This window comes from Papaver somniferum, chromosome 2 (genome assembly GCF_003573695.1).
Source record: "Papaver somniferum cultivar HN1 chromosome 2, ASM357369v1, whole genome shotgun sequence".
NCBI classification, from domain to species: domain Eukaryota; kingdom Viridiplantae; phylum Streptophyta; class Magnoliopsida; order Ranunculales; family Papaveraceae; genus Papaver; species Papaver somniferum.
In genome coordinates, this window is record NC_039359.1 from 111,150,216 (window position 1) to 111,222,304 (window position 72,089).

The following is a 72,089-nucleotide window of genomic DNA, read 5'->3' on the forward strand; positions in this document are numbered from 1 at the left end:
CTCAATTAAATAAACCACAAAGGAATCTCAATGATTAATTTAACTGGAAATGCTCAACATAAGAAAACTTACGGAGTCGTACAGTACTTTCACGTAAAAATGGATCAGGGAAAGATCAATACTGTGGAATATTCAAAGATTCATTTTATTTTTCATCAATATTTGCATAATGATACCATAGACTTAATCTTTGACATCAAAAGTTCATTATATTTTTCATCAATATTTGCATAATGACACAATAGACTTAACTTTTGACATATATGGGGAAATCATTGTTCACAGACGTAAACACACATATCCCATAACATTATTTGCAATATATAAGATCAATAAAGATTAATACTGCAAAATCATCTTCCAAATAACTTAGAATTTAAATAAATAAATCTAAAAACATTGCAAGATGAAAATCGTTGGCAATAGGTATGTGTAATCACAATATATGCTATTCCAAACTATAAGGACCCTCAAGCTCGTCAACGTTATTAGACTAGTCAAGAGACGAATTAGCCGATAATGACTCGATTGATTAGACATGACCGTTAATTAGTATGAACTAATCTAACAACGATCTAGATATGAATCTAGTACCATTCGATAAATCTCGAAAAGTTAAGCGAAATGGACTTATCGAACACGCCATTCAGATACCGCACGAAGAAGATTTCATCAGAGTATTATGAAGGGCAAAAATATCTTTTTGCATATTAATCGACTTGGCTGCCCATATAAATTCTTATGGGTGCCTAAGTAGATCTCTTTGGATAAACATCAACATTCATTCGAAGAAGAATTCATTTTTTCTTCTTATCTTCTCTTTCCTTCTAGTTTCTTCTTTATTTTATAGTCCTCCTTTGTTCTTTCTCTGTAGAAGTTGAGTGATGAAATTGAGAGTTGGCTTGAGAAAGAGAGACAATCGATGAGTTAGAGCAGATGAACTAGAAAATGTTGCTGATGTTGATGAAGAGATGAAAATGGTGTTGGTCATGGTTAAACAGACTTAGGTTTGAGTTTGGGTTATGACCATGGAAGGATTAAGTAGTTAAAGTTGGATTTGAGTGCTTGGTGATGAAGAACAAAAAGGGTTGGTGTTGATTTGTTGATGTGAAGTTGTTCTTATGAAGAATCACCAAACCAGGTAACTTAGGGTTTCTTAAATTGGTTGATGTTGTACGTGGAATTAATGTGATTTTGTTAAATTATAAATGAGTTTGTTCTTAATTGAGAGTTATATGTTACCACTGGGCACCCATTTCGGCATGATGTGCTCACTCGTTCCCACTTCAGTGTTTTTCAATTACCAAAAGAGATGGCGTGCTTGAGGATACTTGTTTCCGTAGTTTAAAGCTTTAGCGGATTAAGAACGATATGTATCTTATATATATATATATAAGTATTCTTTGTCTATCTGTAAAATAACACATTTATGTATTCATACCACTTGAAAGATTTTCATTTAAAATATATCAGAGGGTTTGGGGTTTAATTGATATGCTTTATGTAAATATGATTCTCAAAATCGATAATCTAGATTTGACGCTTCAGTTAGGTTATAATCCTTTTAGCTAAGCAGGTTTAGAAATTGGGGAGTCACAACTTGGTATCAGAGCTCACTATTAGATCTCACATGGGAAATATTATATCATACTTAGTAACAGATTAATAATTATATTAGTTTAGAACTAGATTTGGTTCTGAGATAAATCTTAATTACTAAAAGCTATCAAGAACTAAAAGATTTATTTGGTTGATTGATTTGTTTGTTTAGTTGTGTGTACATATTATGAAGTAAAAATTGTAGGGTAAACCAGTTGCTTTATAATTTAGAAGCTAATAGAGATTAGGGATTAATTTGTTTAGAGATTACGAACACATAGTCACTTCATCATTTGGAAAAATAGTGAGATTAGTATAGTGATAGATCTTGAAAGTCATATAGGAACTTATTGAGTACCTTAACCTATGTAGAGCCATCAATTCTTTGAGATACAAAATTAGTATGAAGAACTTAGGATTGTTTAGTCGTTAGTGTTTAAATCAGTGTAGCTGAGTTGATAATTCTGATTGATAGATTACAGATTCATATAGAAACTTTATGATAGGGTATCTTCCAATATACTTAGAACCAGTAATCTATTGAAATAGAAATTAGTCTAATGAACCTAAAGATGCAATTTTAGATTCTAATTGTAAAAGGCCATCTAGATTTGTGTTTCATTTCTTGTTCCTTAGAATTCAATTAAAAATGAGTTGTATTTTCGCACGTTTGTAAGTATGATCGATACTTGCGCTTGGATGAGAGATAGTGTTTCTCAATAAGGTGGAGAGTTTTCTTTTAAGACCTGAAGGGCGGTTCGATTTTCGATAACGAAAATGTATAAGGTGAGAGAATGTAAGGACCCTCAAGCTCGTCAACGCTATTAGACTAGTCAAGAGACGAATTAGCCGATAATGACTCGATTGATTAGACATGAACGTTAATTAATAGGAACTAATCTAACAACGATCTAGATACGAATATAGTACCATTAAATATATCTCGAAAAGTTAAGCGAAATGGACTTCTCGAACGCGCAATTCAGATACCGCAAGAAGAAGATTTCATAAGAGTATTATGAAGGGAAAAACTATCTTTTTGCATATTAATCGACTTGGATGCCCATATCAATTCTTATGGGTACCTAAGTAAATCTATTTGTATAAACATCAACATCCATTCGAAGAAGAATTCATTTTTTTATTTTTATCTTCTCTTTCCTTCTCGTTTCTTCTTTATTTTCTGCTCCTCCTCTGTTCTTTATATATAGAAGTTGAGTAATGAAATTGAGAGTTGGTTTGAGAAAGAGACACAATCGATGAGTTAGAGAAGATGAACTAGAAGATGTTGTTGATGTTGATGAAGAGATGAGAGTGGCGTTGATTCATGGTTAAACAGACTTAGGTCTGAGTTTGGGTTCTGTCCATGGAAGGATTGAGTAATTAAAGTTGGATTTGAGTGATTGGTGATGAAGAGAAAAAGGGGTTGGTGTTGATTTGTTGATGTGAAGTTGTTCTTATGAAGAATCACCAAACCAGGTAACTTAGGGTTTCTTAAATTGGTTGATGTTATACGGGGAATTAATGTGATTTTGTTAAATTATAAATGAGTTTGTTTTTAATTGAGAGTTATATGTTTCCACTGGGCACCCCATTCGGGATAATGTGATCACTCGTTCCCACTTAAGTGTTTTTCAGTTACCAAAAGAGATGGCGTGCTTGAGGATACTTGTTTTCGTTGTTTAAAGCTTTAGTGGATTGAGAACGATACGTATCTTATATATGTATTCTTTGTCTATCTGTAAAATAACACATTTATGTATTCATACCACTTGAGAGATTTTCATTTAAAATGTATCAGATTTAATTGATCTGCTTTATGTAAATATGATTCTCAAAATCGATAATCTAGATTTGATACTTCAATTAGGTTGTAATCTTTTTAGCTAAGCAGGTTTGGAAATTGGGGTGTCACATAACCCTAGTTATCCTTCTTAAAACACAAGAATAAATTCTCATAAGAAGTTTCCTAGACAAAATAAAACTTTAGACATTATCAGCAACCACGGATCGAACAAAAACAAGTTCATCAGTTGCTTTCTTCAGTTCAATCTTCAGAAATTCAAGATTCTTTGTTGAAATTTCAAGTTGACCACAAACAACCTCAAAACCTCGAAGAAGATTTCCAACCAATTGAGATGACATCTGAACTAGAAGATCGTTTTCATGATCAGCTGCATGGTAGCAGGTTATGAAAACATGATTATCGTGAAACTCAGTGACTTTACCCTCTTCAACATTGTCTTCCTTTTCGCATCCATCCATTGTGCACACCAAAATAACTTAAGAAGTTGTGATGTTACAGAACGAGTATATATCAGAAGAAGGAATCCATGATATATATTTATACGAGATTTTCATAGGGAACCCCTAGGGTTACTTCTAGAAGTGTGTTTTGATTAAAAAACAAAAAAAAAACATTCTAAAGACAGAACCTCTTAGCTCAGACATATAACACAAGGTGATTGTTGATAGTCAACAAAACAACTGTCAATAAGGAAAACCGAAGATTTTCAAAGAGAACAATAAAGAGAAATTTTTCAAGAGTTATTGATCATTTACATCATGTAATATTTAACCGGAGCAAGGCTCAACAGTAATATGATCATTTTATTTTTATACTGAAAAACAACAGATACAACAAAGACCACTTTATCAAGAAAAAGAGCTTCTTAAGAATTATGAGCATCCTCGCACGAGCTCAAAGAGGATGCACATTTGTAAGCAGTCAAGTTGTAAGTTGACGAGCATATAGCTCATCAAGGGTATTGACATTTTCCCTTTTTCTTTCTTGAGTATCATCAGGAATGTCAATAAAGTTAGTCTCAAGAGAATTAACTAGAGGAGGACAAGAGATACATGAAGATTCCACCTTCCTTGCCTTCTTAATGTTGCGCTTGAGTCTATTTATACTGGTCTTTAGTTCCGGAACACGATTGTTGATATGAATATACTCAGGAACGATTGACGCTTTTGATCCAACACTTCCTTTAGTCACGGAAGAAGAGTTGAAGAAGTTTTCTTACTCATTGGATCAATCAAGTCATTTGTCTGTATAACACAATTCTTTTTACAATTGTAGAAAGTCTTAGTGTTATCTTGTCTGAGAGTTGGACATTTAAGACCAGCAATATGAGAAACCGGTTTGATTATTTCCTTAGACATCCAAATAAAAATGTTATGAAGTTTTTCATTCCGCAAACGAAAATGACATCTCTTCTCAAGATGACCTTTGTTTCCGCAATAATAACATCTGAAAGGAATGTTATTAATCTTTCTCATATGAGTAGGAGGTTGACTTCCTTTGTTTATTGAGGCTTTTAACACAGAAGGTAATTTTTTATTTTTTCCATTGGTGCAAGTTTTCTGCAGGAAATTTCTATCAGTACAAACAAAATTAGTCTTACTACTACTTGGAGCGTCTACTCCTTCATAGCCTAAACCTCGCGTATCACTAAGGCCGTGTTTGGCATCTTTGACAACATAAAACTTAACTGGGTTAAAGTTTTCTCTTAGTTAATTAGGATTATCATAAAACAGTTTAGCAAAGATGTTGTTTGTTTTTCCATCAGATCTCTTATGGGTGTATGTTGTATTTTGTTTGTCTAATAACTAATTTTACTACAAAACGGTTGATTTCCCTATTATTAATTTTATTATAAAATAAGTTTGTAAAGAAAAAATATAGAAAAATTAAAAAATAAATGTGAAAATGGGTCAAGTGAAAAAAATTAGGATAATTACCAATTTTAAAGGCAAAATAACTGACTATTCCAGGTTAGGATTTTGGTATCCTAGGTATTTGAGGGAATAGTGAAACCTTGCTTTTTTAGCCTACTAAAACTAAGGAGGGTTATGCTATCCCTATCCAAACTTAGAATAAAAAGAAGACAAACATGTTTTGACGGTTATTTTGGTGATAACCCAACCCAGGATGGGATATCAAAGGTGCCAAACGCGACCTAATTTTCTTACAAGCTCTCAACATAGTGGATAATTTTGTTGAACTAAGATTAAACTTTTTCAAGTTTTCCTCTAGCATAATTAATTGTTCTGAGCAACAGAAAGCTCATCCTCCAGTTGTTTTTCTCGTGAGAGAAAAACGTTTTTCTGTCTTTAAAACAACATTTTTGAGAGCTATATTCAGCTTCAGATTCAACAAGTTCTTCTTTCAACAAAAAGAGATTTCGACGAAGATTTTCACATTCCGAGTTATTTAAACGCACATCTTCTTCTCGATCTTTAAGGAGGGATTGTAAGAGATTATATCCAAAATCGTAACCTTTAAAGAGCTTTCTCATTTTCTTGTTTTCTAGACAGAGAGGAGTCAGAAACTCAGCCAAGCAAGATGTTGACTTCTTTTTCTTTATGAGATGGTCAAAAAGCTTGACGTATTGCGAGATTTCCTCATCAACATCGCATCCATCATCTGAATCACTTTCATCCGAAAGGTAATCCAACTGTTCATCTATGCGTGCTTCCAAGTTATACACAGTCTCATACCATGTAGAAGATGCGGTAAAATTATCAGGAGACATAGAGCTTTGAACCAAGTCAGAACGTTTCTGAACTGGTGATGCGTTGGTTGAGATAGCGTTTCTGTCCATAGAGTCAGATTGCTACAAACACAGACTTATGAGGTCTTAAACCTGTTTGCCTGCTTTGATACCAATTGAAAAACCGGGGGTCTAACAACCACACCCAATATTTCATTTCGGCAATCTGTATGGACTAACTCCAATATATTTCCAAGAGAATAAACTAGACAGTCAGAATCAATCAAGGAAAATACATCCAAGAGTTATATCTCTGTTTCTCAACGTAATCAGCAAATCAAACTGATAGGAATCCGCGAGAATGATTATTATGAGAAACAACTTGAACGGTACCAAAGACCAATATTCAAGTGTCAATCAATTTATATCAACAACCAAAGGTTGGATTATCTAATTGATTGAACTACGCACAACCTGTGATATTTCAATTATATAAAAAATATAATGCGGAAAAGAAATAACACAAACACCATAAATTTTGTTAATGAGGAAACCGCAAATGCAGAAAAACCCCGGGACCTAGTCCAGATTTGAACACCACACTGTATTAAGCCGCTACAGACTCTAGCCTACTACAAGTTAACTTCGGACTGGAATGTAGTTGAGCCCTAACTAATTTCACACTGATTAAGGTACAGTCAAGTTCCTAATGCCCCTGAATCCCAGCAGAACTCTACGCACTTGATTCCTTTATTTGATCTCAACCGCAACTAACAGTTGCTACGAGCGAAAGTTGAAGACTTGATAAACAAATCCGTCTCACACAGAAAAATTAATTGCATAGATAAATCTATCTCCCACAGAAATCCCAACGAGTTTTTGTTCCGTCTTTTGATAAATCAAGGTGAACAGGAACCAATTGATACACCGGACTTATATTCCCGAAGAACAGCCTAGTAAAATCAATCACCTCACAATAATCTTAATCGTATGGTAGCGGAACAAGATATTATGGAATCACAAAAAATGACATGAAAAGATTTGTGATTATTTTTTATCTTACCTATAGGAGATTAAATCTCGAGCAAATCTTAAAGAAGATAGTACTCAATACGATAGAACAAAGTAAGATCAGAATATGCAACTATAGAGAAAAAAGTTGGGTCTGGCTTCAGAATCCAAATGAAGTCTTTAAGTCGTTAACCTATTATGGTTTTAGGAAAAACCTAGGTTAAAGGAAAATCGACTCTATTCGCAACTAGTATCACACATGAGGTGTGGGTATTAGGTTTCTCAGTTGCTATAGTTCTCCCTTATATAGTCTTTAAATTAGGGTTTGCAGTCAATGCTACCTTGGTAACAAAGCATTCAATATTCACCGTTAGATGAAAACCTGATTAGATTCAAGCTAATATCTTTCAACCGTTAGATTGTATTAGCTTGTTACACACAAATTAAATGTACCTTCATTTAGATATAGATAACCGTACCTAAACGTGTACACTTAGTTGGATCAACAATAGTTAACCGAAGTTAGCCATATGAACGCTTCCATATCAACCTTGTTCATCTTAATCACAACTAGTTCAAATGACTCAAATGAAACTAGTTAAAGAGTTGTTCAATTGTTTATATTCTCATAGAAGTATACAAGACACAGTTGAAGCAAAATTTGTTTTGATTCACTCGAATCAATTCATGAACGTTATAGCCACGGTTTGCAAGGATTGCATTCCTTATTATATAAATGTATTTTTTCATGAGTATGTAAACATATATAACCGATTTTAGATCTTAACCCACTCAGGTTTGCAAACGGGTACGCATACCTAAGTTCCCGAACTTGGTCTTGTCCGCCCGTATGCAAACGGGTACGCATATTTTCGTTCATGACCGAACTCAGTTGAATCAGTATGCATACGGGTATGCATACTAAATTCCCGGACTTGGAATACACGTGCAACAGTTAGAATACAAGTACGCATACTGTGTTATATCCAATCAAAGATTAATTGTTCTAAACTCCCATTTTAATCATTGAAACATTCTTAGAAGACGAGAATAGTTGTCTCACACAAACTATTAGCTTCAAAGCAATTTTCAAGTCATCAAATGATCAATACGAAATATTCTGAGTCTACATCAAATAACTGTCTCACACAAATCATATAAGATGTTACCAGTCGATTTTCACATGATCATCTTTTGACTTTCGTCAAGAATAAAAGATGAAATTGGTTAAAGCGAAAGCTTACCAACACATATTTCGAGAAATATGTAAGCGAGTTAAACTCAGCTCGAAATATCAAATGTGTATATATTAAAGTATATATAGCTATACGAATTTTGTCTCAATATGAGATAGAATAGAAATAGAATTTCCAAGTGATAGATGAGTTCAAGTCTCCTCATACCTTTTGTTGATGAAGTTCCACTAGCTTCCCTTAGTAGTTCTTCGTCTTCAATCGATGAACGCCGTGAAGTATAAAGCTCAACCACACATTCTATCCTAATACGAGACATAGTTATAAGTAGAATATAAATCAAGACTTATAGTTTTGACAACTAAACTTGACAAACAAGCTTGAGATAGCAGCTTGCGAGTTCGACCGAGCAGTGCTCTAACACAAGCTAATACAGTAAAAACTCCATATATTAATACACTTGGGACCTATCAAAATTATTAATATATAGAGGTTATTAATATATGGAGGTTATTTTCTATATGATTTTACAAGTTGGGACCAATTTTTTTATTAATATATAGAGTTTATTAATATATGGACTTTTACTGAATAACTTGAGATTCAAGCAGAGTCTTTCTCTGTTTAGATGGAACTTCAATTAGGGTTTCATGTAAGTGTATGGGTTGTCGTAGGCTCAACAAATTAATTAAGATATTTCCCACTAATTAACTGGTAATATAGCAGTAGCAAGAGATCGTTTCCACAGAGAGCTGTGTAATTGATAGGTTATTTGTATTAGCAAAATAAAGTAAATAACAAAGGGGGTTCTGGTTTTAAGATTAATAAAAAGATAATAATAAAAGAAAGATGATCAAGGAATCCTTCGCCGTTACCAAGCGATAACTAGATTAATATACTTATCTATTGTTCATAAGAATCATTCATCACCAACCGTAAAATAACAGCTAGCTCAGTGTTATCCCCAAAACTCCTTTTACCACGGATATGGAAGCTCTCCAGTATCAGATTATATTCAACTAAACCACCAAGTAGTAGCTCACTCAAGGTGTAATCCAATCCAACACTTTAAGCTTTGTGAATTAGGTTGATCCCAGTAGTTAAACTCTTAGATCAAGGTTTACTTGCTAGTGTTATATTCACACATGATTGATACACAGAATCCCTCTGTAAGGTTTCGCGATTTCTACTTGTGTAGAGAGTTAATCAACGATTACTTATCTCATAACTTCCACTAGCAATAGAACAATCAATATACTGATCTAGTAGGCCTCCCAAATCAATATAAGAATCACTAATAAACCCTAGATATGGTAAAGAGAAACGATGATGATAAAAACTCTCAATAGATTTGTATTATTAATGAAGCTTCTTGCTTAGAACATTGAATTAATCCTTAATCAAGAAAGGTTTAGTTTCTCATGATTACACAGTTACCCGGTTTCCCCCTAAACGGGTAAACCCTAAAATAGTAATGAAGAATAAAAGTATAATATGAGATGATCGATTCTATGACCTAATACCTTTTTATAGGTTTACATTGCTTGGATTCCAAGTATTTAGTTCGGTTCAAGAACCCGACCCGAAAACACGACATAACGAAACCAAACGTGCCCTTAGGATTTCTAAGGCATGCATACACGTTTTTCATTTGCTAAGTTTGCGAACCCAGTCCGCAAACTTCAAATTCCAGCATATATTTTCGGAATTAAGTCTTCGAACCCGGTATGCATATGTTCTTTAGATGCAAACATCCCACATACATTCCAATCATCACACATAAGCAATTACTCGCGTGAGGCATTCAACCTGATTGCAAAACTCTACTAAGATAGTCATCGTACTTGTCGCCACGTTTGTCACAACACTCGCATACTGAAATCACATGGATAGATAAGAGAATGGAAATAGAAAAGTGAAGTGTGCAAATGTTGACTAAAGTGAAAGATGTTACCCACAATACTTGTATGAATGTCATCAAAGAATTCTTATTTATAGCACAATAGTTGAGAGAAGCACCCATTTAACTCGACCACATGATTAGATACTCTAAGCGCATGTTCCTTTTCAGCAAGTATGTGATAGTTGCCTTGGATCCTGTGTTCCATGCTTGCTTAGGCGACGGAGACAGGGACAACGTTTCACACATACTGCTATCAAAGTGTCAATAACCTCATCAATAGTCATTTTGACTTGCTATATAATGATGATATGATTTTTATTTTTATCGACTATGATTAGTCCGAAATTCCGGACCTATCATTTATTAATGTCGATAAAAGAAGAGGATCCTTATTTATATATTTTTCTTTTTTTTTTCTTTTTTCTTTTTCTTTCTAGCTCACTCTTTATGAGTGTAAGACAATTGTCTTACGGGGCTTTCAAATACTCAACCAATGATTACCTCGCTAAAATATCCATGGTAGTATCAGGATCCCACCAAATCACTTTAGAGAAACATATAACTCTTAAAAGTTGGATAAAATCCGTTAAAACTTTGGAAGCACACGACTCCAATCCTAAGTGAGGTATTTTCTTAAAAGGTGGGTTAACAACTCTTTGGGAATCTACTTCAATTGGAGGAAAAGGATCAATAGATATAGAATTACGCAAAGGATCAAACAAACCTTGTACCGGATCCTCGTTAATTATCTCCAATTAATTATTTACCTCAAGTATATCGTAGTCCTCTATCGAACTATTATTATCTAGCTCAACTGGGTCTTCCGCGACTTCAATCAATTTGGTTTCATTCCCATTCTCAATCTCTTCAACAATTTCATCATCGGAATCGGAATCCTCTCCCAAAAAGTCTAGTTCATAGGTGCAAATCCTAAAATATTCACTTTTGTACGTTACACCATTGATAACAACGGTTATGTCATATCCATTCTCCTCCTTTTGAATAGGCGAGTGATCGTTATTATGATCCGGAGTAGGAATAATCGTGTCCTGTTACTAGGACTTTGTAAAGGTTGCTCATCTTCATCAGAATCTTCATCCTCCGTAGGAATTTCAGAATTGTTGTGGTTCTGGAACCATACTTCTTCTTCATTCCTTGTTTCCTTGAGTTGAGCAATTTGTATTTTTAAGTTTTCCACATTCCTTTGAATTTCCTGAAGTTGCTCGTATTGTTTGTGTTCAATTGTATGGATCATTTTTTGATGTTGCTCTAATCCTTCATAATATTTTTCCATTTGCACATGAAGATCTTCCATCATGGTACACATTTGTTCTGCAACACTTGAAGAAATAGGATTAGAAGCATAACTATGCTCCCATCCTTGTGATTGTTCACGTACATGCCCGTCATAAGGTTGTTGATATGTATGTGAATATCCATAAGGTTCCTTGGGATATCGATTGATAGACGCGTTTATGTGTCTATTTTGATCTCAATTTCATATACTGTTAGTACCCATTTCTGTACTTATTTTGGCATTTTGTGTCTTTGCAGGTGTTTTTGGAGAAATAAGATTTTGCGGCGAAATTGGCACTAATAGTGGTTTTTGCGCTCGTGGGAGAAAATTACTATACGGACCCCCATTTTTGGATAAGGGGTACCTTAATTACTAAGGTTCAACCAATTGATGAGGGGTATCCTCTTTACTACTTACCACCACTTGTTATTCACACCCCAACAGTGGATTAGGGGGACACCATTCTTCTTCACGATTTGAATTTTCAAATTTGGCGGGAGATTTGGATTTCACGGACAGAAATTAGGGTTTGGATTTTTGGAGGTTTCGAACGAGATTCAATCGTCAGAATTTGGTTCAATGGACCTGTTTGGATTTAACAGGGATGCTATGGGCAATTTCGATTCAATTGGGCTGGATAATTGGTTCTCGTAAAATAGGGGAATACCTTTCTCGGGTTTGTTGAGACTTTCAGGCGAGAACTAGGGAGAGATTTAACTGGGGATTTTCACGGGAATGGATTACTATAGGCATGTTTCGATGGAACAGGGAAGGTAACTTGGTTGGATTCTAAAAAGTAGCGATAGATTCTCGGATTAGTTAGAACAATGGATTGGAGAGTATCACGGGATTTTGGTTGAATACATGGAAGTTACCGGTTGGAGATAAGGGAATATTGGTAGTTGTTTGATTCGATATTACCCTTGAGAGAGTCTGGGACGTTGGATTATACTTGGAAGACGCGTGAAAAGCAAAACAGGTAGTGTTTGAACCCGCGTATGAGGATATGGAAAGAATAGATAAAACCCGTAACTTTGGCAAAAAGAAAAAGGAGATTTCTTGGAGATTAAATCGGCTTGTGGTATATAAATAGCCTGGGTACGAGTTATAGAGGGGTTGTCTAGAGTTTAGGGACCTGAAGAGGGCCTAAGAAGAAGAAATCAGAGTTTTATCAAACTCTGTTTCTGCTGCTGCTGCACAGCTCAAGAACACTAAGAACATTGACGCACGAAAAACAGTTGCAGAACAGTATCGTTGTTCAACAGCAGAAGAGCAGTAACGTTTATGTACAACAGTTAATCATTGTTCCTCTTTGTGCCAGAGATCTGTAACACTTTTACACTGTTGCAAATCAGCTGCTTTACACCTTTCACTCTTTTAATCAACTTTTGAGCAACAAACATGTATTTTGAACAAGTGATTAATATGAGGAGCTAAACCCCGACACTGGGATGACGGAGAAAGTCATATTTCATGCGTGTGGTAATTATATTTAATTCTTTTTATTACTTTTTTCATTAATTTAATCGTTTTATGATTTTTCTTAATTAGTTGTGAAGTCGTATGATGATGTATGCTTGGTCTAAGTGCTTTTGATGCATCATTCTAGTGATTTATAGTTAATGTTTTTAAAATATACCCTGGCAAAGAATTAGAGTCAATAAACTAGAGCTATAATTGTCTAAGAATTGATTGTTGAACCACATGATATGAGGTTTGGTGGAATCCTGAGTCTCAGTAATCTCTCGACATTGTGACAAACCTTGTGTATATATTTTCTTTATTTTTATTGTTTTCTATTATTAAGTCTGAAATCGAGTCTACACAAGTCCGAGTTGAACGAACTTTATTTACCACTACAAATCACATCAATTTTTGGCGCCGCCGACGCGGACTTGTATTTAGATTTGTTTTAGGTTTCTTTTTCTTTTTATTATCTTTGTTCTTTTTTACGTGTTTTGGTATTTTTCGATTCTTTTCAGATTTGGAGCGAAGCTACAAGGAAAGAAAAAGTGTTATAAAAGGAAAGCATCGCCAGAGAAGGAAAGAAAAGAGGAATCTGAAAGGAGTGAAGAAGAAGATTTTGTATATAGTTATTTTGTTTTATTTTTAGAAACTGTAAATAGGGTTTTATTTTGTGTGAAAACTCACACCCCTGCAATAGAATGCCGAACTGGTATTACAATAGCCAATACAACGAATATCCGACTGAGTTTAAAAATGGACGTTACTACTTTGACCATAGTGTGAATAGTGTTTGGGAACATCAGCCTTTTGATGGTTATGTTCCATACCATGGTGAGCCCAATTACTATCCATACGCCCACCGGTCGTACAATTCTTCTCTACTAGAGTCCGCATGTAAGTTAGCTGAGTCGACACAAAAGTTACTTGAGTCTACACATAGTTCAGCTGAGATGAATAACTTAGTTATGAATAAAAGCAATGCAACGTGTGAACCTTCTTTCCTAGATAAAATCAGGAAGTCATGTGAGTCGACTCAGAAAATGTTGTTAGAGGCCCAGGAAAGAACTGCTCAAGATAGTTTTAATTTCCAATATAGTGTTTCCAATAGTACCCTTGAAAATGAGGAGATTTATTTGCATAATCAAGATGACGAGGATATAATTGGTAATTCTACTTGTTGTTTAGATGAGGTTCAACCCTTTTCATGTTATTATAATGATTATGATGAGGATAGTGTTGACGAAGAGTTTGAAATAAATAGGCATAGTGATCAGGAATTTGCTACTCCAACTGAGCTTAATAATAATATTATTTCTAGTTCAAATCCAAATAATTTTAATAATTATTCACCTATTCAAAAGGACGAGGATTTGACTAGAGATTCCCCCGTTTTAGACGATGTAGTATTTCCTTTTGATTACGAAGCTAATAATGGTTAAGAGGAACGAGTATATTTTGAGTCTAGCGATTTAGAAAAAATATACTTAGAAAAAGAAAATGAACTCGTCGAGATGAGTGAGGATGTACCTGACTTAGAAGAATCAATTGACCATTTTCATGAATTAGATGACCTTGAAATTAGGGAAGTTGTGACTAGTCTTTCTAGAGACACTGAAAACTCTAAGTTTGGGGGTGATTATCATTCTCCACGTGATTTAACTCTTAGAAAGGTCCCTCACTTGGGACTTGACATATGTGCCTCAACCATTTTACAAGATTATCTTCATACACGTTTTCCTAAACCTAGTGATTTCCACAAGAGATTTCAGTTATTAGAAACCCATCCTCTGGTTGATGTGGTTTACCCAGGCTACGATACCCAGATTGACTTTGTTTTCCCACCAAATATTTTTCTTCCAAATGTGGGAATGTTTGATTTTCAAATGTGTCGAATATTAAGTTTTGAGACTAAACCTAATTACTTTAGGAGATTAGGGTCGACATACTTGTTTGAGGAAGATCACCACTCTCATTGTGGTCAACTGTGCAAGTCAAATCTGATTGACTTAGAGGATCCTCAATTATTCAGGTTATTATTATGTGCTTCTAAGTTTTTATTTGAGTTTTTCCAGACTCTAGAACCTGAACATTTGGATCTAATCTATGAGGAAATGCAACCCATGAAAATATTTTATTTGGACCTAGTTATAGATCCTGAACCTGAACCACAACTAGATGTAGTTGTCTTTAATAGGAAACTAGACATGGGTATGATTTATTTGTTAATTTTCTTGGCATGTTGCAGATTCCTTTAACTTGTGATAGCTCTATTTGGTTTTGATGACCCACAGATATTTCGGCTATTACTTTATGATTTTATAAGGTGACTAATCCTTTCTTAGTCTGGCTGAAGACATTAAACTTAGCACTTCTTGGGAGGTAACCCAATACTCATGCAACACGATAATATCTTTCCTTAACTCTTTTGCTTCAAATGGTAACAATTTCTCCTTGTTCATGCTTTTAATTTTATCTTTAGAACATTGAGGACAATGTTAGATTTAAGTTTCGGGGTATGGGAGAAACTTTTTAGTTGCATAATTAAACTCCAGAGCCTAGAAATTTATCCTTATTAAGGATGGCACTACCCAATCTAAGTGGATGGAAGCATTTTGGTTGTACGAGTTGAGGGACCAATCTGATTAGATGGAAACATCTAAAGAGTCTATTCATAAAAGCACAGAGCTCAGGTGTTAGAAATAACATGGTAGTTTCGCCATGTCTCATTGAGTCCTTTTCACTTCTATTTTTTCTTTTTAAAATATGTTTCTCTAAGTGATTAGGTGGGGCTCACGATTCAAGTTGTTACCATTGCTAGGGTGAAATAGAGTGATTGAGAAATCCATCAAAGAAAAAAAGTTGAAAATAAAAAATAAAAAATTGAGACCAGACCATCAGACCAACTGGAATAAATTCAATAAAGTCGACCACTGGAACCCCTGTATATGCCAGTTGTGTTGAACTAGAGTTAGGATTATCGACCACTGGTACCCTTGTATATGCCAGTGTGTTGATATTAGTCAGACTGATATCTCAGTCCATTAGGATAGGTTCATTATGGCAGTGGCCTTCAGACAGATATGAGAAACACCGTTCACCTTAGTCAACATCAAAACCATCTATGTTTTTCTATATCCATCTTCTTAATCTATCCATGTGATTTGTTTGATTCTGAGTTTGGATGCGACTATCTGAGTAGAGCTCTATCACTTTATATGAATTTTAGTATGCTTGAGTGCGAACTCGTGTACAACAATTGGAATTTCACATCAGGGTACTTCCTCCTGTAGTCAATAAGTATGCCAACCAAGGAGATTCTTTAGTGCCTTCCAAGGTTCTGTGTAGATAGATAGGGTCTGGAGTATAAAGTTTTTGTGGGTATATCTCTGGTAAGCCCTCCGGAGACAACACTCCGCCAGTAGAGACACCTAGGGGTTCAACCGACGATGCCTGCGACAGTGAGTTAGGATTTTATCTTGCAGATTTGATTTGCTCGGGACTAGCAAATAATAAGTTTGGGGGTGTTTGATAGACGCGTTTATGTGTCTATTTTGATCTCAATTTCATATATTGTTAGTACCCATTTCTGTACTTATTTTGGCATTTTGTGTCTTTGCAGGTGTTTTTGGAGAAATAAAATTTTGCGGCGAAATTGGCACGAATAGTGGTTTTTGCGCTCGTGGGAGAAAATTACTATGCGGAACCCCATTTTTGGATAAGGGGTACTTAATTACTAAGGGGCAACCAATTGATAAGGGGTATCCCTTTACTACTCACCACCACTTGCTATTCGCACCCCAATAGTGGATTAAGGGGACACCATTCTTCTTCATGATTTGAATTCTCAAATTTGGCGGGAGATTTGGATTTCACGGACAGAAATTAGGGTTTGAATTTTTGGAGGTTTCGGACGAGATTCAATCGCCGGAATTTGGTTCAATGAACCTATTTGTATTTAACAGGGATGCTATGGGCAATTTCGATTCAATTGGGCTGGATAATTGGTTCTCGTAAAATAGGGGAATACCTTTCTCGGGTTTGTTAAGACTTTCAGGCGAGAACTAGGGAGAGATTTAACTGGGGATTTTCACGGGAATGGATTACTATAGGCATGTTTCGATGGAACAGGGAAGGTAACTTGGTTGGATTCTAAAAAGTAGCGATAGATTCTCGGATTAGTTAGAACAGTGGATTGGAGAGTATCACGGGATTTTGGTTGAATACATGGAAGTTACCGGTTGGAGATAAGGGAATATTGGTAGTTGTTTGATTCGATATTACCCTTGAGAGAGTCTGGGACGTTGGATTATACTTGGAAGACGCGTGAAAAGCAAAACAGGGAGTGTTTGAACCCGCGTATGAGGATATGGAAAGAATAGATAAAACCCGTAACTTTGGCAAAAAGAAAAAGGAGATTTCTTGGAGATAAATCGGCCTGTGGTATATAAATAGCCTGGGTACGAGTTATAGAGGGGTTGTCTAGAGTTTAGGGACCTGAAGAGGGCCTAAGAAGAAGAAATCAGATTTTTATCAAACTTTGTTTCTGCTGCTGCTGCACAGCTCAAGAACACTAAGAACATTGACGCACGAAAAACAATTGCAGAACAGTATCGTTGTTCAACAGCAGAAGAGCAGTAACGTTTATGTACAACAGTTAATCATTGTTCCTCTTTGTGCCAGAGATCTGTAACACTTTTACACTGTTGCAAATCAGCTGCTTTACACCTTTCACTCTTTTAATCAACTTTTGAGCAACAAACATGTATTTTGAACAAGTGATTAATATGAGGAGCTAAACCCCGACACTGGGATGACGGAGAAAGCCATATTTCATGCGTGTGGTAATTATATTTAATTCTTTTTATTACTTTTTTCATTAATTTAATCGTTTTATGATTTTTCTTAATTAGTTGTGAAGTCGTATGATGATGTATGCTTGGTCTAAGTGCTTTTGATGCATCATGCTAGTGATTTACAGTTAATCTTTTTAAAATCTACCCTGGAAAAGAATTAGAGTCAATAAACTACAGCTATAATTAACTAAGAATTGATTGTTGAACCACATGATATGAGGTTTGGTGGAATCTTGAGTCTCAGTAATCTCTCGACATTGTGACAAACCTTGTGTATATATTTTCTTTATTTTTATTGTTTTCTATTTTTAAGTATGAAATCGATTCTACACAAGTCCGAGTTGAACGGACTTTATCTACCACTACAAATCACATTATTGATCATAGCCAAATGATTGGTTTCGATTATATCCATATGATGGTTGGTAGTTTTCATATGAATGTTATTGAAAATTAAATTGATTACCACTATTCTATGATTGATCTTGTGCTCCGTACATGTTATTTCCATAAGGAAACATGACGACTCACAAGAGCAAAAGAGAAAATAAAACAAAAACTTAAAAAAATAAACAAAAACAAGCTAAACAAATAACAAATCAATTAGTGACTGCTCCTCGGCAGCGGCGCCAAAATTTGTATGGGCCGTCGTAGGATCAACAAATTAATTAAGATATTTCACACTAATTAACTGGTAATCTAGCGGTAGTAAGAGATCGTTCCCACACAGAGCTGTGTAATTGATAGGTTATTTGTATTAGCAAAACAAAGTAAATAGCAAATGGGGTTTTGGTTTTAAGATTAATAAAAAGATAATAATAAAAGAAAGATGATCAAGGAATCCTTCGCCGTTACCAAGCGATAACTGGATTAATATACTTATCTATTGTTCATAAGAACCATTCATCACCAACCGTAGAATAATAGCTAGCTCAGTGTTATCCCCAAAACTCTTTTTACCACGGATACGAAAGCTCTCCAATATAAGATTCTATTCAACTGAACCACCAAGTAGTAGCTCACTCAAGGTGTAATCCAATCGAACGCTTTGAGCTTTGTGAATTAGGTTGATCCCAGTAGTTAAACTCTTATCTCAAGGTTTACTTGTTGGTTTTACCTTCACACACGATTGCTACACAGAATATCTTAGTAAGGTCTCCCGATTTCTACTTGTGTAGAGAGTTAATCGACGATTACTTATCTCATAACTTCCACTAGCAATAGAACAATCAATATACTGATCTAGTAGGCCTCCCAAATCAATATAAGAATCACTCACAAACCTAGATATGGTAAAGACAAATGATGATGATAAAAACTCTCAATAGATTTGTATTATTAATGAAGCTTCTCGCTTAGAATATTGAATTCATCCTTAATCAACAAAGGTTTAGTTTCTCATGATTACACAATTACCCGGTTTCCTCCTAAAGGGGTAAACCCTAAAATATTAATGAAGAACAAAAGTATAATATGAGATGATCGATTCTATGACCTAATACCTTTTTATAGGTTTACATTTCTTGGCTTCCAAGTATTTAGTTCGGTTCAAGAACCCGACCCGAAAACACGACATAACGAAACCAAACGTGCCCTTAGGCTTTCCAAGGTATGCATACACGTTTTCCACTTGCTAAGTTTGTGAACCCATTCCGCAAAATTCAAATTCCAGCAGATATTTTCGGAATTAAGTCTGCGAACCCGGTATGCGAATCCAGTTCGCGGACTTCAGTGTCTTCGGTATTTGATAAAAACTGTTTTGGCCACAACTTCTTCATCCAAACTCGGAATGACCTCATTATTTTTGAATTATTTTTATCTTTCAATTATCTTCAAGATGGTGATAATAAATCCTTAATTTGAATGAGTTAAGATCCGTCTTTGGCCCGTCTCTTGATTTTGAGGGTTTTGCTCCTTTTCGTCGCACTTCTTCCACTTCTCTTGGACTTGGACACTTGGATGCTTGGAATACTTATCTTCCTAGATCTTTTCAGCAATTTGTAGCTCCTTTGTGGATGATTCACCTAATAGAGACAAATGAGAGAAAACTAAAGTAATAATACGAAAATATGCAAGAATAATAGCTAAAGCAAGTATGGAATGGATACTAAAATCCTATGAATTATACACTTATAAAATTCCTCCACACTTAGCTTTTGCTAGTCCTCGAGCAAACTAAATAAAACTAATCCTAAATAGAACAACTCCATGTCGTGATGATATAGTTACTCTTAGCATGAATAACAGACCTTTAAACCCCTAGGTGTCCATAGTGGACGAGTTATAGTCTCGTGAGGGCTTACAAGAGGTATATCCACAAAACCTACTCCAATCTCTTGCCTTGGAAGAACCACTAAGGATAGACACAAAGAAAAAAGCCAAATAATTAGCTTGCATATGTTCTTTAGCTGCAAACATCCCACATACATTCCAATCATCACACATAAGCAATTACTCGCATGAGGCATTCAACCTGATTGCAAAACTCTCCTAAGATAGTCATCGTACTTGTCGCCACGTTTGTCACTACACTCGCATACTGAAATCACATGGATAGATAAGAGAATGGAAATAGAAAAGTGAAGTGTGCAAATGTTGATTAAAGTGAAAGATGTTACCCACAATACTTGTATTAATGTCGTCAGAGGATTCTTATTTATAGCACAATAGTTGAGAGAAGCACCCATTTAACTCAACCACATGATTAGATATTCTAAGCGCATGTTTCTTTTCAGCAAGTATGTGATAGTTGCCTTGGATCTTGCGTTCCACGCTTGCTTAGGCGACGGAGACAGGGACAACGTTTCACACATACTGCTATCAAAGTGTCAAGAACCTCATCAATAGTCATTTTGACTTGTTATATAATGATGATATGGTTTTTATTTTTATCGACTATGATTAGTCCGAAATTCCGGACCTATCATTTATTAATGTCGATGAAAGAAGAGGAGCCTTATTTATATATCTTTTTTTTTTCTTTTTTTTTTCTTTTCTTTTTTCTTTTTTCTTTTTCTTTCTGGCTCACTCTTTATGAGTGTAAGACAACGGGGCTTTCAAATACTCAACCAATAATTACCTTGCTACAACATCCACGGTAGTATCAGGATCCCACCAAATCACTTTAGAGAAACATATAACTGCAAAAATAAAAAGAAAGTGATTCAGTAATGATTAATTGCGAGATAAATCTTTCAAACGACTACCATAGCTTATTTTCGCATTCAATTATGAACGTATATATTTTAGGATTGAAATAAATGGAACTTAATCTATAGCTGTAAGAACTGTTTCAACCTTAGAAAGGTGTAGAATGTCATCCTAAATAGCTCAATATTAACTTTAAAATATGAAGTCTCAAGAATGTAAGAAATCAAAGAGTATGATTTATTTATCTATTTTATATGCAATCCAGACATGCTTAACTACTCCCCCACGCTTAAACTCAAGATTGTCCTTAATGTTAAAAACCGAAAATTCTGATTTCTGACGCAATAGCAAATTAAACTCAAAAACTTTACAAATGGGTAGGTAACTAGGAAAAACATCCTAAACTTAAGTTGTTCGCCTACGTCTTTTCTATAAGGTGTCAAAATTTCATAATTTTTCGGTAAACGGTCTGACTTTTATGGCCTCAGGACTGACTGACATGCAATCTGAAAAAGTTCTAGAAAAATTCCGGAACTCAAATGTCCAGGCCTATCGCTCCAACCTAAAAGACTCCAAATTCAAATTTTCTTTTTGGAAAAGAAAGGTATGGCCGTCCTCTTGAAAATTTGAGGTCAACCACTCAAATAGGATTTTGTATGAAGTCTCGAGAGCTGTTTTGGTGACAAGTGCGCAGTCAGAATTCTCTGACGAGAATTCGTCAAAGCTTTCATTATGGATATAGAACTTGTAAAATTCAAGATGGGAATGAAAGATATGATATGAAAAACTAAGAAAATTAAAAACAAAAGGGATGTAGATACAAAACCGATGGGTTTCCTCCCTCGTAGCGCTTGGTTTAACGTCGTCAAAGCCCGGCGTTATTGTTATCGTCCGTACACCAATAATCTGAAGATTTGGTAATGCTTCCAAATAACAATCTGCAATTCAAACAACAGCTTCACAAAGACGTTAGCACAAAATATAAATATTGAAGTTATCTATTTATTGAAGTTTCCCCCACACTTAGTCCTTTCTACACTCGGAAGTGGATAGAGAACATAGAATTCGGGAACTTCAAAAGGTTCCTCAGCTTGGTGAACCTGCACAATCTTATAATCAAACACATCAAGCAGTGGATACTTAGAAGTAAAATAATCCGTTAAAACTTTGGAAGCACACAACTCCAATCCTAAGTGAGGTATTTTCTTAAAAATTGGGTTAACAACTCTTTGAGAATCTACTTCAATTGGAGGAAAAGGATCAATAGATATAGAATTACGCAAAGGATTAAACAAACCTTGTACCAGATCCTCGTTAATTATCTCCAATTAATTATTTACCTCAAGTATATCGTGGTCCTCTATCGAACTATTATTATCTAGCTCAATTGGGTCTTCCACGACTTCAATCAATTTGATTTCATTCCCATTCTCAATCTCTTCAACAATTTCATCATCGGAATCGGAATCCTCTCCCAAAAAGTCTAGTTCATTGGTGCAAATCCTAAAATATTCACTTTTGTACGTTACACCATTGATAACAACGGTTATGTCATATCCATTCTCCTCATTTTGAATATGCGAGTGATCGTTATTATGATCCGGAGTAGGAATAATCGTATCATTGTTACTAGGACTTTGTAAAGGTTGCTCATCTTCTTCAGAATCTTCATCCTCCATAGGAATTTCAGAATTGTTGTGGTTCTGGAACCATACTTATTTTTCATTCCTTGTTTCCTTGAGTTGAGAAATTTGTATTTTTAAGTTGTCCACATTCCTTTGAATTTCCTGAAGTTGCTCGTATTGTTTCTGTTCAATTGTATGGATCATTTGTTGATATTTCTCTAATCCTTCATAATATTTTTCCATTTGCACATGAAGATCTTCCATCATGGTACACATTTCTGCAACACTTGAAGAACTAGGATTAGAAGCATAACTATCCTCACATCATTGTGATTGTTCACGTACATGCCCGTCATAAGGTTGTTGATATGTATGTGAATATCCATAAGGTTCATTGGGATATTGATCATATCCAAAAGATTGGTTTTGATTATATCCATAGGATGGTTGGTAGTTTTCATATGAATGAGATTGAAATCAAATTGATTACCACTACGATATGATTGATCTTGTGCTCCGTACATGTTATTTCCATAAGGAAACATGACGACTCACAAGAGTAAAAGAGAAAATAAAACAAAAACATAAATAAATAAATAAAAACAAGCTAAACAAATAACAAATCAATTAGCGACTTCTCCCCGGTAGCGTAGCCAAAATTTGTATGGGTCGTTCGTAGGCTCAACAAATTAATTAAGATATTTCCCACCAATTAACTGTTAATATAGCGGTAGTAAGAGATCGTTCCCGCAGAGAGCTGTGTAATTGGTAGGTTATTTGTATTAGAAAAACAAAATAAATAACAAAGGGGGTTTTGGTTTTAAGATTAATAAAAAGATAATAATAAAAGAAAGATGATCAAGGAATCCTTCGCCGTTACCAAGCGATAACTGGATTAATATACTTATCTATTGTTCATAAGAACCATTCATCACCAAACGTAGAATAATAGCTAGCTCAGTGTTACCCCAAAACTCCTTTTACCACGGATACAGAAGCTCTCCAATATCAGATTCTATTCAACTGAACCACCAAGTAGTAGCTCATTCAAGGTGTAATCCAATCGAACGCTTTGAGCTTTGTGAATTAGGTTGATCCCAGTAGTTAAACTCTTAGCTCAAGATTTACTTGCTGGTGTTATCTTCACACACGATTGCTACACAAAATCCCTCTGTAAGGTCTCGCGATTTCTACTTGTGTAGAGAGTTAATCGACGATTACTTATCTCATAACTTCCACTAGCAATAGAACAATCAATATACTGATCTAGTAGGCCTCCCAAATCAATATAAGAATCACTCATATACCCTAGATATGGTAAAGACAAATGATGATGATAAAAACTCTCAATAGATTTGTATTATTAATGAAGCTTCTCGCTTAAAATATTGAATTCATCCTTAATCAATAAAGGTTTAGTTTTTCATGATTACACAATTACCCGGTTTCCCTCTAAAGGGGTAAACCTTAAAATATTAACGAAGAAAAAAAGTATAATATGAGATGATCGATTCTATGACCTAATACCTTTTTATAGGTTTACATTGCTTGGCTTCCAAGTATTTAGTTCGGGTCAAGAACCCGACCCAAAAACACGACATAACGAAACCAAACGTGCCCTTAGGATTTCCAAGATATGCATACACGTTTTCCACTTGCTAAGTTTTCGAACCCATTCCGAAAACTTCAAATTCCAGCAGATATTTTCGGAATTAAGTCTGCGAACCCGGTATGCGAACCCAGTTCGCGGACTTCACTGTCTTCGGTATTTAATAAAAACTGTTTTGGCCACAACTTCTTCATCCGAACTCGGAATGACCTCATTATTTTTGAATTCTTTTTATATTTAAATTATCTTCAAGATGGTGATGATAAATCCTTAATTTTAATGAGTTAATATCCGTCTTTGGCCCGTCTCTTGATTTTGAGCGTTTTGCTCCTTTTCGTCGCACTTCTTCCACTTCTCTTGGACTTGGACACTTGGATGCTTGGAATACTTATCTTCCTAGATCTTTTCAACACTTTGTAGCTCCTTTGTGGATGATTCACCTAATAGATATAAATGAGAGAAAACCAAAGTAATAATACGAAAATATGCAAGAATAATAGCTAAAGCAAGTATGGAATGGATACTAAAATCCTATGAATTATACACTTATAAAATTCCTCCACACTTAGCTTTTGCTAGTCCTCGAGCAAACTAAATAAAACTAATCCTAAATACAACAACTCCATGTCGTGATGATACAGTTACTCTTAGCATGAATAACAGGCCTTTAAACCCCTATGTGTCCCTAATGGACGAGTTATAGTCTCGTGAGGGATTACAAGAGGTATACCCACAAAAGCTACTCCAATCTCTTGCTTTGGAAGAACCACTAAGGATAGACACAAAGCAAAAAGTCAAATAATTAGCTTGCATATGTTCTTTAGCTGCAAACATCCCACATACATTCCAATCATCACACATAAGCAATTATTCGCGTGAGGTATTCAACCTGATTGCAAAACTCTACTAAGATAGTCATCGTACTTGTCACCACGTTTGTCACAACACTCGCATACTGAAATCACATGGATAGATAAGAGAATGGAAATAGAAAAGTGAAGTGTGCAAATGTTGACTAAAGTGAAAGATGTTACCCACAATACTTGTATGAATGTGTTGGGATATATGTTTTAAAATAACTCTTTTATACATTTATATCAACAATTCGAGCTTAGCCCAGTGGTTAAGCATTTTGGGCCTGGAGGGTTAGGTCTCAGGATCGAATCCCCCTACTGATTGTGTATATATATATAACATTAGTCCGGGAGCGGGGCCTTGGGGGGTCTTAGGAGGTCTCTTGAATTTGGAAGGTCTTGGGAGGTCTCTTAAATTTGGAAAGTATTTTTGATGTTTTTAAAAGATTTTTTCAAATCGTTTTTACTGCACTTAATTATGTTTTAATTGCGCTAATTATGGCATGATTTATTTTCTCGTTTTTTGACTGTTTAGAATGGAATTTTAATTGCAACAATTAATCCAATTTATTCTCCATTAATCTGCATTAACTGCCTGGTTATAAAAACAGTTTTGAGAACAGAAAGAAGATACAAGTTTTTACACTTTTGTTTTTCTGAGAATTAAGAGACCAAAAATACTGAGCAAGAATAGAGAGAGTAAAAGTGATCGATTTCTCATTGTGTGTGTGAGAGATCGAAATAGAATTTTTCTCGGCAGTTTTATCCTGGGAGCGTTGTGACGGAAAAGAACTGCTTGCACAAAATTCAAGGCAGAGCCACAAAACGTCCTAAAGAGAGCGACCTGGTCGTGACTCAGCCGTCACTTTGTTTTGTGTCTTAATCTCTGTTTTGCAGGTGTGAAATCGGCAATTGTTCCAACAGAATATCGTCAAAGGATTCTTATTTATAGCACAATAGTTGAGAGAAGCACCCATTTAACTCGGCCAAATGATTAGATACTCTAAGCGCATGTTCCTTTTCAGGAAGTATGTGATAGTTGCCTTGGATCCTGCGTTCCACGCTTGCTTAAGTGACGGAGACAGGGACAACGTTTCACACATACTGCTATCAAAGTATCAAGAACCTCATCAATAGTCATTTTGACTTGCTATATAATGATGATATGTTTTTTTTTATCGACTATGATTAGTCCGAAATTCCGGACCTATCATTTAATGATATGGGGCATTCAAATACTCAACCAATGATTACCTTGCTACAACATCCATGGTAGTATCAGGATCCCACCAAATCACTTTAGAGAAACATATAACTGCAAAAATAAAAAGAAAGTGATTCAGTAATGATTAATTGCGAGGATAAATCTTTCAAACGACTACCATAGCTTAGTTTCGCATTCAATTATGAACGTATATATTTTAGAATTGAAATAAATGGAACTTAATCTATAGATGTAAGAACCGTTTCAACCTTAGAAAGGTGTAAAACGTCATCCTAAATAGCTCAATATTAACTCAGATTGCATGTCAGTCAGTCCAAAAAACTTACTAAAATACTCTAGCACCTTAAAAGGGTGAAACTTAGCATCAGCACAATGACGGAACACATAAGTTGGGCCCATGGGCTCAGCCTTGAGCACAAAGTTAAGATGCTACGTGTAAAACCTCTGATAAATGTCCCCACTTGGTCCCTCTCGCTAAGTACAACACAACAGTCTTGCTGCTTTCTCTTTTTCCTCCCAGGCTTTCTCTCTAAGTTTTCTTGAACAGGGTTTTGAATCTACTAACACTAAAAATGGAAGAGTTATCTCTTGAAGATCCATCTGTTTTGCTTGAAGCCGCTTCAGAATTCGCATTGTATCCAGGTACTCTTCAATTTTCAATACTACTGCTTTTCGAGTTGTTTCTTCATATCTCTATTATAAAAAAAAAATTTAAACTGTGAACTTCAATTTGATTATCATGATTTAAATACAGGTGTTCAAAATGATGAATCAGTTAAGAATTTACTTGATAGATTCCCACTGCCACTCATATTCAGGTATTATTCTAAAATTATATTGCTCAGAAGCTTGAAATATTAGGGCAAACTTATTTTTAATGATGTTATATTGTTATTAGTGTTTAACACTGAACTGATTTCACTATTTTATACCATTATAACAGTGCTTTACAAAACAAATCTGATGTTCCTGGCTTAGAAAGTACACTACTTAATTGTTTAGAGCGGATTTTCAGAACCAAATATGGGGCCTCTCTTATTCCACAGTATACGGTATGTTTTAATGTTTTACTTTCTTGCGATCATTTCAGTCAAATGCTGGAGTTTGGTATCTTATAAGTGGGAAATTTTCTGCATATAAGATGGCTTGATTCGTAGATTTAGTTGTTGATAATTTTGTATAGGAAAACTAAGTTTCGTTGTTTTTTTTTGTTCAGACTTTTATACAAGTTGGTCTTTCTGCGGAATCACAGTCAGTAAGATGCTTAGCATGTAAAGCGGTAGGTTAATTCTTTTCTAAATACTACTTTCTTCTTGTATTAGTGTCTTCTCTGTATACTAGAGTTTTATGCTAGTGCATTGCAATCTCATACCTGTGGAGCAACTTGATATCAGAATTCTGGCGCAGTTTATTTATGACTTTATACATGATAGAGGAGCAAGGGTTCTGGTTAGGTTGTTTGACCCCTTGGTGACATATGATGTACAATCTTATGTTCTGATGATGCTGTTACAGGTGTCTTGTCTTTTGGACAATGATGATAAAGTTGCTGATACTGCTGCACAACTTGTTATCGATCATGGCCTTTATGCATCTTTACTTGACTTACTTACTCGTGGGTATGTAAATAATTAAACTGTTTCCAGCCACCGATATAGTGAGAATGAACTTATGCAAAATGTCCTGGTAAAAAGACCAAGCAAATGAATAGGCTGCTCGTTGGAGAGAAATTATTCCAAGGATCTGTAATGGAGTAAAAAGAGAGATATGCACACACCACATCTTTGATTATTGTTGCACTATGAACTTCAAATTTCGTGGTTTTTAATTGAGTTAAAAAGCACAGTTAAATCTCTTTCTATTCTCAAGCGTAGATTGCTTGATTTTTGTCTTTTCACACATTTGGGGCAGGAGTCTATGATCTGGCCCAATCGCTTGCGTTATTTCAGTCTGTCCTTGCACTTTTAGAAGATTTATTTTTTTTACTAGGACTTTCATTTCGTTTCTCCCCCAAATAATTTCTCTTCTCAAGATTTATTTTTCTTTTAGTTTGCAACTAGCAAATTTTTGATAATAAACTCATGGCAGATTAACTTTTTGTACTCGTAGGGATGAATTAGTCGCAGCAGCATCAACAAACGCTATAAAGAGTTTGGCTAGTTTCCCTAAAGGCATAGTAAGGATCTTTTCAACTGCTGTGGTCTGTTGGTTGGAGCTTTTGATTATTGAGTTTCCTGTTACTTGCACTAGTGGAGTTTAACTTTTATGCCAAATGTATTTAGGATGTCATCTTTCCAGCAAATGTCGATGAATCTACACACCTCAGGAATGTTGCAGCTAATTGTTCATCATTGGTACGATAGTTTTCGTGTTTATATTTTATTATGACTCTTGATTTTTCAGATTATATCTGCTAAGCTGGTTGTATCCTTTGGCCCAAGCTGTCGTCCCATCGTTATGTTTTTAGCTTGCATGTTCTGTTTATCACTTAGTTGGTTTCAAGTAATTTCCTTCATCCAGTTCGATTATTTGGAGCTCTTTTGCTGTCCTTCAGTAACTCGTTCTACATGCCATATGGATTTTTACCCTTCATATATATGCATGTTTGATTGTGGTCATCTACTGAGTCTTAAAGTTAATGACTTAGTTTTTAAATGCTGTAACATCTTTCAGGGACGGGTTCGTGTCATGGCTTTGATTGTGAAGCTGTTTTCTGTTTCCAGTTCTGTTGCATCAAGAGCACACAACTCAAATCTTCTTAATTTATTAGAGGCAGAAGTTGACAGCAAAAATGATATGCTGACAACTTTGAGTGTCTTGGAGCTCCTTTACGAGGTAAAGTACAATTCTATACAAGTGTGAGCTTATGATATTACACTGTTGCCTGTAGGTATTGATTGGTTTTGAAGTTGTGCCAAAATATAGTTCTAAAGTTTTGGATTCTCTTTATTGACTATAAAAATAACTCCAATTAATGTAGTTGTCAGAAATCCCACATGCTGCAGAGTTCCTCTCTAGAAGCACTCTTCTCCAGTTATTGACCACCTTAATCAGGTATTTTCAAACATACTCTTGACTTTGATATTTATTGAGTTGTTGTTTAGTTCCACAACCCTTAAAATATTTCCTGTGAAACTCATATTGTAGTGATGCATCCGTGGAGTCAATTTTACGATCAAGAGCAATTATGATCAGTGCAAGGCTTCTTTCTTCAGAGGGTTTATCATGCCTCAATGAATCTAGTAAGCCTCATTCCACATTTGATATTTTTAAATGTCTTGCATTTGATTGCAGTGTCTCTTACACGTATGATTAAATTTTATCGTGTTTTTTCTGCATCTAGATGTTAAGGCGGTTCTAGAAGCTTTAGATTCAAGATTGGAGTCTTTGAAAGGTCAAGATGCAGACGAATGTGAGACTGCGCTGGAGGCACTCGGTGAAATTGGATCCTGTAAGTATTCACCATCCTTACGAAACAATGGTGTCGAGCGTTTTATGTTAGTTTCCTTGGGATGTGCCGCACATGCTCTTTTACGAATTACTTTCCGACTAAATTTTGAGATGGTGAATATCATTCTCTATTCGAGTTGGGTAAGGCCTAACGCCATTATTTATCTACAAGAAATGTGACATGCAGCTGAAGCTCTCTCAGCATTAACCGAACCTGTTCTAGACTTGTGTATGAAATTATTCTTCTGTCGTATGTTTGGTGACTTTGTTCATGAGTCATCAGCGAACACTTAAACGTGTTTTTGAGATTGTGATGGTTTGTTAATGTTGTTGATTCCTCAGCAAATCAAGGAGCTGTACTGCTACTATCAAGCTCATCACCTGTGGCAAGGCATGTTGTTGAAGCAGCCTTTGATCGGCAAGGACGTGGTGCGCAGCTGGTGAGTAGGATTTTACTTTACATGTGAAATCTTCCCATGGACCAAAATAAATTTTGACTGAAAGTAATGATGAGTTGTTTTTGCATCAAAAGTTGCTATCATTCTGTGTTATAGCAGTATATTTATTTTCATAAGAACTGATTTGATTCTTATTCACGGCCAGCAGGAGCAACCCGAAATAACGATTCATTTTCCAGACTACACTGATCTTCACATATCCAAATGATTTTCTGGAATATTTATATACCGAATTTGTTGTCATATTTCTGTAGCATCTTCAGAAAGATCTGAAGTTTTTACTTGTCTCAGGCTGCGCTACATGCTCTTGGAAACATCTCTGGAGAGAATCGATCAGATCATAGCAAATTGCTGAATGACACAGCCGAAGAATGCCTTCGTCGGATTATATATGATACAGCAGGCGAAAGTCCTAAGCTGACACCATCTGTTAGTGCCCTTCTTATCTTTGCAGTAGTTGTAAAAAAATGAGCATTTGAGCAGGTTGATTAGTCTTCAGTCACTATTGATTAGTCTCCTAGGACTGTTTACATGGCCACCCGTTGCATGAATTTTATAGACTGAATTGCATACTCTGTAGGGCCAACTTATGTTGTTTTCCCTTTCTTGCATAGTTTTAAATGCTTGGGAACCTCATGCTTGTTTGCTTCTTTTGTGATGTTCACACTTTTGAGAAGAGTATGATTAAAGTTGATGATGCATTTGACAGGGTCTCTTTCTGTCAGTTCTGCGTCAGGATTCAGAAGTTCGTTTGGCGGTGAGAACTTTTGTCATATCTTTTTTTTTTGGATGCAAGGGAAATTAGAACTGATGGTTTATCTATTTGAATTTTTTCAGGCATATAGACTGTTAACTGGACTTGTGGCTCGGCAATGGTGCTTGCAACAGATTTGCTCGAAGCAAGAGATAATAGATATAGTGACTGATCCTCACACTGAGTCCACAAAAAATGGTCTACATTCTGAACCTTTTTTCCCCCTCCACTTCAGCATTCGAACACCATTGATGTCATGGTGGCATTCATTATTCGTAGTTTTGATGCTTATTGACCAATTGTAGGATCACTTTATAATCTTTTTTAGTATCATTAGAAACGTATACAGCCATGAGAACCTAGAGTTTCTGCTATCTGTTTCTCATATTATTACGTTAGAAGAATAACAAAAATGATATGCATTTTCATCTCTTCTCAGGTATGGAGGCTCGGTATAACTGCTGCAAATCGATTTACAGTGCATTATCTGCTTTAGATGCAACACATCCTTCTCTCATTAAAATAGCCACAAAGGTATGCACAGTATCCACCTAACTGCATTTGTCAATCTGATTCCTCCCACCACCATCAATTATTGCAAAAATAATATGTAAAGAGCCCTGAAGTTTAGAGGCTAAGCTAAAGCTTAGGGTTGTTTATGTTGTGGATCCAGTGGGGAATTTGGTTTGATTCCTCTTCACTTACTAGTGTTCCCCAGGCATCCGGCTATTAGAAGAATACAGCTAACTAATTGGTTGTCGGCCATTTTTCCTATGGCATGGATGTTTGTAAATTTGTTCCAGTAGTACACAAGATAAAACTACTTGATTATTTAGAAACTATTTTTTCGTTTTCAGTTGCAGGAAGCAGTGAGAAGGGGTCCTTATCTATCTAGGGATAGGATGGAAGCTCAGCCTACTGTAGCGACATCTGATAGATTTTAACTTTGGAAATGAGAGCTTGAAAGTTTTAATGCCACCAGATGATCAAAATACCTAACTATCTTTTTTCTTCTTCTTTTGAATAGCTGTATGTGGCTCTCAGTCTTCTCGAAACTTGTTTCAAAAGTGAAAAGACATTATGTTATTATGTATGTCTGTCAGAAACATCTTTTCTTTTTTTCAAATTATGATATGGATTTTCAAATTATGATATGGATAAAATTTTGTAGAAGTGCTGCCATAGTGCTATTTTGTTTTTTTCTTTCTTTTTGTTACACTAGTTTAGTATCGACATTACTATATAGGCAAACGGCAAACCAAATAGCCAAACTATGTTTTTTGGGTCACGACCCCTGCCCTTGCTCATTTAAGGATCTTGTTATGAAACAGGAGGAATTAGCTGCCCTGTAGATGATGATGATGGAGAAAGAATAGAAGAGGAAGACGAACAAATTTCATGCAGAAATCCTAATCATTTAACTCGTATATTATGATGGATTTTTAAAGAAGAAAACACAATCCCCTGGTACTGTAACAGCAGTCCAACCAACTTGGCCGGGTAATGAAACTTCGCCCACCTTGTTTCTTCCAAAATGTTCTTCACAACCAACGGCTTTACATGCCATTCGTAATTATCCCTTCAAACATTCTACTTTCTCCCACCACCTCTAAATTATTTCAAACATTCACTAAATTTAACGAAGAAGAGATAACACGATCCCTCCATAATAACCTCACACCAACACCATACCCACCATCTGCATTCACTTACTCAAAACTCTTATCGGAATGCAGTTCCACAAATTCTATCACTCATGGACAAATAATCCAAGCACCCATAATCAAATATGGATTTTTGAACGACATCAATGTCAGTTACAAGTTAATCAATTTCTACACAAAGTGTCAGATTTTTGGTTGTGCTCGGAATGTATTTGAAGAAATTGCTGAACCAGATGTACTTTCTTGGTCTGCTCTTATTTCTGGGTATGTGCAGAATGGGTTTTCCTTTGAAGCAGTTTCTGCTTTTCAGAAAATGCATTCATCGGGTGTGCAATGTAATGAATTTGTTTTTTCTAGTGTACTTAAAGCGTGTTCAGGTAGAAAAAATTTGAAACTAGGAAAACAAATTCATGGGATGCTGATCAAAACATGTTTTCAGTATAATGTGTTTGTTTTAAACACTTTGCAAACTGTGTATGCTAAATGTGGAGAGCTTTTGGATTCACGGAAAGTTTTCGATGAGATGCCCGAGCGGAATATTGTTTCTTGGAATGCATTATTTTCTAGTTACGTGCAAAATGATTGTTGTGCAGAAGCAATTTCTCTGTTTCAGGAAATGATTGTCAGCAGGTTGCTGCCTAATGAGTTTAGTCTTTCAAGTATCTTGAATGCATGTACAGGGTCGACGGATTACGGCCAAGGAAGGAAAGTTCATGGGTATCTAATTAAGCTTGGTCATTATTCAGATTCCTTCACAGCAAATGCTCTTCTAGACATGTATGCCAAATTAGGAGACCTTGAGGCAGCTAAAACTGTGTTTGAGGAAATTAGGCAACCTGATATTGTTTCGTGGAATGCTATTATTTCCGGCTGTGCTCTGCAGGAAGACCATGATTGGGCGTTAAGATTGTTTGTGGAGATGAAATTGGTGGGTACAAATCCGGACATGTTTACTTTTTCTAGTATTCTCAAGTTCTGTAGTGAAATGGGGATGAAAGAACTGAGTATGCAGGTACACTCTGATTTGATCAAAAGGGACATTGGGTCTGACTTCATTGTGGGTGTTAGCCTGGTAGATGTGTATTCAAAGGGTGATCTTATTGAGGATGCAAGAAAGGTTTTCGATACACTTCCTAAGCATGATGTGATTGCATGGAATGCAATGATTTCAGGATACTCCCAGAGTGGGAATGACGGTGAAGCTTTATTTGTCTTTGTTGCCATGCAGAAAGAAGGTCTTGGCTTCGACCAGACCACTTTATCAGCAGTTCTTAAATCAACTGCTAGTTTGCAGACCGATATTGTGACTAGACAAGTGCATGTTCTAATTGTGAAATCAGGACTCCAATCTGATGATTACATCATCAACAGTCTGGTCGATTCGTATGGGAAGTGTAAGCTATTAGTGGAAGCAAGGAGATATTTTGAGGAACACCCTTCTCGAAATGTGGTACCCTTCACGTCTATGATCACAGCCTTTACCCAACACGGGGAAGGAGAGGAAGCTCTGAAACTGTTTCTGAAAATGCTTGATTGGGGGGTCACGCTTGATGGCTTTGTCTACAGTAGTCTTTTAAATGCTTGTACGACTCTATCTGCGTATGAACAAGGGAAACAAATCCATGTTCATATATTGAAATCAGGGTTCATCTCTGGTTTCACTGGTAATGCATTAGTAAACATGTATGGTAAGTGTGGAAGCATAGAAGATGCACACTGTGCTTTCTCAGAATTACCAGAGAGAGGGGTTGTTGCTTGGTCCGCTATGATAGGGGGACTTGCACAGCATGGATGCGGGAAGGAAGCCCTAGACATGTTTAATAAGATGTTAAATGACGGTGTTTCACCAAATCATATAACCTTAGTTAATGTTCTTTGTGCTTGCAATCATGCTGGTCTTGTTACAGAGGCTAAAAGAGTTTTTGAATCAATGGAACTTCTGTTCGGAATAAAACCTTTGCAAGAACATTATGCATGTATGGTCGATCTCCTAGGTCGTGCTGCGAAACTAAATGAAGCAATGGAACATGTAAGAAAGATGCCATTTGAAGCTGATGCTTCCATTTGGGGTGCACTTCTTGGTGCATCAAGAATTCATGGAGATCTCGAACTTGGCAAGTATGCTGCTGACAAGCTCATCGTGCTTGAACCAGAGAAATCTGTAACACACACACTTCTTGCAAACATTTATGCAGCTTCAGGTGATAGGAGTGGTGTTTCGGATGTTAGAAGACTGATGAAAGATAGTAAGGTAAAGAAGGAACCAGCAATGAGCTGGATCGAGGTTAGGGATGCAGTACATACATTTATGGCTGGGGATAGAAACCACAATCGAGCTGAAGAGATTTATGCAAAGCTCGACGAGTTGAGTGACCTTTTAAGTAAAGCTGGTTATGTACCCAGGGTTGATGTCGATCTTCATGATGTGGATCGAAGTATGAAGGAGGAGCTTCTTTCTCACCATAGCGAGAAGCTTGCAGTGGCTTTTGGGTTACTTGCCACAGCACCAGGAGCCCCAATTAGGGTAAAGAAGAACCTTCGGGTTTGCATTGATTGCCATACTGCAATCAAGTTCATAAGTGCGATTGTTTCAAGGGAGATCATAGTTAGAGATATCAGTCGGTATCATCATTTTAGAAATGGATCATGTTCTTGTGGGGATTATTGGTAATATTCATGGAGTAAATATATATTGATTGTCTAATTTTATTTCCGTTCTTCTGTAAAATACATTTTCTCCCTGCAGCTCAGGTTTTCGGCTTATGGGTGTTGATCAATTCAGTTTCCATGTCTTAAGTTTTGCTGTCTGTAGTGCAGTGTGGAGTACAGAAATACACTCAAGGATTTCAAAAGAACCTCCAAAATCATAATTGCCAGTTGGGTGAGACCTTATTCAGCAAATTCAGCTATATTTTGTTTTTCTTTCGGCAATCACTTTACACAATTGCTTCCAGTGTTGGCTTACAAAAAATTAATCGTCAATCAAGTCAGATATAAGGTATATACATTTATTCACAGCAAATTCACACAAAGCAGATTTAGTTGCAAACCCCTTAGGTTCTACTTTCAGTGTCAGGAACAATCAGCATGCAGCAGTAAGGTTAGCAATGAGTACTTCACTTTGAGCGCAATCTTTCCACCATCCACACACAGTTTCGCTCCTGTGACTACCCAATACCCCGGTGGGTCCTCTGGACCTCTCACCATCTCCTTCACATCCACAAACTTGGATACCTTTGTTACCTTGGCTGGAGCAGGTGGTCCACCAGGATACACTGCAGAATTCAGCTCCACTTTTGGCTTCTCAGGTTGATTTTGGTTTACCATGAATTTAGTGCTTAAATAGAGTGAAATTGATCCTGATTTTCGTGATAGATGTGAAGGACCACCATCCCATTCCGACCTACGAATCCTAGCAGATGCCACCATAGAGAATCCCAGTCTTAAGAACAAAACCCTCCTCATCCCCATGTCTCTTACCTCAAACCAAGCTTTGGTCACGATTGATGCAGATTCATAAATTTGGGTTGAATTGTATTCAATTGGAGCAGTGCATACATGTGAGAACAAGCTCCACTTAACGGGCTCATAGTAATCTCGTTCAGATGGAAGGTCCTTTTTAGGCTCGTAACTGCATTCATGAGAGAGGTGGAGAATGATGGGGAGAGTAGAGAGGTGTTGTAGGTGGATAGCTAGGTGGTCACTCTTTCTACCTTCCATGAAAAGACGGATTCCAGTTACAGGATGATTACCTGAATCAACCTGCAAAACATGAACGTCAAAAACATTTATAGATAGACAAGTAAAAAGAATTCCTAGAAGTTACTACATAGACTGATGAGTATGTAGAAAAAATGATTTACTGACTTTGTCTGTATTAACATAAAGCTTCGGGCCCATGAATGTGAACTGGAGTGACGGAGAACTCTGTTTTTTGTGCTGACGTCTGAGAGGGAGATCAGCATAAACCGGAGCCCATTGCCTTGATAATTGGAACTCCAAAAATTGACGAAGGTCTTCCAATGGAGGCTTATCTGTGATAATAGTTGTCAAATAAGACGAGAGATGGTAATGAACATTTTTCGACAAAGTGCCAGCCGATCTGGTGGAAAGGAATAAATTTGGAAAGCAATACTCACAACGGAGGTAAAGATTCACCGCATGGCTTAAAAACCCACCGCCACGAACACCATTCAACAAAGATGTTATTGGCACTAGAGACATCGATATTACATCAGGGGACTGTGAAATGGTTGGAAGCCACTGGTCATGACTTTGACCATTATCAGTACCACCTCTACGGACGTGAATGCTCACTACATCCTGCAAAGGAGAGGATGTAACAGGATATTAAGCTTGCATGCTATGGAAACTATTGATATAAAGTTTCCTGTTACTAGAAAACTAACCTCTTTTGTGTGAAAAACAATTGGCCTCATTGATTTGGAAAATGGTGCACCATGTTGCCACGCAATGAATTGTTCATCCTGAAATGACGTACAATAAGGAGATTGAAGTATAAGATAAAAAGTTTGTACACCAAAGGGAGTATCCACATTAGTTTCTCGCCATCCAGTTTTGTACACCAACGGGAGTATCCACATTAGTTTAGTTAGGTAATCAAATAGCCACTCTTCAATTCTTAAAAGGACGTCATACCTTTCGCTTTTTTGGCAGTTCTTGTGGATTTTTCATGAAAATTCCATTACCATCTTCTGAAAATCTCTTATCAGTTAAATTCTTCAACATTTTCTGCACTTCCGCATGCTGAAGATTTGAATCTTGCAACTGCTTAATATGAATTACATCTTTACCACCCATCTTTACTTCAACAACAACATGAGTACCATACTTTTCGATAAACCTAAAAATACCACACAAATGACTGAATGAGACATATGGCTGACTATTAAACAGCATACATTACCAATAGCTCGCTGCTAAAGCAGATATACCAAATGTCTTTATAACCTTACCCAGCAATTGAGGCAGGATCCCATGTAGAAGGTAATTCGTTAATCACATGGTCACGCAATACAATGTGAGATCTTTCTAACACAACACTGTACAGAGCTATAGACCAACCATCAAAAGCGAGACATTTCGTCGAAGCTGCATCTTTTTGCCAGCATCCTTGGAAACCAAACATTGCATTAAACAGACCAGGTGGAATTTTTCCTGACAACAAAAGCTCCTGGTTGAATTGCTCTGTCATCTAAAGTAAAACTGAGTAAGTAAATTAGAAAGGCATTTAACAATAAGTCTTAAATTTTCATAACAGTTAATGCAAGTGTCCAGCAGTTGAATGGGGTGGTGTGTGGTTGTATCAAGAGAATTGGGTTCCAATCCAAATTCAATGAAAGTACAATACAATCATAATAATGCAAGACAAAACCCAAACTTTAAACGAATCAAACTCACTGGACTATACAATTTCAAGAATTCAAATTGGAGTAAAAAAAAAAAGAGAATTTCAATTACCTGATGAAAAGAAACAACTTCAGAGCGAAAGCGGGTCCGCTCTCCTTTATCACACTTGATTGAACTAGGGACATTGGGAACAATAGTTCCACCAGGAAATACAAGGTCCCGAGTTGGATTCTGATCAAGGTCAATCAGACTTAAACCAGATGGACCTGATTTACAATACGAAAGTCGAATATCATTTGTTAAATCATAACCAAAACCAATAACAGATACTGCTTTTTCAGCTGCTGATTGTGGGTTCAGCTGATTATTATTATTCAAGTTCATTTTTAACTCCCCTGATTGGAGATTTCAGGGAGAAAGAATGTATTTTTAGGGTTTTGCATGAGTGGGGTTGGGGTTGAAGTAGTAGGAGGAGGAGACGACTTTGAAAATAAGTCATTTTCTTCTTCTTCTTCATCATCTTCTTGTTTTTTGTTGAGTGAAAGCAACTGGTTTGGTATGGACTTCTGAAAATTATGAGAGAGTCGCATCAAACAGCGGGTAAAGACAAACAAGTGGGAAACCATACATTAACGTCTGCCTAGTGGAAGAACTATCAGTTATATGTCTGAATATTCAAAGTTTCAAACATCTGAATTTCAATATAAAAGGTTAATGTAATAAAAAAATATGGATTAGTTATTAATTTGGACAAAATTATCAACGCGGGAGGAAAAGAAATTTGTGATTGTTGCACTGATATGGGGAGACTGGAAAGAAGAATGAGATTGTTGAATTTATGTTGCGATTGTCTCACGTGGTAAAGTTATCAGGTGATTGTATTCTGTAATTTTTCTAATGCCCTTGCAAAGCATTAGAAAGGAAATGAAAGTGTGAGAGCTAATTGGGATGAAATTTCTTCGAAATCAATGATTGGACTTGGTTACATATTGTAATTTTGAGAGCCGTAATGTGAGACCTAGTGTAGTTCGTTTTGACTAATGGTCGTTTGACTCGTGAAACCCTTATATCAAGTCAAGAGACTACCCGTCAATCATCATGCATCTGTTGATTGGTCAGCAATATTATGAACCCAGTCCTTGAGTTAGTTTAATTTCCATCGGTCAAGTATCTAATTATTTCGTGGATGCATTTTTATTAGAGCTTTTTAATTACCATGGGCAATATGTAACTTATGATTTATTTTTTTATTTTTATTTTTAAACGTAAGGAACTTTTTCATTAATGGAAATTTGAGGTTACAATGAGTTTAAGATCGAAAATAAGAGAATACAAAGTAACACGAACATACTGTAAAAATACAATACGATAAATCTGACGAGAGAAAAAGAAGGATTACCGGAGTAAGACAAATACAAGTATGAATAAGATCCGATTAAATCGGAAGAAGAATGGTTTTCTCGGAAGTAAATCCCAACCATTTAGTTTGTTTTCTTCTTTAGAAAGATATGCTCTCAAAATAGGAGTGATTCGCTCAAATCTCTTGTAGCTAATGATGAAGCTTCCGTCGTCAAAAAAATCACCGATGAAGATGAAGATTTCGTCGTTGGAGAGCATCACTATAGATCTTAGAACCCAACCCAATAACCAATACCCACCATCAAAGCGAAGATAAGCCTCAAAAGTGTAGATAAAACCACCATAATGGTGTAGATAAGTAGAAAACATAATAAAAATTAAGTTAAAACTACTAAACAACCTAGAAAACAAGAAATATTGAAGAAATCAGCTCAGATCCGGTCCAAAATGGACCAGATCTGAGTACAAAAGGGTTGTTGTTGATGGTTTTGTTCAAGAAGAATAAGGAATGAGAGAAAGATAAGAGACTTATTGTTTTTTATTTATTATTGTTACCGGGGCATATTATTATCATTTTTTGTGACAAATCTCATACCAGTATTGAACCTTTGAAAATTGAGATTGAAAATGCCATTAACCTGGAAAATAAATGAAACTATATATTTTGCTTCGTTGTCATCTTGACGAAGAATTAACAGCTCAATATTTGACCGTAAAAGATTTATGTGTTTTGTGGTTTGATCTGAAAAATTGGTAATCACTAATAAATTGTTATACTGTCATGATCCCGACATGAGTGAATGGACTTAAAGGGGACCATGGATTATGTTTATGGTTCACATTACGGGGACTTTCTCGTTGTACTGCGAAGAATGGTGAAGTAATGAATTGTGCTACATGAACGGCGGAATAACAGCTGAATGACAACTAATTCTAATTGGAAATCAATGTGGAGGAAAGAGACATTCTTTATTTTAACATCTTTAAAAAAAATGGAGTTCAAAAAAAAAGTACTAACTAGAAATTCTTCTTCTTCTTCACTCCCATATCTTCTTCTCGTTCATCGATTCTTCAGTATCAACCATTTCTATCACCATTTACACGGACAACACAAAAAAAGAGAATATTATAAGTATATAATCCAATGGTATCGTGGAGCTCAAAATTTTGTCTTGACTTGAAGAGAAACCCTAATATCTCCTGGTCTTAGTACTGTCCACCATAAATGTATTATCGGGAAGCTGGATTTTATTACTGGTAGTGCAAAATATTTGATTTTGCTTTGAAGTTTTAGGGCGAGCTACTTGTGTGATTATTGAGTGCACACTTAAAGCATAGATAAACAATTACAAATCCCAAACCAGAAATCATATAAATCCTAAAAACCACCTCAGCTTCATATACAATCAAACTAAAAGTTAAACATGGAAATTTTTAGGGTAAAAAAACTACAAATAATCAGAGATCGATTAGAGGAAAAACGTCGTCAATCAAGAAAAAAAAATCGCTTATGAAACTAACTACAGATTTCATTAATAATTGATGATTTCTTCGAAAATTGATATTTGACTCGACTAGTTTTAATGAATCTTGAAGGGTATCATAAAACAAAACCATCACCTCTCAGTATCTGCAATAGTATCAAATTGTTACTATGTATTTTATTGTTTGATGTTGTATGTTGTCGATGATGACGTGGTTACTTTTATTTATCCTCCATGTTAGCTGCCACATAGGATCAGTTGTTGCTCAGCTGTTATCTGACTATTTACATAGCATTTTCAGTGAAACAACCTGAGAAATTGCAGAATCCAAATTCAAGTATACAACTAGAATAATATTTATATTATGAGGTGTTGATGTATCTTGGGATGGGTTTCTGATTCAACAATATTGTCAAAATTATTGCATTTGTGATGCATGTAAGTGTAGTTACCTAAACTGGTGAGAGAAAAGAAGTGGGATTATAAGGTTCTGAATGTAAGTTTTGGGAGGTTGAGCATGAAAAATCATCGAATAAACCAAGAGAGCTTGTCGTACAAGGATTGCTTCAGTCACATGAGATAAGTTGGTGTTGGTCTTAGGGAGGGAAGCATAGGAGAAAAGAGAGGGAGAGATCAGATAGTTATAGGTTCGTAGAAGAGTGCTATGAGAATTGTGTTAAACATGGTCGATTGATGACCTATTTATAGCTGAACCCATGATATCAAGTCGATGAAAATAGGAATTAATTTTCGTGCGGAGCACTCTTTCCATAATTTTAGGAATAGCTAACGATAAGCTAAGATGACCTTATCATTTGACTCCTTTCGACCTCCTTTACTCTTTTACTGTGAGAAATAAGCTTGATATATCTCACACGTGTCATAACCAAAATCCTAATTGATATCCCCCTATTTGTGTGACTGATTTTGCCTTTATAATGAAGTGTGAATATAGTAGCAATATTTTTTATAGTCGATGTTGATTGGGATAAAGGAATATTCACCAATTTATGAATTATGACTAGGATGATCTACGTGAAAGGCGATAAATTCCTTAGGATTATGTGTAGAACACTTGGAGAGTTGAGGCAAAACCTCAGCTCCAGGCCGCCCACATATAACTTGTGGAGGTCGGATCCTTGCTTGTCAGTCCCTCTGATGAGTGTTCGGAGCTCCTGGAGGTTTTCCTACGTTTTTGATAAGCTTGTGTGTCTCATACTCAAATTACTAGTTGTGCTTTGAAAGGTTGAGGAAGAGGCATGTGTCTTGGGTGAGGCTTGTGCCTAAGTCTCATGTGTATACGAGATTTTAAGATAAGTTATATGTACTTAGATATCATGAGGCTGGCTAGGGTTATCTCATGGAGTTTGAGTCTCATAGAGTAATCTAGGACGCATTCGGGAAACTGAGAGTGAATCCTGCATGCCTAATTAATAAACGTATTGTTTCCAAATGAGACTGTCTCTGTGATATTTATGGAACATTTGTCATTGACCATCATATGGGATGTGTTAGAAGTCAATCATAATTGTATTCATACTACGGGGAAGACATTACCAGTGGAATCTCGAAATGACGTTTTGGGAGTCTGTCATGAGACTCGGGAGAAGAATGACCATAATAGACATGACTAGTTGTATCTTGTGAGGATGTTTTAGGAATCAATATCTGATCTCATATAAGGTCGAGTTGTGCTTACGAGGGATATTAAATCTCCTCCCATGCTCATGACTCAACTGTGTACGTTCCATTAGGCCTTAGAGCTAGTGCGACCAGCTGTATCTCGCAGGGAAATGCTCGAAATCACGGCTATAGGTGCCTTGTAAACCAAGGGATGAGTCTCTCTCGTGAGAGTTAAGTTTGGCCCGGGAGGGATGACCATCATCCTATGAGACGCCTAGATCTGAGCTTCGTCCTATGAGTCGAGACCTGAGCTCAAGTCATGAGGATGAAGGATGAGTTGAGGCCATGGGAGCGAAGGTCAGATCTTCCCCATGCATTGATTTCCACGTGTCTTGAGTTTTATCTTTGCTGCAGACCTTTAAAAGAACTTCAAAATGAGTGTATTGTCATTTTCTTGACTTTTGACAAAATGATTATTTTTTTTCCTGACCCGATTTTTTTTCTGAATGACCATTTTGCCCTCTGTTAAACCAATATTGTTCTAGGATGAGTATATAGATGATGCAACTCTATTTTGCTGCGTAATTATTCTTTTGTTCCCGAGATTCTCTAGAAATATGCTCAGAATTAGGGTTTCGATGACTCCCCTTTGTTGATAATTAAGGGTTGTATCTTATGAGGGCATGATCGTAAGTATATTTATTCTTGCGTGAATGAATTTGGTGAAGAAATTGATCAGACGTGAAATTGAAATTATTTTTGTTTTATGACTATGTATAATCCACAATTGTGAAAATTGATGCTTGGTGTTTTCTCTTTGCTCTTTGATTTGAACTAGGAATGCTCGTGAATATTTGTATTGGGAAGCGTCTTATTTGTAGCGTTGCAGTATTTCCATTGTGAAATCCTTTCTCTGGACGTGTGGAATTTTGAATTAGGGTTTACTTGATCAATTTTTCTGTTTTGGTTAAAGCTCGAATTTTGACTGTGCACAAGTGTGTATTGGGGAAGATGGAGACATGAAAGGCTCTTTAAGGACTAGTGCTTGGTTGGACACGAGGATGGCGTGGAGTGGTGAGAAGATCCGGTCCCATCTTGGAATTGCAGAGTCCTTATCCCAAAGATATTCTGATTTTAGGTTTTTACTTCGTTCAAACCCTTATTTATTTTTATGTTTGTGTCAAAGGCTTCACCAGGCGTGCTTGAGGGACGAGAGGCGTGAATCTATCTCATGGGGTTGATGTCGTACATGGATGAAGACTTGGCTACTCCTTGTATTATGTTTGATGGGGCAAAATGATTTGATGGTTTTTTAGGAAAGTGAAGAGACGACCATGCGGGCTGGGACTCCTCGACCGAGCAAATTTTTCAAACCTTTTTCAAACAGATGCACTGCACGGGAGTGCTTTGAGTTCGAGAGATCAATCAGTAAGACTCCATCCTAAACCAAGACAAAGGTCGTTCCAGAGTCAATTCGGTCACAAAGAGGAATGAGGATCGATCTGTAGGAGGGAAGCTAAGAAGTGTGTGAGATCAATGATGATCGAGGATTGTAGATGTGTTGACGATTTCTACAAGTTGGTGAACTGCTGGGTTCTGATGAAAGATTAAGTTCTGATTGATTAAGTGAATTCTGCTCTGTTGAGAGTTACTGTTCGGATGAGAATTCTTAGTTGTTCAATCATGGGTTTAAAAACTTATTTATATTGCAATAATAGTAGACACATTGATCCCAGTAAGTGTGACGGTTGCTCGGATGAAAGAGTGGGAAAGTGGGAAATCGTGGTTAAACCAGTTCCATGTCGTGCGGAGACTTGGTTGATTGTCAATCCACTACTTTGCTAACTTTCTCAACCGCTTGCACAACTTACACACATTTCTCATCGTGGGTGTACACATGTGCCGTAGGCCGCCATACCTAATGATTATCCCCCATGTGACGTGATTGATGTCTCACGAATGTGGAGTCTACAAGGAAGACGTGTATTTAATTAGTCAGTTGTTGACTAGACTAGACGATGAGTATTAGCCTTGATGAGTCGAGCATAATGAACGAATGTGGTATGCTCTGAGACTCATGGATTGAAGATAATATATCTGCTGGGACAATAATGATGTTCATACATTGAGTCTTGATATCATTTTACCAGACGAGATAATAATGATATTTTGATAATTTGGATCGATCATCCGATGAAGTTGCTCGATCAAGGACTTATTTTGATATGTCGAGTTTCGACAGGAAATCAAATGTATTGGATGGTCGTCCGTTCGAACCATGTTGCTCAGTCGAGCAAAAATGTTGGTAGTAAAACCAAATATTAAATACAAATTAGAATATTGATTGCTGGATCAATTGAATCCTCGAATGTTGATAATTGAATCAACATAAGAAATATTGCCCGGTTCAGCAATTGATAGTTGAATCAATGAGTTCTGAACCTAGTTGATCGTGCATTTTGCTAGCTTAAGCAATTTAGTGTTGATATATGAGCAAAATAGATATTACTAGTTTAAGCAAATATTGCTCGTTTGAGCAATATTACTCGATTCATGAATTATTGGTAGTGGGACCAATAAATATAATTAATTAAATACTGACAGCCGGACTGAATATTATTAATTAGAATGATGATTGCTGGATCAACTTAAAATTATTAGGGTTTGAACGTGTTCAAAATTATGTTTTGCAGAGGATTTGATTTGAAACCCTAATTTTTGATCGATTGATGATTTACTGAAAATCAACCAATGAGTGAGAGAGCGACTGGTGATAGACGCATTTATGTGTCTAATTTGATATCAAATTTCTATGTTATTAGTACCAATTTTTATACTTATTATGGTGTTTTATGTATGTGTAGGTATTTTTGGAGAAATCGGCTCGAAAATCGGCTAAAGGCACCCAGTAAAGTACTAAAGGCACCCCCATAAATGTGATAAAAACGCATAGAAGACTTGTTGAAAAGCACCCAAGGAATTTGCTAAAGACACCTGAAAATTACTAAGGGGTACCCTAATTACTAAGGGGCACCCCAATTACTATCGCCACCCAACAGACTGGTTAAGGGGTAACCTTCTTCCCATTTTGAATTTGCGTTTTGGCGGGAAAAGTGGTTTCAGTCACTGGCAGATTAGGGTTTGAAATTCGAAGGAGTTAGAAAGAGACTAAAGTGCTGAAACTCATTGGGTATCTTCCATTGTTCTAGATAGGGCTGGTAAGGTCCTCTGTTTCGATTGGAATTGGATATAACAGTGGATTTGAAGTACACTAATTCCGTGAGAATTAAGGTTCGAGTTTTCAAGCTGTTTGAGAGAGATTCCATGGCTCAAATCGTTTGGGATGACTTGTATCAACTAAACAGGGATGCTATGGTGGTGGTATTCGATCCAGTTGGGCTTAATGATCAGATTTGAAGAAAACAGAGTGACCAGGCATTCTCTGGTTTATCTGTGATAGTTTCTGGCAGAGTTTTGGGGAGTTTTGGGTGAGACCCGATAACGAACTAGGAGTGGTTTAGGCCTGTTTCGATGAAACAGGATTGCTAATGGACTTGAAATCAAATAAAGAGAAGTGTTTACGTGGAATTATCGAAAACAAGGAAGAGAAATATTTTCGATATTCTGTTGAGATTGATTCGGGAATTGCACGAGTTTACAACGTGTTAAACTTCTTAGAGCATCTTCAACAGAAGGTGCAAAAAATCCTATGTGGATTTTTTATTTAGTCCTTTTATTTATGGGGTATACACATAAATATAGGACCTCATATCTAAAAAACCATCTCCATAAGTAGAGAAATTTTTAAAAAAAATAGTGAAAAATATGACGTGGAGGTGGAGCCGGAGGTGTAGATAACACTTTCTTGAACACCTTCATATTTAGTAATTGGTCCCTCCTAGATTTTAGGAACCTACTATTGATTTATACCAAACGGAGGTCTAAAATCCTATGTGTCACTAAAAAAAAAGAATTCACCCTCTCTTGGAGATGCTCTTATGGAACGTGTTTAAACAAATGGGAGTTTGTTAGCTGGAGAAAATCGCGTGGAGAAGATTAATGAGGAAATTATTCCCGTAAACTGGGAAGAATATATTGCGGATTTTCTGAAGTTATTACAGAGATTCGATGGCCCTGTTGAGTATAAAATAGGTGCTCGGACACCAGAGGAGGGGACGGATATCCTGGGAGAGAATGAATACTGCAGATTCGAAAAATCACAAGTTTCAGAAATATTTCTTGCTGCTGCATATTCAAGAACACGAAGAACAAAGGTAAGCCAGGAACGGTCGCATGAGCTGTCGTTATTTAACCACAAAACGTATATATCGTTCTTCAGTCAGTAGAGAAAGACCTTAAGCCACTATGCCATGTGTTAGCTGAACAGTTCAACTCAGTAGCTAAAAACCTTTAGCAGTGAAAATTGTTGTAAGCCAATTTCATTATTTTTGATACAATGATTAATCAATTTTCTACACTTCTCGATTCATGAGTAGCTAAGTTTGTTTTCTAGGGTTTTGGAAGAAGCTATTTTCGATGAGTGAATTTTAGTAATTATTTTCTTTGACTTATTACTCCAATATTGTGCTTTTAATTTGTCTATTCTTTTCTTTATATGCTTCGTAAGAATTGTTTTGGGTAGTTTAGCTATCGATCTTTTATAAGCGAAAGAAAACTACGCCTTAGAATATTGAACAGAGTCATAAAAAGAGCTTGTAACGTTTTATCTTTCAAAGCATGAGATTGGGTTCGAAATTGTTTTGAGTAAAGTAGGAGTATTTTGTCAAAGAAATTGTTATTGATTTTACAGATATTGGAAGTAGTGGAATCCAAAACCCTAGAATATTCTCTCCTTGGTAACCAAAAATCAAAGTTTATTAGTTTTTCTTTTATTTGTCTTGAACCAAACCTTTAAAAAGTTCGAGTATCGAATCCCTTTCTTACCACACTTTAAAACTACATCAACCGGCTACATGGGATGATGACCGATCATGTAGCGCCCAGGTGCTCGAATGAGCGTGCACCAAAGTCCTTTGCAGACCAGTTGGTGAAAAGATGATTAAATGATCGTTTGATCATTATTAAAATAGTGCTCATCTGAGCATTAGGTGGTAAAATCTAATTATGGAGATAGGAGGGACCGACCAAGGGGTATGAAACCATCCCTGGTGGTCATGGGACCAACTGATGGTCGATGATCAAATTCCAAGTCGATTGGAAAGAGTTTGAACCCAATATGAATTATGGAATATTAATTAGGTCAAAATCGTAATAGAGTGTGGGACCGGCTTTTGTGAGCCAAGGGGCCGACCTTGGTCGGTCAAGGTGGAATGTCCGTGACTCAATTCTGAGAATTTTGATATTTTCTGGTGCACGTTTGAGCAATATTTTGGATTTTCAGAAGAATTTGGTCTTGACTGAAACTCTTGATTTTGCTCGAATGAGCAAATAGAACTTTGATCGTGCGACCAACATTTTGGGAATATTAAAATAAACGATATTTTAATATTTTCCTTGAGAAGCCCGGATGGTCGTGTGACCATTTGACTTTTGGCTTTTGATAGTTTGAGCAATACTTGAGAAATATGGAAAAACCAGGGTTTTTGCTCAAACGAAAGGAGTTTCATGAAACGAGGGAAGAAATAATAATAAAATAAGGATTTAGGAAAGTGTGGGACCGGCCACGGCCACATCTAATAGGCCCGGTCCCGTGATACTCTTTCCCTATTTTAAATTATTATTTTTCATCGTGTGAGGAAATGTGGAAAAAACTAGGAGTTTTGCTCAAACGAGGAAGCTTGCTCAAATAAGGGAATTATCATGAGATAAGGAAAATAATAAAATAAGATAAAAAAAATAAAAGGCGAGGCATGGACCAGCCACGACGGCATGACCGGCCGGACGGTTGGCCAGGTCCGTGCACCTCTTTTTTATTATTTTCTTCCCTGTTTCACATAGGTTTCCTCGTTAGTCCATATTTTTGAGTGCTCGCTTATGCGTTTGGGTGCTCGTTCATGCATTATTGTTAAGTACACTTGCATTATTTTCTCGGGGCTTACTTAATGGTGGCCCTGATACCCGAACAGTGAATATTTACTACTAACTCATGGAATTCAGCTGAGAATAAGCCATGAAATGGAGTAATAAAATAGATTGATTATCTATTACTAATTCATGGAATTCATCCGGAAATAAGCCATGAAACAGAGTAATGAGATAAAATAGATTATTCTATCAATTCAATCGATGAATGTTGCACTAGAATTTAATCTATGAATGGCTCTATACTAGCATGCAATATGTCTAGGAGCATTATGTTTATTCGAGAATGAGGTATGGGATGATAGAAGCATCATACTCGTTCTGAATATTGATTTATATAGTCAGGGAACAGTGTGGCCTCCTGAAGACGTTAGCGCTATATACTAGCATGCAATATGTCTAAGAGCCGTCCAATTACTAAGATATTCTATACATATGAATTCTACATGGTCAGGGAACAGTATGGCATCCTGAAGACGTTAACGCTCTATACTAGCATGCAATATGTCTAGGAGCCGTCCGATCATTTCGATTCTATGTAGAAATATTGATGAAATATGCAAAGTGTCGAAAATATCAGTTGAGAGACTTTGCGAATCACATATTCATGCAGGACTCTGAGATGGTGTACGCTTAGTTAGAGTTTGATCGTGAATTTCACATATGTGTCTAAATCCATGTCATAAATATGCAAAAATGTGATGTCTGAGAGGATGTACGCTTAGTCAGAGGTTTCTCGTTGAATCCTAAAATAGTTTCACATACGTGTCTGAAGTTGTGTCAGAAATATGCTAAATTATGATTTCACGATTCTAGCCTTTGTAAAAAATCCACCATCAACATTAAGTCCCCTGCTTAGTGTGGGACAGTCATGTCCCGCAGTAAGCACTGGATGGTGATTTTTTTATACGCATAAACGAAACAAGTAATTGAACTTAGTCGTAAAAGATGTTACCAAAATTCTCAATTTGCTCCACTGATGTCACGTACGAGCAATATCTTGAAAAATGATCCTGGTGGTATGATAGAGAGTCGTCCAGCAAGCGTTGAGTGAAGAGGCATTGCTGATTCGGGTGATGGAATGTCAGAGTTGTTGGTCTTTGAAGCACCAGTATATATCACCGGCTGCGGTGCACTTGCTTTCGTTCTAAATCCCCAAATGACTTGTGGAGGATCCAAATAAGTCTCCGGATCACATCATCTTGATATCTGCATGAAATATTCACTTGATGGCTGAATGGATGAAGATCCATGTGGATGAATGAGGAATTTCGTCATAATTTGTCATCAGGAAATTCAGAAGTTAGGTCGTTGTTGAAAATGCCATAAAATCTTCGTACGATGTCCGTTTTGATGATATACCCCAGCTTTTCGATGCCCAGGAAATTTCCTAGCTTCTTCAAAGAATCTATTTGAGTTTTGAGCTCTTTTAGGGGCTCAAATCAACGAAACAAAAAGTTCCAGGAGAATTCCATAGGTTTTTCAGCAGTGATGATGTCCAGTGTTTTACCCACGGCTCTTATCTCATTCATCCGATAAACTTGAATATTGGATATGCCATAGAGAACATCCATACGAAGAGAATGACATATGACCCATGTATTGATCCTTTGCCAATCGATCCCAGTTCATCATTTTATACAAGGCAGCATAAAATAACTTCAGCTAGACTTATTGTAAAACGTCTTATTTGGTCTCTGGACCATTTGATTGGTTTATTGGATGATTGATGAAGGATTTCAATGTCATTGATTCATGTGAAATCTGAAACCCTTGATTGATACATGAGCCTGGTGCTTGCAGTACCATCTTTAGTTTCTGGAAGTCATAGAAAAATCACTTCTGAAGCCCTGGTCACGGGACCATAACTGAGGTTGTTCTCAAGAGGGGATGATGTAATGACCATGGTTGTATATCCCGGTTGTATCATTCCTTTTATGATGAATTATTAGCATAGACGAGTCGGGTGCCTGTCAAGGGTCTTCAACTGTGAAACTGATCGTCATGATCAGTGAACCGTCAGTCCCTAGTATTTTGTTAAATCTCCTTTTCATTTTCCCTTCTTCTGGAAAGATCTAGATAGATGACCCAGGTAGAAAAACTTGATGTAAAAACCTAGGTGGTCGAATTTGGAGGTACCTTGATGAAACTTAGTGGAAATACTTGGTGGACATCGATCGATTGTGGAGGTTATGAATCCCGTCTAAGAATTGCTTCTTGCATGTTGTATGCTCTGGAAGCTGTAGGAACCTCATACGACGTCAAAATTTGGTGCTTGACCCCAATTTTTAAATCTAAGAGACTGAGTTATCATATGAGAAAAGAGTCACTCGATTTGGAGTTGTATTGGCCAGTCAACGAAGCGTGCACATATATAATTTATAATCACGTACAAATTTTTCAGATTTCATAGACCTGACGGTAAAGGCCATATCTTTCAGCTCGTATGTCCGATTGATGCCCCCTTTTGGTATGTTGTAGTAGAGACATGGACGAACATCTTTTGTCAAGGAAGAATTGTCCCATTTCTCACCCATTGGTATGTTTTTGTAAACCCATGGCCTGAAGTACGTTGTATCTCATTTGTAGAGGTGATGAGAACATCTTGTAGAATACTTTAGCTTGTGACCATCCGTCGTGCAAGATTTGAGAATACTTTCATGTTAACATGTTTTCACGTCTACACATGTTGATACGAATCATTAGTTCTTTGAGAAGTCCGATCCATCGAGTAACACTTCAGAAAATGGATAGTTGATGAAGCTGGTCATGAGGATGTTGCTCCTAAGACTGTTGTTGATGCTGAGATCATGATTGAATTATCTCTATAAATTCTTGTTGATGCTGAGACCAAGGATGGAGTTCCTCCAGATATCCTTGTTGATGCCGATACTATGTTCGGAGTTGCTCCAGAGACCGAAAAGTTAGAACCATGATTATCGACATAGTCTTTAATCCTCCATCCAATAAGCCTTAACATTTACAGACTAGTTGGTGGATTGAGCATTCCTAAGATGAAGGTGTACTATAATTTCAACCCAAATTATCCTAAACAGTATGACTTTACCATGAAGTGGCTTTGTCAGGGAATGATGTTGTTGTGGCAGATAGCAGTGTCGGTCTCCATTCTGGATGTGATCGGTGAGGAGGAGAAGTTCCTTAGTCGTGCAATATTTATGATGTAGAGAGGTTCCGTTGATGAAGTTTTTATGGAATCACATCAGGTTGCAATGACTTGTTATGTGGAACACATTATTGAAATTGATCTGATCTTTCCAACAAGATCAAGTTCCCAAGTGCATCCCAGAGGTGGTCATCTGCTTAGCAAAAGATATATATTGAAGGAGTTTGTGACATTCATGGACGAATGATGTTGCACCTGCTTCATAAGTCTTGTCATGGATAGTGAAGACTTATCGATTATACTTTGATCGTCTTGGTATTGAATCAGTGTGTCATCGTCGAGATATTTGTGTTGAAGCTAGAGGCGCTATTATCGAAGGTGTTCTGTTTATTTCTTCTTGTTGTGAGATGGTTTTCCGTAATAGTCAGAAGCAGTCGGTATCATTACAGTATAAGTACAAGAGTTTTTGACATGTCCGAAAACGCCACATTGAAAGCAGACTTTATCAGTGTCAGAATATCGTACGGATTTAACCTTTCTCAAAATCAATCCAAGGTGTTCCAAGATTTTAAAAGTTTTTTCAAAAGCAATATAGAGATCTTCGTCTATAAATTCCTTCTCGTCGCATTCCTTAAAAAGACTGATTACCAATCTTTTAAGACAACGTAGCTTGTTACTTTTAACATTACGTTTCTTGTGTTCACCTTTGTTGAAGGATCCTTTATTTTTTTCTTAAAGATTTTTTACTTCTAACCATGACGTTGGATAAACTGAGAGTTTTCTGAGGGAAGGAAGATTCTGAAGAAAACAGACTCTGACAAATTTTTAAGAATTTCTGGTGTACATAGTCAAGATTCTACTCATGTCCATATAGTCAGACTGCTTCAAACATAGACTTATTAGGTCTTAACGTGTTTGCATGCTATGATACCAATTGAAAACACAGGGGGTTCCAAAATACACCACCAACTATTTCGTAGGCAATCTGTATGGACAAACTCAATACTACTCCGAGAGTTATAACTCAATCAAGGAAGGTGTCTAGAGTTATATCTTTATCTCTCTTGCGATTAGAACGTTTACGGGATTGATCCATAAACCTAATCACAAAGAGAGTTCTTTGACGGTACCAAATATCAATGTCCAAGAATCAATCAAGTCGTACCCAACAAACTAGGTCGGACGTATCTACTTTGATTAATCAACGCACAACCTGTGATATTTTAATTATAATGATAAAAAATATAATGTAGAAAAAGAAACAACACAGACACCAGAAATTTTGTTAACGAGGAAACCGCAAATGCAAAAAAACCCCGGAGACCTAGTCCAGATTCAACACCAAACTGTATTGAGCCGCTACAGACACTAGCCTATTACCAATTAACTTCGGTTTGGAATGTAGTTGCGCCCGAACTCAGTCTCCCGATGATTCAGGTATAGTCACGCCCGTTACACCTCTTGAATTCCAACAGGATTCCGCGCAATTGATTCCCTTCGATGGCGTCACACAAACTAAGAGTTTTTTCAACTCAATTGAATATTTCAAACCAAATATGCCTCCCACGGATTAAGCCTATGTAATTGATTTCCTGATTTACAATCGAAATGGGTGATCAGGTCAAATGTAAGATTCAACTTGACAAAAGTCTGGCTATCCTCAAATCCGGACTTATGCAACCCGAGTGCAACCTAGATTATTATTCACCTCACAAGTATAAAACTTGTGTAATCACAAAGTTGAGACGGAGAGAACTTTGTGAGTGTTATATATCTTGTTCAAGTGATAAATCAACAATCGAATAAGATCAAGATAAAATATATCTGGACCTGGCTTCACGAATCCCAATGAAGTATTTGATAGTCGCTAAACCCTAAAAGGGTTTATGGAGAGGAAGACTCTAGATACAACTAGGAAACACCAAAAAGTAGTGTCGGGATTCAAACATCCTAGTTGCCAAGATTTTCCGTTATATAGACTTCAAAATATAGGTTGCTTTAGGTTTAAGCTAAGATATTTTTGGAACCAAGCAAACAATATTCACCATTAGATGAAAACTTTGAATCGTATTCACATAAACAAGATATACACTCTGGTTAGGTAAACTGTAACCGAACCGTGTACAAAGACTATGTTCAACATGGTTAGTCGAAACTAGCCGGTTCGAACTTAAAAGCTTAACACTCATTTCCATGAACACAAAGACATTGATCTTGAGTCACAATCATGTGATCAAATAAGTATAGTGTTAATTAGAGAACTGATCAAATGCAAATCATCTCGTAGAAATAATTTAAGCGCATTTCAACACAATCGACATAGTTTATAAATACACAAAGTACAAAAACATGAGTCGTTCGGGAATCTCCCGAGTCATGGTACGGGGATCGGTTTGCAAACTTATGAGCAAAACCCAGTCCCGAACATGAAAGAATTTTTCAGTTCACGTACCAGTTTGTAAACTTAGGTGAAAAACTGAGTTCCGGAGTTCACAGAACTTTTCAGTTTACAAACCGGTTTGGAAACCTTAAGACTTTACCCGTTCCGGAGTTCACACAACCTATTCAGTTTGCGTACCGGTTTGGGTACTAAACTGGTTCAAGAACATAGAACTGTATTGGTACGCATACCGGTTTGGATACTTAAACTCAGTTCCCTTACCAAAGTTCCAAAATGGTATGTATACGAATATACATACCTATCTGGATCACGAAATTTACAGATTTTCCAATGATGTGCATACGAATATGCGTATCATACAAATATGCAAAGTCAATATATAGATACTCCGCTACGTGTACGAATGCATGTAATACGGCTTCAGGAATATAACAGTTATCTCAGTTTGTAAGACTGATAACACTGTCTTGTATACTATGGGGTCCCTTATGACGTATTTTGACTTCCAAATCAAGGAAACACGGTCCCGGATGGATTCTAATACCTAGATCTCATGAAAATTATATAAGGGGACTTCCACAACAATTAACACATCATCACTTCTCATATTATACTTTCGTTCTTCATTAAAAACCTAGGGTTTACCCCTTTGGGGAAACCGGGTAACGGTGTAATCATGAGTAACTAAATTCATGTTGATTGAGGATGGATTCAATGTTCTAGCGTGAAGCTTTATTATTACATAATTTTGTTGGAAGTTTTAATCATCATCGATTGTCTTTTCTATATTTAGGGTTTATGAATGATTCTTATATTGATTTGGGATGCATACTAGATTAGTCTATTGATTGTTCTATCGCCAATAAAGGGTTAGGATATCCGTGTAATTTTTGAATAATCCTTACACAAGTAGAGAACGCGAGACCTTGTAGAGGGATTCTATGGAGCAATCGTGTGTGAAGACAACATTAGTAAGTGTACCTTGCGCTAAAAGTCTAACTGCTAGGATCAACCTAAGTTCACATGACTTAAAGCTTCCGTTGGGTTACACCTTGAGTGCACTACTACTTGGTGGTTCAGTTGGATAGAACTTGATATGTGAGCGCTTCAGTATCCGGTTACAAAAGGAACTTTGGGGATAGTACTGCGCCAGCTGTTTTCCTACGGTTGGTGACGAATGGTTCTAACGAAGATAGATAAGTATACTATTGAGTCAACGTTTGGTAACTGCGAAGGACTCCTTGATCATCCCTTTTATCTTATATTTATTTCATAAACCAATCCCCTTTTTTTACTTTATTTTTCTATCTAAATAACATATCAATTACACAGCTCTCCACGGGAACGATATCTTACTACCTCTATATTACCAGTTAATTAGTGGGAAATATCTTAATTAATTTGTTGTGGTTACGACACACATCAAATTTTGGCGCCGCTGTCGGGGAGCGGTTGCTAATTGATTTGTTATTTGTTTAGCTTGTTTTTGTTTTTAGACTTTTTCTTTTGTTCTTGTGAGTCGTCATGTTTCCTTATGGACATAACATGTACGGAACACAAGACCAATCATCATATTATAGCGGTAATCAATTTGGATTTCAATCTCATTCGTATAACAACTACCAACCATACCATACGGAGCCTTATGAATACTCTCATACATATCAAAAACCTTATGACGGGTATGTAAGTGAAAAACCACAAGGATGGGGGGATACTTATGCTTCTAACCATGATTCTTCTAGTCTTACAGATCTAATGCACCGATTTATGGATAATATGGATCGGAAAAATCAAAAGTTTGACCAACACATTCAAATGATGGATGAACGCGACCAGACTATGGAAAGTTATGTTCCTAAAGATAGTTCTTCTACTCTCGAAAATCTAATGAACCAATTTATGAATATTTTGGATCGGGAAAACCAACAGCTGGATGAACACAACAAAAAGACTTAAGATCTTCAAGAACTTCAAGAGGTTATTGACAACCTAAGAAGAGAAATGGATCAAATAAAGAAGGGAATAACTAAGGAAGAAGTTTTGCCTCAAAGCCAAATCAATTCTGACGTTCCCACGATCACTAATGGATATAAGATTCATGAGTATCTTGAAGATGAGCAACCTTTGGAAAGTACTTGCAATAATGGTAATGTTATTCCAACTCTGGATCATTATAATGATCACTCGCCTATTCAAAAGGAGGAGAATGGATGTGACATAACCGTTTTTATAAATGGTGTAACGTACTCAAACAATGATTTTAAGATTTGCACCAATGAACTAGACTTCTTGGGGGAGGATTTCGATTCTGATGACGAGGTTGTTGAAAATATAGAGATTGAGAATGAAACCAAATTGATTAAAGTCGTGGAAGACCCAATTGAGATTTCCAAGGATCATAATGATGATAAGATTTCGGTTGAAGCAGACGAAGAATGGATAAATATTTTGATAGAGGACCACGATACAAACGAGGTAAATAATTCATTGCAATTCTGTAAGAATGATGAGGATCCTGTAATACAAGAGATTGTGGAAGGTTTGCCTATTCCTTTGCATATTTCTAAATCTTTTGATCCACATTAATTAGGATTGGAGTTGTGCGCTTCCAAAGTTTTAACGGATTATTTTGCTTCTAAGTATCCACCACTTGATGTGTTTGATTCTAGAATTGTGCAGGTTCACCAAGCTGAAGAACCTTTTGAAGTTCTCGAATTTTATGTTCTCTATCCACTTTCGAGTGTAGAAATGACTAAGTGTGCGGGAGACTTCAATAAAGTAATAGCTTCAATATTTATATCTTGTGCTAATATTTTCATGAAGTTTTTATTAGAGTTGCAGATTGTTGTCTGGACGGACTACCAGATTTTCAGATTGCTGGTGTATGGCCGATAACAAGACGTCAGGCTGAGGACGTTAAACTAAGCGCTGAATGGGAGGCAACCCATAGTTTTTGTATTTTCTATCATTTTTGTTTTTAGTTTTCTTCTTTTGCATATCATATTAAGATTTCCCACTTTGATTTTACTTAGGACGAGTCAATTACATTGAGGACAATGTAAAGTTTAAGTGTGGGGGAGTGTTTGGATATTTTGCATGTAGATTTTTTCAATATTTTTGCATAAAACCTCCAACTTGTAGAGATTTTAGAGTCACTAGCATACTTCTAGGTATGTTTACATAGAGAATTATGACCGACATAACTGAACTTGGAAGTGTTAGGGAACTAAATTCAGATTTCTTGCTTGTTAGAGTGTTAAATAATGGATTTAATCATGCCGCTGATGCAAATTAGGTGCAGAGGGAAATGCATTATTAGAGTTGCTGATCAATCATTAGTGGAGACTACCTATTTTCATATCAACTGAGGCGCTGACCAAATTTCTTTGTAGCTGACTAAAGAGCTTTCTTTTGAGTGTGTGTCACCGTACGTTAATTCCGCGTAGAATGGTGAGATACCCAACCTCCCACCAACAGAAGAACTACTCTTTGATCTCTTCAGTGCTAATTTTTTCAATCATGAGGGTGACGTCTATAGATGAAAACCACCTTCTTGTAGTTTGATTTGCAGTTAGCACCATTCTCTCTCACCAACAACAGGTCCATAGAAACACCATAATCATCAAAAAGTGGAGCGATATCAAAATCTACAAGGAAAGTTGAAGACGTTTGAGGTTTACAAGCAACAATTCAAGGAAGAGCGAAATTTCACATCCAAGTAAAGCAACATACAATGAGCAGATTTATATATACATGTTGAAGACTTAAAATACAATGATCGAGATTCTATATCCAATTTTTGTTTAAAAACAAAAAAAAAATATAAAAAAGTGAAAAAAAAATATTAAAAAAGAAAAAATGAAAAAGAAAAAAAGATTTGCATTAGGTTGTTATCTGTTCAATAAGTTCATGGGGAAGAAAAATATATAAAGAAGTTTCAAGCAACAAGGAAACTAAGTTAACCAACTGGGGTTATCTCAGTTGGCTAGGGACGAACTCTTAAGTTTTTAGGTCAGAGGTTCGAATCCCCCACCCGCAGATCGTGTCAAAAAAAAAAGGAAATTGAGAAAAAGAGTTACAATTTGTCAAGGATCTAAGAATTTCAAGAATTTATCATCAACAGTTGAAGACCAAAAAGAAGGACCAAGAAGATGAAGAACACGAGCCGATCGAAGACGTTTCTATTGGATGTTGTGATAGTGGTGTTATCATCATTGCAATCATATGTGAAGGTGGTAAGTACTCTCATCTTCTATTTTTAGTAATAATGGTTGATTTCCTTTCTTAGAGATCATCAGGGAAAAAAAAGTCTTTTATTTCCCACGATCTTGTGGGGTCTCCAGAAATAATTCTAAAGGTTTCTTCCCACCATTAAACGTGTGTAGGATTTCTCTCTTTATTCCTACCTACACACATGTGAGACCCATAAAAAGCCGTCTTATTGAGTGCAGTTATCATAAAATCCTTTTAAGTGAGGCAGAAGTCGAGGCGAAATACTTATGGATCTCTCTCAAACACGCGTTCTCTCATTGTGGTGTGGTTATTTCTCACTCAACATTTAAGAATGAGAATATGTTCTTTGGTATTTCTAACTTCTTATTACTAGCATGCAGAAACTCTATGTCCTCATATCTATTTGGATGCTTGGGAAGATGGAAAGCTTTGAAGTTAAAGTAGGTTTTGTGGGTACATCTCTCGTAAGCCTTCACGAGACTATAAAACGTCCACTAAGGACACCTAGGGGTTTAAAAGCTTGTTATACGCGCTAAGTGTAAGCATATCCTCGACGACATGGGGTTGTTGTACTTTAGATAGTTTGCTCGAGGACTAGAAAAAGATAAGTGTGGGGGAATTTGATATGTGCTTAATTTACATGTTTAGAATGTCAATTCGATACTTGTTTTAGCTATAATTCTTGCATATTACTTGTTATTACGATTATTTTCTAGTTTATGTGTCAAATCAGATGAATCATCCTAAGAAGAGTGAAAAGGGCTACAAAAGATCTATAAAGTTAAGTTCTCCAAATATCCAAGTGTCTAAAGCCGAAAGAAGTGGAAGAAGTGCGACGAAAAGGAGAAAATAAGGTCGAAACCATAAGAAGGACTAGAAGACCAAGTTCAACTCATCCAAATTCGGGATTTATTATCACCGTCTTGAAGAGAACTCAATTATAAAGAGAACGGCGAAAGAATAAGGTCATTCCGAGTTCGGACGAAGAAGTTCCGGCCAAAACAGTCGGGACGTAAAACTGCAATCTACATCACCACTTTCGGCATTGCTTTAGCAATACCAAAAGTAGTCGTATTTCAGGCAAAGAAGGTGTATTTTTTAGCACAACTTTCGACATTTCTTTGAGGAACTCGACAACGCCGACTGAGACAAACCTATGGGGTCCCTTATGACGTATTTTGACTTCCAAATCAAGGAAACACGGTCCCGGATGAATTCTAATACCTAGATCTCATTAAAACTATATAAGGGGACTTCCAAAACAATTAACACATCATCACTTCTCATATTATACTTTCGTTCGTCATTAAAAACCTAGGGTTTACCACTTTGGGGGAACCGGGTAACGGTGTAATCATGAGTAACTAAATTCCTGTTGATTGAGGATGAATTCAATGTTTTATCGTGAATCTTTATTATTATATAAGTTTGTTGGAAGTTTTAATCATCATCGATTGTCTTTTCTATATTTAGGGTTTATGAATGATTCTTAGATTGATTTGGGATGCATACTAGATTATTCTATTGATTGTTCTATTGCTAGTAAAGGGTTAGGATATCCGTGTAATTGTTGAATAATCCTTACACAAGTAGAGAATGCGAGACCTTGCAGAGGGATTATGTGGAGCAATCGTGTGTGAAGATAACACTAGTAAGTGGATCTTGCGCTAAGAGTCTAACTGCTAGGATCAACCTAATTTCACATAACTTAAAGATTCCGTTGGGTTACATCTTGAGTGCGCTACTACTTGGTGGTTCAGTTGGATAGAACTTGACATGCGAGCGCTTAGGTATCCGGTTACAAGAGGAACTTTGGGGATAACACTGCGCCATCTGCTTTCCTACGGTTGGTGATGAATGGTTCTAACGAAGATAGATAAGTATACTATTGAGTCAACGTTTGGTAACGGAGAAGGACTCCTTGATCATCCATTTTATCTTATTGTCTTTTTATCTTTTATTTATTTCATAAACCAATCCTTTTTTTTTATTTTTTTTTATTATCTAAATAACATATCAATTACACAGCTCTCTGTAGGAACGATCTCTTACTACCGCTATATTACCAGTTAATTAGTGGGAAATATCTTAATTAATTTGTTGTGGTTACGACACGTATCAGACATCATTTGAACATGTACACAACTCTTATAATTTATTGTTCAAAGATATTCATTAATGCTCTAGGTGATCCCGAACCGAAATATTGAAAAGCATTTAATTATGATTCAATAATATATGTTTTAATTACCAGCAATTAAAACATATTCGTAAATATTGGTTAACATTAATTGGAAATAGGAAAATCGAAATTAGGTACTTATTTCATATCTTGATAATATTTTCGGTTTTGGAATTTCCTTGTTGTCCAAACAACCTTGGTCTAGAAATACTTGAGTTTGCATTTCTTGCAAACTATCTTAAGAGCTAGGCAAACTTTATTCTTGTTTTTTTATGGTGGAGCCGTTTATCCAGAGAGAAAATTACCCTAATTAGGCGAAATCTCTTACGACCGCTCGTCTAAAGACTTCTGTAGAATGAACAAGCTCTACGAGTACCGTTGGTGGGAAACTAGATAATTGCATTGTTATTGTAATTTTTGATTATTGATTTGATTGACTAACGGTTGTTGAAACTTTGATTGCACCTAGTTTGTTTATTCTTAAGAACCTTCTCTTCTGATATAAGGATCACTCAAACTATATCAAAGTATCGACGTGATCTTTAGAACTATTTTCGGATCTGAAGACATCTTGACAGACTTTGTTCTGTGCGTGATTGATCACAAGAGTATTCAAGTGGTGTTGTGTAGGTTATTTAAGTCAATAGAAGATTTGAAGACGAAGAATAATTCTTATTAGTTTACAAACCTTGATCGGCTGGGATCCAACTAGAATCATGTTTATCTGTAATAGACTTGATTGTGTGATCGGCATCACCTTATAGTTTCTCTTTCAGATCTATATTGATTATATGCGAATCTAAATATTTATTATTTCGATAATCAAAGTTTAGATTGACTTAACAAGACAAAGGAGTTTATTAGTTTAAATGGAAGAGCCTTTGTCAACAACTCACATATCTTCTAGCAAGATTGATTAGATTGGTTACCAAACAGATTCTTCATTTGTCGTTTGGAGTACGATCCAAAAGACTTGCTATTCACGTGCGTGCCTCTAGAAGTCGAAGGCGCAGGGGTACTGAGGAAACTAAGTAGATAGGGGTAGTCTACTTGGTATATACTATAGGAAGTTGGTATTAGATTTTGTATAACGGCTTAATTCTGAGAGTATTCAAAACTGGACTAGGTCCCGTTTTTTTTTTTTTGCATTTGCAGTTTCCTCGTTAACAAAAACTTGTTATGTTATTTACTTTGTTTTCTGCATTATAATTGTTATTATAATTAAGTAAATTACACACATACATTAACTCCATAACCCTTGATATTGATCTTATATAGTTTCGGTTTAATACCGTACCTATTATCAAGTGAACACTTTATTGATGTATCGTCTCGATCTTGAATCCATATTCAATCACACAAGTGGTCTTGTTGTTGTATTGTCTCGATCTCGTATGCATAGACGATCACACAAAGTGTGTACCGAAGTTGTTGTATTGTCTTGACTCTGTCCATAGACGATCACACTTGGTAAAGGACTTATAGGTTGATAAACAAAAGATTGTGGTGTATTTTGGTACCCTCGTCTGAAAATGCGGGGGTCTAACAACCACACCCAACAATTCGTTTGGCAATCTGAGAGGACTTACTCCAATATACTTTCTAGAGAATCAACTAGACACTCAGACTCAATATAGAGTAAAGTATATCAAAGATTTTAATATCTCTAACTCTTAATTCAATCCGCAATCATCAAATGGAAATCTGCGAGCCCGATTGAATAAGAAGAGTAACTTGAACGATACCAAAGACCAATGTTCAAGCGTCAATCAATGTAAATCAACAACTCAAGGTTGGATATTTTAATTGATTGATCTTAACGCGCAACCTGTGATATTTCAATTATATAAAAAAAATATAATGCGGAAAATAAATAACACATACACCAGAATTTTGTTAACGAGGAAATCGCAAATGCAGAAAACCCCCAGGACCTAGTCCAGATTGAACACCACACTGTATTAAGCCGCTATAGACACTAGCCTACTACCAATTAACTTCGAAATGGATTGTAGTTGAACCCTAATCAATCTCACACTGATTCAAGGTACAGTTGTGCTCCTTACGAATCTGATCCCAGCAGGATACCACGCACTTGATTCCCTTAGTTGATCTCATCCACAACCAAGAGTTGCTACGACCCAAAGTCGAAGACTTGATAGACAAATATGTCTCACACAGAAAAGTCTATATGATTGAATAAATATGTCTCCCACAGAAATACCCAAGAGTTTTTGTTCCGTCTTTTGATAAATAAAGGTGAACATGAACCAACTGATAACCCACACTTATATTCCCGAAGAACAGCCTAGAATTATCAATCACCTCACAATAAACTTAATCGACTAGTGAAAAAAGTTATTTTGGAATCACAAACGATGATACGAAGGTGTTTGTGATTACTTTTCTATCTTGCCTATCGGAGATATAAAATCTCGAGCCAATACGCTAGAAACAGCAAGATCATATCACGCAACTACAAAGATAATAGTTGGGTCTGGCTTCACAATCCCAATGAAGTTTTCAAGTCGTTAACCTACAGGGTCTTGAGAAGAAACCTAAGGTTAAAGGAGAATCGACTCTAGTTATGCAACTAGTAACACACATGAGGTGTGGGGATTAGGTTTCCCAATTGCTAGAGTTCTTCTTTATACAATCTTCAAATCAGGGTTTGCAATCCAATAAAGCTAACAAAGCATTCAATATTCACCGTTAGATGAAAAACCTGATTCAACAAAGCTAATATCTTTCAACCGTTAGATCGAACTTAGCTTGTTACATACAAATGAAATGTACCCTCATTTAGGTTTATGTAACCGTACCTAAACATGTACACCATGTTGGTTCACAAATAGTTAACCGAGGTTAGCCATATGATTACTCTCATATCAACCTTATTCATCTCAACCATAACTAGTTCAAATGACTCAAATGAAACTAGTTAAATATTTGTTCAATTGCTATAGGAAACACAATTGAAACCAAATCGGTTTGATTCACTTGAATCAATCATGAACATTATAGCCACGGTTTGCAAAGATTGCATTCCTTATGATTTAAATGTTTAAGTCCATGAACTGACCGATTTGACAAAGTAACCAGCTTAAGTATGCGTACGGGTATGTGTACTTAAGCAACCGGATTTGAGTTTGTTTAGGTTCCAAAGTCAGCAGAAATTTTCGGTTCAAAAACTTCCGCCAGTATGCGTACGGGTACGCATACTTAAGGTGACTAGTTAAGAGTTTGTCAAAACCAAACTCAGCAGAAATTTTCGGTTCGAAAACTTCCACCAGTATGCGTACGGGTACGCATACTTAACCTGTCTCCTTCACCGATTTCGTATACACACATATGCATACACTTGGCTCCCGGTTTATGGATTTATACACTAATGTGCCAACACACTATATATGCAAACACACTAATGTGCCAACACACTATATATCCAAACATGGTTACATTCTCAACTCTTTATTTCAATCATTGAAACATTCTTCTATAATGACAATAGCCGTTTTCACACACTATTAGCATCAAAGCAATTTTCAAGATATTGAAATAATCATTATCGAAACATTCCAAGCCTACATCAAATGATTGTATCACACAAACCATGTAAGATGTTACTCGGAAATTTTCTCATGATATAAGATGAACTTGGTCGAAGCGAAATCTTACCAACACATATTTCGAGAAATATGTAAGCGAGATATAATCAATTCAAAATCTCAATTGTATATAGAGAAAACTATATCTTAACACTACTTATGTCTCAATATATACTTTCCAAGTGATAGATGAGTTCAAGTCTCCACATACCTTTTGTCGAAGAAGTTCCACAAGCTCCCTTTAGTAGTTATTCGTCTTCAATTGATGAACTATGTGAAATCTAAGCTCAACTACACTATCTATGTCCTAGTCCGAGACATTTATAAATAGGCTAGAAATCAAGACTTATAGTTTTGATCACCAAAATTGACAAACATGCTTGGGATAGCAACGCCTGCGAGTTCGACCGAGAAGTGCTCTAACATCTTCTTTTCAGGTGTGACTCGGTCTCGTTCTGATCATAACAATTTAGGGCTTGAGATCTGAATCTCAACAAAAAATTAATAGGTAATTCGTTATGTCTTTGAGCCATTATTTCCATATATGATAAGGTAGTATGCTCTGAGATAAAGAAGTATCTCATGTAGAGTATCTTCACCATCTGCTTCCAGTTAGCTACACTGTCAGGTGCTAGGTTATTGTACCATGCATAAGCTGTTGCCATCAGCGATATAGAGAATTGTTCTATTCGTGCAACATGGTTCAACTCATGCTTTCCTAATGCTTCAAGAAATCGTTATACATGCTCATGAGCGTTTCCCACTCTATTATATAGTTAAAACGGTAGAGACATGTATCCTCTAAGGATGAGTATACATTATATTTCATCGGGATAAGGAGGGTGATGAATGTGGATCAATGCTTTCCTTTTGCGAGCGTTCAACAATCTCTCCAAATCATATAGGGTTAGGTATCTGGTCAGCTGCTTCTCATTCTGTAGCTCGTGCAATATGTGGGTTTGGTTCTCCGCATGAGCCTCAACAGGTATTGACGTAGCGTAGATCCTACCATCATTATTTTTGGAAGAATAAAGGTCTGCTTTTATAAGTGCAAAAGTGGCCTCATGAAGGAAAAAAAAATCAATCAAAACTTATTTTTCAGCTAGGTTTTTCAAGTTGTCCAGTATGACAACTTGGGTCTTTGCAAGGTCATGTTGAGTCTTATGAAGTTTCTCTTGATCCCGAGCTAAAATTTCCAGGGTGGTGGATCATGCTGAATAGGTTCAATTGGAAGTTCAATGATGATGCTGGTAATTGGTATTGACGTTATTCCCCTTATTCGAAATGTCGGGTTCTTTCCCCATGGTACTGGTTGTAACACTCTGAGTTCTGGACCAGGTTCAAACACATATGGAGATCTGAATTCGAAGGTTTAAGGGTCGGAATACGAGACTTACGCATATGTGTCTCCTAAATTAACTTTTTGTATCAAACATAATTAAAAATTTATATACATGAATTTAAGCATATGAATTCACTAATAATCCTTAACAATATTTTCAATCAAGCATTTTAATTCAATTTACACTTCGAGAATACAAGAAAATGATACACAATCATTAAGCTAACTTTTCAGTTCCCACTTCCACCTTCTGTGAAATCTGCAAGAATGTCAATTGGGGCGAGATGACAGCTCAATCGAATGCATTCTCATTATCAAAATATGCGAAGAAGTGTTAAGCAATCAAAGATAACATACAACAAGAGATTGCGGCACAACTTAGAGGATTCAATTATATATTCGATAAATAAACTCATGATTCCAATAATTAACGTTTTCAACAAATCATCTAGTATAGATTTCAATTCATGAGTTCACAACATCAATAATGTTTCCAACAAACCAACCAATTCAGTTTTCAACTTATGAATTCATAATATCAATAAGTTGCACGAGTTTTCTCAGTTCGTGCCCCGCCAATCCGCTTATTGGGACCATTCCGATAAGTTGCACGAGTTTTCTCCGTTCGTGCCCCACCATTTAAACAAACAAATCGATCAATTTATAAACCAAATTCATACCTAAGATACGAGATTAGTTCAACCCAGTCCAATGGTTCAAGGTAGCCAAGAAGAGAGCGTAAGAGATCATGCCTTGCCGCTTGGCTATACAAACAAAACTGTCAAACCATGGCGTCGAAACATATGACAAACAACATGTACTTCTTTTAAGCATTTATGCAAATACACTAACTGCATAATCTTATATTATAGGTTTCATAATGATAACCTGATCTGATCATCCATTCCTGACACTATATCGAAAATTTGTAGCAAACCAACAGTTCAAACAAACAATATTGATTTTATATATGATCATTCTAAAAAATGGGTATATTACATCATATCACCAAAATATTCGTGGTAAATTCATAATAATATGAAATTGAACAAATCTAAAACACAGTAAAAGATAAGACATAAATACACAATTTTTTTTAGAACTCAAATAATTTGGATGTCATCAAGATTGTCGAAATACAGTTAAGAAATATCAAACTGAAATTGTCCAGAAATTTCAGAAATCAACATCCAAGTTCAAACAAACATTCAACGGTTAATGTGTAGTAAATTATCTTCAAATTTTAACTAAGGACATCTGAGGATGTTATATAACAAGAAATTTGATCATCAATTTGAAACATAGATTAATATATAAAAGTTATTGAAATCTATTAACACAAAATCATATTGAAATTTAAATCAATCAAATCACCAAAAAAGAAGGGATATAACATTTTACCTTTTTAGCTATAAAATCTTCTTCATTCTTCGTCACTTTCTTCTCCAAAAATTCTATCTTCAAACCCACTTCTAATTCTCCTTAGCTTTTTGGTTTTCTCTTTTCTGTAGTCCTTTCTTCCAATTTAATTACTCCCTCCATTCCTAATTAATAGGTTGGTTTTGTTTTTAGAGAAAATTAAGAAAATTAAGAGAACTAATCATTGAAAGTGGTCTTCATGATACTTATCAATAAAAAAAGTGAAGTGAACTGGTCCCCCTGAAACTTGTCATCAAAAGAAGTAAAGTGAAATGGTCCACATGACACTTGTCATCAAAAGAAGTTAAGAGAAAGGTGGTCCCAAAAAACTAAAGTAACATTTGACTTTCCCAATTAGGAAACCAGCCTATTTTTTTGGAAACATCTATTTATAAAAACCAACCTATTATTTAGGAACTGAGGGAGTATAAAACCCCTACTACTACTAATATTGATATTTATATTCATTATGTTTAACCCATAATAATATTAACATTAATAGTAACACAAAATTATATTTATTATTTTTCTTAATTGTTTTTTCATTTTTCTATAACTTTTATTTATTTTAAAATTATTATTAGGTGAATATATCTCCTCTCTAGGCTTTCACTAAGTTATAAGAGAAGAATATCCATATTTATGTGTCACGGGGTAGACTAAGGCATAAGAAGTGACTTAACAACAACTTAAATAACAAGGGTAGCTAAGTCGAGTGAAATCCGACCCGAAACGGCGAGTAAACATACAGGGTATTGCTAGGGTGTTTGTAAAACATTCCATAACACTCTATCTTTCTACACTTCCATAGTGACAATACAGGGATGAAGCCAGCTAATAGCATGGTTGGTAGTTTCTCACCAGTCCATCAGGCTCCCAAGACTATTCTTTTATAAACATACAAGATTTTCACCTTAATCATCCCTGTAATAATAGCTCTACAACTGGGAAAGAACTCCCTCACGCACTCTCTACTCCATTTTGACATTTTATTTAGTAGTTTCTTAGTGTTATGAGCTATTTTATTTGTATCTTTGCAATTATAAACAATTAATTTATTTAACATGCTGATTCAACCTCCAACTTACCCATCCATATTAGCTTGAATAGGATATTGTCTCTAGTGGTTTAAGTTGGATTTAAGGAAAATAGCGTAGGGGCGTTTTAATGATTCAGCGCAATATATTTACTCATTGATCTCCAAGAAATAATTCATTTCATTGTTAGATATAAATGATTTTTTCAAAGATATTTCGCATAACATAAAAGAAAAATTATACGATGAAATGACGAGGGTACCCAAATACACCATAGTCATTTCGTTTCAACCTATAAGTATGATATCTTATGTGATCGTATATGGACAGATTCGAGACAATATGACAAAAAGATATTTACTTGACAATAATTATGATACTTAAACCGATTGACTATATGATCAATATCAACTAATATGGATTAACGTATAAGTATATTTACTTTATTATAACTAAACAATTATTATGCAGAAGTAAGTAAATAACACAAACAACATTTTGTTAAAGAGGAAACCTCAAATGTAGAAAACCCCTGGGACCTAGTCCAGTTTTGAATACTCTCAGAATTAAGCCGCTATACAAAGAACAAAATCCAACTTTGTATTGTTGATACCAAGTAAACTACCCCTAGTTACTTAGTTCCTTAGTATTCCTGCGTCTACGACTGTCTGGTCACGCACGTGAATCTCAAGACAAAAATTACTATCTTGAGTTGCTTTACAATGTAAAGTCAAATGTACTCAACTCCTTTGATCGTATTCCAAACAGTAATGGAACAAATCTGTTTGGTAACCACTCTATTCAATCTTTAGTATAAAGATATGTTGAGTCGTTGACAGAGGCTCTTATGTTTAATCTAATAAAATTCTTTTACGGGTTAGATCAATCCAACTCAGTAACTTATATTCAGATTCACAACTATCAGATTCGGATACTGAAGACTGCCACCAAATGATAGTTGCCGATCTATTCGACTTTATGATCAAATTTATCAAAGAAAAAACAGATCTAAGTCGGATCCAATCCGATCAAGATGTGTGTACAGAATTTACAAGATACGAAAATTAATAAGATAAATCTTATTTGTCTTTAAATCTTCAATTATCTTTAAACTATCTGCACACAAAAACTTGAATCCTCTTGTGAATAATCCCGCACAGAACAGAGTTTGTTAACAATGGATTATCACAAGATATCTTCAGATCTAAAAACAATTCTGAAGATCCCGTCGATACTTTGATCTAGTTTGAGTGACCTTATATGTCAGAAGAAAATGCTCTCAAGAATAATCAAACTAGGTACAATCAAAGTTTAAACAACCGTTAGTCAATCAAATTAATAATCTAAAACTAAAATAACAATGCAATTATCTAGTTTCCCACCAACGGTACTCGTAGAGCTTCTTGATCCCATAGAATTCTTTAAACGAGAGATTATAAGAGATTTCGCCTAATTAGGGTACTTTCCTCTCCGGATAGACGGCTCCACCAGAAACAACACGAATGAAGTTTGCCTGGCTCTTAGGAAAGTTTGCAAGAAATGCAAACTCAGCTATTTATAGACCAAGGTTGTTTAGAAAACAAAGAAATTTCAAAACCGAAAGAGTCTCAAGATTTGTAATAAAGTACATATTTCGGTTTTCATATTTCCAAATAATGTCAAGCAATATTTCCGAAATCCAACATAGGTAGGGATTGGTTCCACCATGACTCCTAACATAAGCTAAGAAATCGGTCATACCAAGTTCCCTAAATGGGTAGGGATAAGTTCCACCATGGTTCCAAACATTGGTTAAGAATCGGTCATACCAGGCTCCCAATATAGGTAGGGATCGGTTATAACTAGACTCTCAACATAAGTTTAAGAATCAGTTATACCAGGTTCCCAAGATAGGTAAGGATCGGTTATACATTGACTCTCAACATATATTCATAATCGGTTATACCAAATATCTTACCATAGGTATGATTCGTTCATAAAAGATCTTCATGAGAAACCGGACCAACATACCTATTGAATTACTTTCGATTATGAAAGAAGTTCGTATGTGTACTTTCTTTAAACTAATGTTATAAAATATCTTTTCCTAGGATGGAATCACACATATATCCCATACACAAAATCAAGTAATAAGTTACATAGATTATGTTGATGTCGTACTTACAAAGTTCAAAAGATAAGTGTTATACTTCGTAATTCAATATAGTTCCTTGACACCTTGATCATAATAATATGACCAAGTTTAATACCAAAGTTTCATAAATATATAACTTCGCGTATTATATTTCCAATCAAAAAACGACTTGAAAGATACGTTAGGAATGAAAACAAGTTCAATTCGATATTATTGACCTCAAGTGGAAGGATGATGTCTTCGTTATAGTCGTTACTTCTTCACATTCTTCAGGTCTTCAGAGTAATACGTTTAAGTCTCAACATTCCTAGACTTTCTAGTATAACCTAAACGAAGTTGACTCCAGTAATTAATCAAGCGACTATAGATGAGTTTTGATACTAAAATATGACAACCAACCTTGGCATACCAACGCTTGGTGGGTTCAACCGAGCTATGCTCTAACATATACTAAATTATTTAGCACTCCAGAGTTGATTTAACCTAACTTTCAAGAAAAACCTTAATCAACGCCTTATTTAAAGTTAAAAATCGATTAAGACAAAAGGAAACAAACCGGATTACATGAGACACTTTGTTATATTGATTGTCCTTCTCTCAGTAACATGGAATGTCATATGGGATTCCCCCAACAAAAGCTGGTCCTCATTACTAGATAAGGGAAAAATAAGGAAATTTAAACTGTATCTATCTAATGAAATGTAAGGTAATAAGAAAGAAAACTGGTTTCATTGTTACTTGTGAATTTCTTTCTTTCTTTCCTCTTTTACTAATGCATCTACTACTCCATTGCCACTTCTATAGTTAAATTATTCCCAAAAAAGAGTTACCACGAGATTGTAATATCTTCATTGCTTCGAAAATTATTGCTTGGTTTTTCCAGCATATTGCATTTCATTTTTCTGTTGAATAATCTATGATTCTATGACAATCCCCCACAGTTCAGAAGTCTTGAATATTCTGTTGGGAAAAAATTGGGTTTCACAAAGGATGAATGAATCAGAGAAGAAAGTGTTGCACTCCAAAACTTTCAAGGCTTGTATAAATTTCTTTTAGACAAATATTTCTACCCTCCCAATAACAATTGGCGATTACAACAGGTATGCGAAATATTGCCTTCAGGATACAATGAAAGCCCTGCAACGAAAACTGAATTCAAGGTTTGTACCCCTTGATTCAATCAAGAACACACAAAGAGATTTCTGATTTCTGATGATGCTTTTTGAAACAGAGAAAACAGATTGATTTTTCTTATATGTTTAAACGAAACTGGGAGAAGCTATTTATAAAGGGTTTTGCACCTGTTGGGAATAGGTTTTTATTCGCCAACAGGTTTCTATTCACGAAACGTCGGGTTCCTTCATCAACAGACATCAATGGTGTCTTTTGGATTCGAAATTTTCGAACAGGCTTTTATCGGCCAAATAAAACCGTCAGTTCAAAAAATTCTTCCGGGGGCGTTGCCCCCTTGAAACCCCCACCAGGGGCGGTCTCCCCTGGACCCCCACGACCTGACCTGTCAGGTCGACCACAGCCTGGGGGGCGATGCCCCCCAGGACCCCCCTTTGGTAAGCGGTGTTGAAAATATTCCAACATATTCATGTCCTTTGTCCATGTAGCTGTTTCCATCAGAGTCAAAATTTCTGCTTCTTTAGAGCTGACTACCATGAAGGTTCCAGCTCTAGTTGTGATCGTCGTATATGTATTAGATCTCACAATTATCCAATAACCCGTAAATGAAGATTCAATAATCCATGAGGCATTAAAATTTAGTTTCAGTTGATGCAAAATGGGTGCTTCCCGAGTCCTTGTAACATTTGAAATATTGCTTGTACAACTGTACTACAAGCAGGAAATTGAACTATGATATCATTATCTGAAATTTATAAAATATGAGGAGACCAAAAATGTACGTATCTATATTTTTAGAGATGTTTGTAAGCTAGTGCTGGATTTGTCTTGGAAGATTCGTAAACATCTTTCCTTCTGGACCATCCAACACTTGGTAGCTACAACCTCTATTACCTTTTTTTTTCTTCATAAGACCTGCAATCCATTCTGAGTAGATTTCCACCATGGGTTTTTCTATTAGCAGATTGAAATTTAGTCCTGCCATTGCG

General features: G+C 36.0%; 3 protein-coding genes across 3 annotated transcripts; 2 read left to right on the forward strand and 1 right to left on the reverse strand.

Annotated features, from left to right (window-relative positions):
• The first annotated feature begins 26,775 nt into the window (after positions 1 to 26,775).
• LOC113348797 lies at positions 26,776 to 32,117 on the forward strand. The gene is made up of 17 exons (XM_026592668.1): positions 26,776 to 26,924; positions 27,037 to 27,100; positions 27,226 to 27,334; positions 27,499 to 27,561; positions 27,798 to 27,901; positions 28,392 to 28,458; positions 28,565 to 28,636; positions 28,956 to 29,117; positions 29,263 to 29,336; positions 29,430 to 29,524; positions 29,626 to 29,733; positions 30,075 to 30,172; positions 30,482 to 30,619; positions 30,900 to 30,947; positions 31,028 to 31,142; positions 31,384 to 31,478; positions 31,802 to 32,117. The coding sequence occupies exons 1-17, from the start codon at positions 26,855 to 26,857 to the stop codon at positions 31,886 to 31,888; spliced, it is 1,569 nt and encodes a 522-aa protein (XP_026448453.1). The 5' UTR covers positions 26,776 to 26,854; the 3' UTR covers positions 31,889 to 32,117.
• A 121-nt stretch (positions 32,118 to 32,238) lies between these two features.
• Positions 32,239 to 35,386, forward strand: LOC113348799 (putative pentatricopeptide repeat-containing protein At5g52630). Its single transcript, XM_026592669.1, has one exon. It carries the CDS (start codon positions 32,448 to 32,450, stop codon positions 35,277 to 35,279), a length of 2,832 nt encoding a protein of 943 aa, XP_026448454.1. The 5' UTR covers positions 32,239 to 32,447; the 3' UTR covers positions 35,280 to 35,386.
• A 119-nt stretch (positions 35,387 to 35,505) lies between these two features.
• On the reverse strand, positions 35,506 to 38,577 carry LOC113348800 (MACPF domain-containing protein NSL1-like). Its single transcript, XM_026592670.1, has 7 exons — positions 38,090 to 38,577; positions 37,585 to 37,823; positions 37,268 to 37,472; positions 37,018 to 37,095; positions 36,748 to 36,931; positions 36,476 to 36,642; positions 35,506 to 36,370 (listed from the first exon to the last, which is right to left on the reverse strand). Exons 1-7 carry the CDS (start codon positions 38,360 to 38,362, stop codon positions 35,681 to 35,683), a joined length of 1,836 nt encoding a protein of 611 aa, XP_026448455.1. The 5' UTR covers positions 38,363 to 38,577; the 3' UTR covers positions 35,506 to 35,680.
• Positions 38,578 to 72,089: the final 33,512 nt, after the last annotated feature.

Excerpts from the sequence above, each read along its gene's own strand:
- LOC113348797 (XM_026592668.1), top strand. The coding sequence starts at position 26,855 with ATGGAAGAGTTATCTCTTGAAGATCCATCTGTTTTGCTTGAAGCCGCT. Across the intron at positions 29,337-29,429 it reads TTATTGACCACCTTAATCAG|TGATGCATCCGTGGAGTCAA; the intron begins GTATTTTCAAAC and ends CTCATATTGTAG. Across the intron at positions 30,173-30,481 it reads AAGGACGTGGTGCGCAGCTG|GCTGCGCTACATGCTCTTGG; the intron begins GTGAGTAGGATT and ends TACTTGTCTCAG.
- LOC113348799 (XM_026592669.1), top strand. The coding sequence starts at position 32,448 with ATGAAACTTCGCCCACCTTGTTTCTTCCAAAATGTTCTTCACAACCAA.
- LOC113348800 (XM_026592670.1), bottom strand. The coding sequence starts at position 38,362 with ATGAACTTGAATAATAATAATCAGCTGAACCCACAATCAGCAGCTGAA. Across the intron at positions 37,473-37,584 it reads GATCCTGCCTCAATTGCTGG|GTTTATCGAAAAGTATGGTA; the intron begins GTAAGGTTATAA and ends TGGTATTTTTAG. Across the intron at positions 36,371-36,475 it reads TTTATGTTAATACAGACAAA|GTTGATTCAGGTAATCATCC; the intron begins GTCAGTAAATCA and ends CATGTTTTGCAG.